Source organism: Rhipicephalus microplus, chromosome 10, assembly GCF_043290135.1.
Source record: "Rhipicephalus microplus isolate Deutch F79 chromosome 10, USDA_Rmic, whole genome shotgun sequence".
NCBI lineage: Eukaryota > Metazoa > Arthropoda > Arachnida > Ixodida > Ixodidae > Rhipicephalus > Rhipicephalus microplus.
The window spans coordinates 63,166,721-63,238,809 of record NC_134709.1 but is presented as its reverse complement, the minus strand read 5'-3'; the positions used below and the strand labels follow the sequence as shown (position 1 = coordinate 63,238,809).

Sequence of the window (72,089 nt, the reverse complement as noted above, 5' to 3'; positions counted from 1 at the left end):
ACGACGCGACAAGTTTTAGGAACGTCACTGCGAGACATCTATATGTCAAGCGTACGTCGCTTGAGCTCCGGTAAACAGGGAGCGTCATCTGCATGTTTTACAATGTGTAGACCGGCGCTTCGCCATCGTGTTGATCGTAGCATTTCTTTTCACGGAGACCATAAGCCACCCAAGAGCTACGTTGTGTGTTGCCAACCTAGTGACCATTAACTCGCAAAAGCTTGAAATCGTGGGAGCCATTTCAGGTAAATGGCGAGCGGAATCCTCTATTTCGGTGGTGCTGTGAGTGTCGGACTCACGCTATAGATCCAATTAGCGCGAGGATTTACTCCTCTGATGAGGTAACTCTGCACCTGAAGACAATACCAAATTGGCCAAGTTTACGCTTATCACTGATAGTACTTTAAATACTTCACGATTTTTTTCATCGGCGGCCTTTTGGAGCCTAGGCGTACATGAAAATAAAATGAGAATGGCTAGTTGCGTTGTGGCAACAGGTTAGGCGTATCTCAACTAATTAGAGCTGCTTGGTCTCCACAGCACGACAGCGTGCCGCCGGGGTTGATTGCTAAAGCCACGGAGAAGCTTGCGCAGCTCAACTAGTCCACTGTGCAGCCGTCGGCAGCAGCGGCTGTGCAATAAAGCTCGCATTCACCTTTAGATAGCGTGGCGACCTTCGAGAGGAATTCAAATGACGAAGTCTCCACGTCGTTGGCACAGCACAGATTTGCATGCCTCGGATTTGCATGCCTCGTCAAGCAAGGTCACGAAGTAGAGATCGAACATTTTCGAACGTGCGGAGCGCTCAGGCTGCTTCCTCTTGTGTTATTTTTGGGATTAGAATGCATTAGGTATAACGTTTTTATTGCCTTCACTTTCTTTTCACGCAATTTCTCCTTTAATTTCGTTATATTACACTGCTCCACGGGAACCGAAGCTGCCGTAGCCTTGCCTCCGGCTCCTTGCCTATGTCCCCCCAGACACAGTATTTTAGTTAATGTGATTTGTGGCCTCTACGTGATACAAATCTTATTACGAGCGTTGATGCCTCGTCCCCACCGGAGGAATCATCAATCACTGTTTTTGCTAATTGTTCATAAGACATGTCAGAAGTTTTTTTTTAAATATTCGTTTCAAAAACTAATGAGCAAGGCTTCAGTTACAACTAGATATTTCCTGCAAGAGTATGTCTTAGTTTTTTCATTTGTTTAGGCTGAAGAGTGATAGTACTGTAGCTGCGTATTGCCTTTGAAGACAACAAGGAAAGCGCAGGTGGTCGTTCACGCTGCTGCATCTCAAAGGCTTTAAGTTATTATTCATAGCCATCGTTGTAGGTTCCGCCCCAACGCGAATCGTGGATAGGAAACGTGGCGACGGATGTGCAATGCTTTTGTCGCAGAATCTGTTTCAAACTCGGGGGGGAAGGAAGGGAGAAGGAAGGAAGGAAAGGAAGAAAAGTCAACCAGACACGTTCATGGTTTTCTATCCTTCGCTGGGGTAGTGAGAATAATTGGTTAAAAAGATAGAGCAATAGAAAAAGGTAACATAAAACATTCATAGTTTCGAATTTCGAGAAACATGTATTTTATTAGCCATATTTGTGATGGTCAGAAAACGCCGGATGATTTGGCATGAAATGAAGGAAATGTTAGTTTGGAATCAGCGCCTGTATGTTTTATTTTACTTCGCCGTCAGCTCGTGTGTGCTGTTCAACCAAGATATTCGAAGAAGACTCTCGCCAGTACAACCTTCCTTGTTTCTTTCAGAACTGCTGCGCTACTTTTTAGCTTTGGGCAAAATTTCACCGCTTAATAAATAGTGTATATATAGAAAACATTTGCCGTGAACGTTGTTGCAATGTGACTAGCTGCAAAGCAGATCAGTTGTAGATATTGCTAGCCTCAGTCTTTGTAATAGGTTTGTGTGAACTGCAGCAACGTCCCATCCGTGACGGGATATAACGTCAGTGAAGTCTTTTTTCACCCCAACACTTTCGTGTCAGAACTAAAGTGATTCAATCATTCATTCATTCATTCACAAAACTTTATTTGTGTCCTGAAGCCTAGTCTTTTCAGACTAAGGCATGCCGCGTCCACGTCGGTACCGTCAGGCCGAGCCTTGTGGCGTCATCGTGGACCTTCTGGACTGCCCGTAGTTGGTCTTGATAAGACGCGCTTCACACCATCGCCTGCCAGTAAAGCCATTGTTCTTCGGGGTTGGTGAGAGTCGCGGGACAGCCCGCCAGCATGTGTGATCCCAACGATGCCATCGCACGCGTCACACTTGTCTTGAATTTTACTGTCAGGAAGGATTTTATGTATGGCCTGTTTCTCACAAAGCCCTGAACTTGGTCACTGGATTTGCAGAAGTTACAATGAGAATATAAGCAGTGTCCTCTGCATGAACGTCAGAAACTTGTGTGGTCAAAGCACTGCTATTTAGATAACGGAACTAGTCTGAGTAACGCTATGGGACCAATTGAAACGCGCTAATTTCACATTTCATATTTTTAATTAAAATGATTCTCGGTAGAATAAAAGGTAGAGATCAAATTATTTCTTTCCGTATAATAAGGAATCAACACTACAGAATATTTGATGAGGTCTACTTAAGTTGGGAAAAAATATTCGGTTGTAGCAGTCCACTGTAAATGTCATTCACTGTGCTACAAAAACTGCCGAGTTACCGTACCGTACCCCAGCTAAGAATCATAGGACCAAAGGATGAGAAGTTTGAAGGAGCTTTACATATTCGAGTTATGTGGAAAGGTGCTCCTGTGGAGTGCTTTTTTTATGTTGAAAATGTTCGACAGGGGACAAGAAATGGTTCTTTGTTCCGTCTTCTGCTCGACAAGAACAAAGCAGGGAGCGTGGAAAGCCACGTTTGGGGGAGAAAATATTTCATGATGCTTTTTGACAGCGTAACTTGGCGATCACAACTGCACGGTGTACTATGGCACGATGTTGTTTTCGAGGCTATCAAGATTGGTCCAATGTCCAGGCCCTCTCCTACAGACTGTACAGAGAAAATAATGAACAGCTGTACATATATCATTGTTTAATGGAAAGGGGGAAATGAGCAGGAGGATTCTGGGGATGAGAGAGCATAAGAGACTGTACACAGAATGCTTGCGTCCTCATTCAGTTCAGAAATATAGCCACCTCGTAAAAGCTGATAATTGGCGCATCGTAATAACCAGTCCATCTTACGATGCTTCCTCTAATGCATCATCTGTTCGCTTTATAAATATGCATCTGTGCGCTTTCAGTTATCCCCAAATTGACGTTTACCTTTTTGACGCGGTAGTGTTAAAGAGATCGTTTTGCTAAAATCCTGGTGTCGGCGTCGGTGTCGGCGTCATTGTTTCTGAGTGAGAAATTATCGCGTTGTTAATGACCGGAAAAATGCAAAAAAAAGATGAATATATTATGAATAATAGAAAATACTTTGGTCCGAGGAAGCATTGAACTGGGGCCGCCTGCTGGTAAACAAGTATGCCACAAAGCCACAATATAGCTCGAAACTTATTCAGAGCAAAACACAATATGAATGTCATGTATAGCAAAAAAAGTCACCGCAACGCACGCAATATTGTGTAGCGGAAGCGCAGAATCGCGTCTGGCGTCAAAAGATGGTAACTGTTGAAAAAGTAGTTTTAAAAGCCCATTCATTACAAATCACTGGTGCATGCGTGTTGTCTTAGAGACACGTATTGGCCCTTCGATGGTTCCCATGAGACACAATTATGGCGTAGTGGCACTTAACACACGCACTTGCAGTAAACCTTCTAAGACCGTTTGAAGCGGCCAATCTTACGTGAACATTTGTTCTTCTGATTGAGGCCTGCATCGAGAATGGGAGCCGTGCTAGCAATTTAGAATGTGATAAGCATGGAGCCCGATACACTGCCGCCTACTACTCTTGAAGATGAAGCTCAAGTGTCCTCCGAAGTTTTGTCTTCTGTAGAGATACTATAGGAAAATAATTGGCTTGGAGGTTTTGCTCGGCTTGGCAGGCCTTATGTGGGACTAGACGGGTGATGCGCGGTCTAGCCTGCGTCGTCTCTGGACCCAGATAAGATTTTCATCATCAACGTCATCATCATACACTTAATAATAGTGGGGATAAGTCAAACCAGCCGCGTAGGCATTATCGATATCTTATTCGGAGCATTAATTCGGCACTCGGCATGCAAAATTGAACTACGCATACGTACGTCGGCCTCCGATCTTCAACCCACGGCACAGTATACCGTGCCATTCACGTCCGAGCTAAGAAATACCGCCAGCGTCGACCAGTGGCCAGCGATGTCTTCGTACGGCTCCTACAGACCTCAGACGCCAAGAGCCGACGTCAACTACCTGCGCGACATCTTCAACAAGGTCGACAAGGATCGCAGTGGGCGCGTAGACGCGGTCGAGTTGCAGCAATGTCTCTCCAACGGCACCTGGAAGCCCTTCAATCCTGAAGCGGTGCGCATGATGATCAACATCTTCGACCGCAGCCGCACGGGCACGCTGAGCTTCGACGACTTCGTGTCCCTTTGGAACTACATCAACGACTGGCTTCGGTGCTTCCAGGACTACGACAAGGACCGCTCGGGTTCCATCGACAAAAACGAGCTTCGCGACGCGCTCAGAAGCTTCGGATACCGTCTGAGCGACGGAACGATCGATCTCCTGCTCATGAAATACGACCGTGAGAGGAAAGGATCAATCACCTTCGACGACTACATCCTGTGCTGCGTCACTCTTCAGACGTTCACCAGCGCCTTCAAGAGTTACGACACCGACATGGATGGTTACATCACGATAAGCTACGAAAACTTTCTAAAACTCGGACTCGGCGTTTTTATGCCATAAACTTAGATCCCTCCGACTCGTAACGTGCTCGAAATTTTCATGGGATTTTTTATAAACAGATGGTTTTTACGAAAACTCTGAGACCAAGCAATATATTGTAGCGTTGTGGTGTTCGGAGAATTCTTGCGGCCTGCCACGGATATGTTGCCCACCATGAGAACTTTCTATTGGCTTGAAGTTTTGCCTTAACGTTAATTGAAGTGCAGTAAATGTGAAGACTACAATAAATTTCATCACCTGGGGATAGCGCACCCATTGTACCAGTTTTAAATTTAAAAAATCTCGATATAACGGACTATACAAATGTGCTAGCTGCGCCAGCCTCTGCACTTTTTGGGATCTTAAAGTGGACTTTAGTGCAATAAACAGGGACAAGACAAGGACCACACGAACATAGTGGTAATGCTTTTTGTGGTCAATTTGTTCCCACTGTTTTTGTTTGCGCTAAAGTCTACTATGATACTGAACTATTTCGCCTAGCAAGGCAGCCTTCCGATTTTTTTTTTCTAGGGGAGCGTTAGGAGGCATTTCCGCATTTGAGAGTTAACCGCATAAGTTCCATCTTGTACACACAAGTTAAGCTTCATTCACCTCAATCTGCTTCGCGTGTTTTTGTTCCGCAGCATGTTTCGGCTGCATGCACCACCATGTTATTCATAACCATCAGAATTCTAATTTTTCTCCTTGCGTCCATATCAGGGCCAAAACCAATTCCGTAATTCGTCAATCTACCCGGTGCTCTTTTGCTGCGGTCAATTTATCCCCATCAACTTGCCAATCTTGACCACCAGGTCAGCGGCCGAACATCAAAACGACAGCTCCACTGCGGCGAACATCGGTGGCCAATAGTCGACCGAATGTTGGCAACTTGTTAAAAGGGGATGGATAGCAAAGGCAGGTGTGCAACTACTACTGGGCATCGCTCTGTTATTTTTCAAGCAAGCTCCACAGCATTTTTCAAACTGCTTGAATTAAGATTTTACTAGATGTTTTGTGAATAGGGCATGGAAATAAAAAGTCATTTTAAAAATATTGAAAAAGCTAACATTCTACTGTATTAATTGTTTAACAAATATTTGTGAAAAATATTTTGCTTGCCAGTAGAATGGTGAAATCTCTTCTTGTTATTTCACGTGCCCAGGGAACAGTGTAATATACTAATAACACCGTGGCCAAGGGTATCCGTCGGAACAAATATAATTACAGGCATGACCATCCTTCAATTAAAAATTCAAACGTGTGATGATTAGAGTTTTAGGGCTTCTTTCTTCAGAATAACTTGCGCAAAAATGCAATCTTGCTCAGAAGGCCATTATCTTTCTTGAGTAAGGGCGCATGCTACGTAAAAGAAGTAACAAAACTTTGAACTTGAAAGCTGCAGTGCTTACATATAAATTTTTCCTCTCCTGGCGAAAAGTAGTGTTTGAAGAAAATGCCATGTAAAGTTCGAGCTGTCGCAGTGCGGTCACGGAATCAGGCGCGATTGGGGCCATTTTTAAACGCTTTCCACTGCTCGTGTTAATGCGCCGCTACGTGGAAGCGCTTGTCAGTAATGCTGAAACATCATGCTATCAAAATTGAAAAATCGCATTTTTAGTCGATTTCGCACTCCATCTCTTAAAGCGTGCTGTCAGGATAGCTGATAGGGTTCATGATTAGCGACCAAAGTTTGAGAAAACGCTCATTTTGTTCCTTGTGTTTTCATCACCCCTCTTCAATCACAAATTAAAGGTTAAAATGGGCACAAATTAGAGGTTACTACTTATAAACACGTATAGAGGTTCAAATTGCCTTTTATAGAGCTTTGATTACGCCTAAATTTTTTATATTTTCACCCTTGTGCCTAAATGCTTGTAAGTGCATATAAATTCCTAATTTGTAAATAAACGCCTACATATACTATATTGAACCCCAAATTTTGCTTTCGAGGACAGTTTAATTGAGACCACTATTTACACTACTGGGCAAATAATACTGTTTGAAACTGTGGGGTTTCAACTTAGACTTACACTCCGGTAACTTAGGTTAGGTTCGAAAAATAATAACTGAGGCTCATGTGAATTCAAAACACACACACACACACACTGTATATATATATATATATATATATATATATATATATATATATATATATATATATATATATATATATATATATATATATATATGCCACAAGTCAACATCGCTTACTTGTAGCAAGGTTTGGTTATCCCCCAAAACCGAAGTTGTAGGCTAGACATTTCAGGAGCCAATGCACACGGGGCCCGGTTCCACTATCATGTTCTGCGCTTAAAGGTGAAGTTGAAGCGTCCTTCAAATTTTGTTTGTAATCTACTTCTTGTTAAAGAACCCCAGGTGGTCAAAATTTCCGGAGCCCTCCACTACGGCGTCTCTCATAATCATATAGTGGTTTTGGGACGTACGTTAAAGCCCACTAATCTATCAATCTACTTCTTAAGGTGCTCATCGATAGGGTAGAAACTGACCCTACGTGATTAGACTCGGCTGACACAAGGTTTCTTTCCCTTCAAGTCTTGTAGCAGTGTGGCTATCTGCTCATGTGCTACCTTCCTCAATATTGCGAACGAGAAACCCAGGATAGTATTAATTTGACAGCGGACGCTTCGAACACCGCGCTACAAATAAAGGGGAAAAAGTCAAGTTGATACCTCTTCTTGGAATTGGTATAACACGAAAGCGAAGCGGGCCTTCACAAAGGTAGCTGAGCGTTCATTGTGCATTGTTTCGCCACAAGAACAAAGGAATGAATGGTACAGCAACAAATTGCAAAATCACGCGAAGAACGACAAGCCTGCAGCTCGAAACTTCAAGCGCACACCTCAAGCAGAAAGCCCACACGAAGTAAGCATACACACGGCATGTGCGGACTATATAGCAACTGTCTCAGCTCAACACTGAAAGCGCGCTATTCAAACAGGATTACTCACGGAACGAACACCCAAGTATGCACAGGGCAACGCGAGCAACTGCCACGATTATTAATTCTTCCTGTATGAGAAGCGCGCTCGTTTCGTCGACGCGGCCGCAGCAGCGAGTGAAGTGACCTTCGCGCTCCCCCGAATGACGAGTCTCATAAGTGCGTGTTCAGGAGAGACCGCGCTCCGTGGAAGCAGCAGGTATAGAAACGCTAAACTTGATGACCCTGAGAGCACATCCAACGCGAGGCCTTCGCGGCATCTGGCTACTGATGGCAAAAACGCGTGAAGTTGCGAAAACTCTGAGGGCCATTAAACAGCATATGGTGTATTAAGTGGATTGCCTTTAGCATTCATGACCAAATTTGTTTCGTGGTGTAGTGGTCAGCGCCACGCGGTTAGGATAAGGTCGTCGCTGGTTTGACGCCACGCGTCATATCCTATACTGCTCGTTTTTAGGGGTGAAGCTCCTTATAGCGGCACCCGTTCGTCCCTCGTAGTCGTAGTAGTAGTGTCTAACCAGTCTTACATTTTGACCTCCAAGGTGGTGCCGGTGGGAGATTGCTCCTGTGCGTAGTTGAACAATAAAAAATTCGCAGAGTGCGCGTTAACTAAAAGCCAAATTATCCTGTCTCTCATGCCCCCTTGGCAGCCATTGGCATGTACATTGAGCACTATCAGACAAGAAAGGCTTGCTACGTTATACTCGCTGAGTGTAACCTCCTTGGTTTTAGAAAGGTTTAGCGAGCGTTGGGCTGCAGTGCCATGAATACAGTGAACTAGTATATACCATGAACTCGAGGTAGTTAACCTTTTGTTGGACACAACGAGGGAACAAAAGTTATCATGTTTAAAACATTTTTAGTGAGCTATTTATCACTTCTTGATCCCAAGAAAACAAATCTGAAAGTCGAGAAGTGTTTTATTGCAAAGAAAAAAGTGGGACCTATATGTCCCACTGTCCACTTAGGTCACTTCGATAAAGTGGGACTCATATGTCCCGCTGTCCACTTGAGGCAGTTCACACTTTCTTGTGAAATGGTGCGAAGCAAGTTGCACACAGCGGAACATTGCACACTTTGCACATATACCTCGTGCGGACTTCTCTTTTGCTGGTTGAGCACCAGCGGCACCGCCGTCGCGTGCCTGTGAAGCTTGGGTGGTGAGTGTTTCCGGAGAACCGACTCTCATCCGGAACACCAGTCATCGCGCGACCGTTGCTCTTGCCTCGCTTATTCTTGAAGGCAGTGATGGTCCTCCGAGGCTTGCGGAAGCTCCTTTGTGCGATGAGTTGTCTGCCAAGCTTGAGGCGGAAGTGAAGGTATCCAACATTCTCGATGGAGTTGGCTTGTATAAATGCGTTGACAATCGCCGCATCAAGAATGAAGTCGAAAATTCTACTCCACCATCGCTTAGACCGCCGGTCTGCAGGGTAGGTATTCCTCTTTTGATCGAACTTGTCGACGCCACCCATCCATGCATTATAATCTTTGACCACCTGAGGGCACTCCACTAATATTTTTTTGCCATTCGGCAGCGTCCTTTGAACATCGACGCGACATTCTGGTTCGTGGTAATTGGACATCAGGTGGACATTCTTTGTGTCCCTCCACTGGTAGGCAATGACGTCCCGCTTTCTTCGCCACAAGTATGAACCCCTGTCCATCTTGTTGTCAGTTTTCACCTCAGGAGGAAGGTCTTTCTTGTTTGTACGGAAAGTTCCGCAGGCAAAAATGCCTATGTCCCGCGATTCTTGCAAAAGTTTTGTTGATGAAAAAAAATTATCGAAAAACAACTGAGAACCAGTGGGCACGACACCATCTGCTAGTGAGAGAACAATATGCTCACCTAATGTGCGGTCAAGTGGTTTTTGAGCGTTTTTCCCCTCGTAGAGTTGAAACTGGAGCAGGTAGCCCGTTTCGGAGTCTGCGAGGGACCATACCTTGTAGCCCCTCTTTATCTTAGGCTTCATAGGCATGTATTGCTTCAAGCTTGAGCGTCCTTTGAACATGCTTTCATCAACTGCAACATGTGTCGATGGGTTGTACTCCGTCTGAAACTTTTTGTTCATCATGTTGATCAAAGGACGCACTTTATATGCGCGATCAAAATCTTTGTCACCATAGCCTGGCATTTTGTCGTTGTCGTTCAGATGAAGACAATTGCATATCATCTGAAACCGCTTGTATGTCATCACTTTGGCAATTTCATTCACGTAGGAAAAGCTATCGGAAGACCAGTACATTTGAAGTTGATGCATGCGGTTGACGCTCATAAGGATCAGCATCCCAATGTAAGCTTCAAGCTCATCGCGTGTCAGCGGCACCCATCCCTTTCGCTGTGTCTGTTCAGCATAGAGATTTGTCTGTTCTAGAATATGGTCCAACACCTCATTATCGAAATACAAGGAGAACGCGTCAAGGGCAGTGATTGTCGGACTGAGTCTTTGGGTGATCGTGAAGCTGTGACTCGTAGGCGTAGGCATACAAACAGTCGACGTATCCCACTGAGGTCCTTCTGAATCATTTTCAGTGTCGGCTTTCGAAACAGCACTTTTCCTTTTTTTCTTTCTTTTGCCTGCATATGGTGGACGCCGTCTTTTCTTCAGCATGCTCGACGAAGCGGGGGGAGCGTTTTCAACATCACTCTCGTTCTCGCTGGACTCATCGGGTGGTAGATCCCAAACTTCATCTTCACTGCTTTCGAACTCTTCATCATCACTGTTGTTAGAGTTCTCTGGCAAGCTCCAGAATAATTCAAGTGCTTCTTCAGCAGTGAGACGTTTCTTGTTATCTTAATAAAAAAAGAAAAGAAGCAATCAGTATGGACCGACCTGCCCCCACGCTATTGCTGCGCAACGCTAAGCCTAACGTGGAACAGGTGATTCCCACTACTATTCGTAAAACAGGTTCCGTTTATCTATGCACTGCTAAACATCACAAAATATACCTGCTAGTTGTTTGTAAGTGGTTACTGAAGTGCAAGAAAGACAAGATTTACTCACCAGACATTTTTTTCTTGCTTGAAAGAACCTCACAAAAACACCGAAAAACTGCAACGCACAAGTGAAAAAACAAAAACTGCTTCTTGCCTTGGTGCGTGCTTCCACCTAGTGGAAACGCCACGAAATTGCATACAGAATGTTCTAGCATACTCAATAGATGGCGCTAGTGGCTTGTATGTGATTGCATGAGCTCTCTCAAAGAGCTAGGGCGCCGAGAGCGTGGAATAATAAGTGGGACGTATATGTCCCGCTGTCCAACAAAGGGTTAAAGGTGGGAAGTAGACACGAAACGCAAGCCGTAATAAAGTGTGCGTGGCCTCCTCTAGTTCAGTCCTTGGAATGTCCGCTGGATGGCAGTGCATATGCGGAATATATAAAGGAAAGACTGCAGGCATGGATAGAGGATGAGGGCGTGCTGGAGGAACTGCATAATGGGTTTCGGAAACACAGGAGGCTGGAAGACAATCTGTTCTCACTGACGCAGTGCATCGAAATATCAGAAAAGGAACACAGGCCCCTGTGGCTAGCGTTTTGGATATCAAGGGAGCGTACGATAGCCTGCTTCAAGAGGAATTGTGGGGAATACTGGACACACTAGGCGTGGAAGTTGTAGTCAGTAATCTTTTAAAGGATATCTATAAAGGTAACAAGGTAGTTATAAAGTGGGAAAAACAGGTATCCAAGCCTGCAGAGGTAAAACGGGGGCTTAGGCAGGGGTTTCCCCTGTCACCATTATTGTTCATGATGTACCTACAAGGATTAGAGGCCAAACTAGAGGGATGTGGACTGGGCTTCAACCTCTCTTTCGACAAACAAGGAAAACTCATTGAACAGGCACTACCAGCATTGATGTACGCAGATGATATAGTGGTAATGGCCAACAACAAGGAAGATTTGCAGAGATTGGTAGACATCTGTGGTAATGATGGAGATAGGTTAGATTTCAGATTCAGTAACGAAAAATCGGCAGTCATGATTTTTAGTGACAATGAAGGTAGTGAGCTTAGAATACAGGAGGTCACGCTAGAGATAACAGATAAATACAAATATCTGGGCGTATGGATAAGCAATGGGGCCGAGTACCTAAGGGAACACGAAATATACGTGACGACTAAATGTAACAGGAATGCAGCGGTAATGAAAAACAGGGCACTGTGGAATTACAATAGGTATGATGTTGTCAGAGGAATATGTAAAGGGGTCATGGTTCCTGGTCTGACGTTCGGCAAAGCGGTCTTGTGCATGAGATCAGAAGTTCACGCAAGATTAGAAATGAAGCAACGTGGAATAGGTAGGCTTGCCTTAGGAGCTCACGGGAATACACCGAAATCAGGGAGTACAAGGTGATATGAGATGGACATCATTTGAGGGCAGGGAAGCTAGCAGCAAGATAAAACTTGAGAAGCGATTGAGGGAAATGGGGGAGGAGCGCTGGGCTAGGAAGTTGTTCAGCTACTTGTGCATGGAGAATGTCGATACAAAATGGAGGCAGCGAACCAGAAAATTGACTGGTAAATACTTAGAAAACAGCAGGGGGCCAAACCAAAAAGAATTATCTGTTAAGAATATTGTGAAGGAAGCTGAGACCGATATGTGGAGAATCAGCATGATTAAGAAGTCCGCACTAGAGGTCTATCAAACTTTTAGGCAGGAAATTGCCAAGGAAAGGATCTGTGATAATACTTGGGGTAGTTCCCTACTGTTTGAGGCCAGGACTGGAGTATTGCGAACGAAGACATATCGGGCCAAATACGAAGGGGTAGACACGGTAAGCAGTTCGTGTGGAGAGGAAGATGAAACTGCCGAACACTTGATAATGTGTGTGAAGGGCTTCGCCCTATAGTTCAGGATGATGGCGCGGAGTTTTTCCAAAGCAGTTTGGTTTAGGGACAGGGAGGGCAAAATAGACTTTAAACGGGTAGAATTAACTAGAAAGAGGTTATATGATTGGTGGCTAAAGTCAAGGCACGAGTGAAAATTAAACGCTTCACTGCAAAGTACGAATCCTCAACCTCACTTTTTAAAAGGGGAAAAATAAATCTAGTTTTTGGTTCATTAAGTATTACCGCTGGTGGCACTAGCCACCGCCCGATCAAAAGGGTACAGCCATATCCATCCATCCATTCATCCATTCATATGAAGAAAAGATGCGAGATGGTGGTACTTGGAGTGTTGAATAGATGGACGAACGGGCACACAGACAGATGCATGGACGGACTCACGGATGGCTACACCGACGGATGGACGCATGGATGGACGCAGGGCTGGATGCTTGGACGAACGCAGGGATGAAGGCACGGATGGACGTGCGGACGCATGAACAGACGCACGCACGTATGGGCGGATAGACGCATGGACGGTCACACAGACGGAGTTGTGAGCGGACGGAAGCAAGAACGAATGGACGGACGGATGCTTCGCCCCACTCTCCATCATTCACTCCGTGGATATGCTGCCATTTTTTATTTTGGTCAGCGCTCATTCAGTTCGTTGGATCTTCAGGCTTCTCCCCGATCAGATAATCATTTGTCAAACCATCGATGATGATATTTGATGTTTTGTGGCGCAAGGGCCATTTCAATGCCTAAGAGCGCCAGTTCATCTTACTAAAAATATGGATTGTCAAACCATCGACCATATTCTTGAAAATCTATTGTAAGTACAGTAGGAAAGTTCCCATTACTACATAACGCGTCCTTTTGCGAGTTGACCAAGTGCCCACCACGTGTACGTAGGACAACAAGCGTAACTATGCAACAATGGCACACGTTGTTGATACAGTTATCGATAGTTGAAAATAGTTACGCCTGTGTGCTTTGTAATTAGTAGGCCTTTAATAAAACCACCCGTTGCGAAACTGACATGTTCTGACGGTTGGTATGATTCTGCGCTTCTGCCACTTAAGATAACATGTGTTAATGACCCCTCCTTGCACTACATAACATTCGTATTGTTTTTTTTCGTTCGGAAATATTGAGCTCAGACTTGGCTATGTGATAGAAAACTTGCTTTTCACGCAGACGTCCTGCGTTAAATGCCCTTTTGAACAAAATATTTTTCTCTTCTTTATTTCAATCTATTCAGAATTATCGCTCACGGACAACGCTGACACGAACCCCGGCGAAACGAGCTCTTTTACGGTATTGCTATAGTGGAGAGATCACATTCTGCGAATTTTGCCTGAAGAAGGACAATTGCATGGCATGTGAACCGTTAGCTCCTTTGTGCTACCATAAAAAAATTTCAGAAATTTTGCTTTAACCTGGGAGGCGAAGCTCACCCTCGAGGACCTGCAGACCAACAACTCGTCGCCAGGGCCAAGAGGGCAGTAGAAGCCAGAGGGTTCCTGGACTAAGGAGCCCTCCCACCTCAGCGTGACACCAGCCATTGCCCGGCGCACTGTTCCGAAAATAAACGTTTATTTCTCTCTCTCTCTCGCTGTCCTGTCATAGATAAATAAGGCGCACAGTTTCGCTTTGCAAACGGCATAGATGTCTACACTTACTTTGCCTAAGATTACGGACATTTGAATCTTGAAGTGTCTTTTGCCTTCCTATTCCCGCGCTGAAAAGGTGCTTTCAAAATGCCCAAAAATTTGGCCTTTGTGAATCATTACAGTAAGCTTCAACAACGCAACTTAAAACGCTGTTTAGTCTTCTTGTGATAATGAACCTGATACCTGATATTTATGACGTTAAAAACGGTTTAAAAACATTAAATGTTACTTTAGCATCTAATAAGAACTGCCCGACAATGGTGCCGAAGAAATTAAGAAATTATAGAATATGTTATTAGCAGTAATTTTAACATAACTCTGAATGAAGAGAGGTTGAAGAAAAACTGCCCTGCTGCAAGTTATCTTTTCGTTCACTTTTCTTGCTTCACGTATATATTACAATTACCTCTAATAACATCCCCTATATTTTTCTTCCTGTTTGTTCTCAATATTATGTCTAACAAAGGAAGCGAGCCCTTAAATTTACGCTTCTCTTCAGTTGGTGTCCTTGAATGATATAGAAGAAATTTCAATTAGTTATGGGTGGCCAAGAGTCGACAAAATGTTGGTAACATATTAAGGTACGCTGGCTGGCTAGCCATAGTTGTTTTATGATCATAATAAACTTGAACAGTGCAACTAAACCATGTGCTCAGACTTATATTAATCAGCTTAATAACCAGAATTCAGGACGTTTAAAAATGCTGTAACCACTTTTAATTGACCGTCGGTGTGGGTTCTATCAACTTTTGCTAATATCATAATATCTGAAATTTTACATCCCAAACATTTGACATGAAAATGAGAGACAACTTTGTAGAAGGCTCCGGAAATGTTGGCCATCTGGTGTTCTCTAAGGCGTCATAAAATAACAAAGGACACAGATATCTCCATCATTCAATTCGTTTCCGCAGAAATGCGACTGCCGTAGCTGGGACTGAACCCGCAAATTTCGGGCCAGCAACCGGGCATCTAAGCCTCTACACTTGTGCGGTGGACACACCGTAAGCTTCGCGTTGTGGTGTGTAAACATCTGGGCATTCCCAAACCATGTCTTACCGAGCAACACTGGAGTAGTCAAACAGCGCTGCAGTTTCTTCCTTTCAACGTCTAGGCGCACATTTTTTGTAGAAAGTATACGCTTCTGCATTCTTTTCATATTCTTCGCCTGGCACACCATCATCATCGTTAGTGGCCGCGCCAAACAGCGATTTCTTCGCCAAAAAACCGACGCTGTTGTGGCCTAAGCCACACTGGAACGTGCAGATCGTGGCTTGTTGGAACGTGATTTGAGCTGTTATACCGTGGAATCATGGTAGCGTATCTAGATACAATTAGGTGTCACTTGTAGTTGTCAACAGGTGTCAATCCCTCACACACTGTCGTGTTAAAACCATGGCAAAAATCTCACCCATTCCGAATACCTTGCGGCTTAAAGGTTACTCACCGAAAGAAAATGTTGAAGCATTGTCAGCTCATACCACGCACTGAGGCAAGAAAACAAACTAAAGAACGTCACAGTGACGTCACTTGGCTTGCACCTGCTACAATCAAAAGTTCAAAAAGCTATCGCTTAGTAGGATTTGCTAGCAAGAGAGCAATAGAAGAGTAACACGCATTGTTTTCAAAGTTTTTCGCATCCTCCATCGGCAGTACGTCGATCTTGCCATGAAAGCACCATTTCTTCGAACACGACGGCACTTTATACCACTGCAGGCGCTACCGTTTCTTATCATTGTGTGCATCCTCTATTTCCTATATCAGTTTGTGCTACCCTCTTCATCAACGAGATGTGGCGATCATAATAGAGAAGTATCGTTTCAATACCTGACGAAAGTAAACTATTGTGAACGAACTGCCAACCGAACCACCATGCTTATAGGCGTTGTTTCGAGCGCTGACAACTTCGAGAGTCGAGCGGCGATCCGGGATACCTGGGGAAGAACGGCCCTCAAGATGGGCTTCGTCGTAGTTTTTCTGTTGGGAGCGACACCGTTCCAGGAAGTACAGAGGAAGGTGTCGGCAGAACACGACATTCACAGTGACGTCGTCCAAGGTGACTTCGTCGACAGCTACGAGAACCTTACTTACAAGAGTGTGATGCTGCTCCGCTTGGCCCGAGAAAAGTGCTCAAATACTGACTTCGTGCTCAAGATAGACGATGAGGTGCTGCTCAGTGTGTGGGACCTTGCTGTCGTAGCGAACAGTTTGGGAGGAATCAAGCACTCAATGTGGGGTTATCTGTATCGCGGCTTCCGACCCCATCGGAACGTAGCTTCCAAGGGGTACGTGTCTAGGGATAAATACGGGCCAGATACGTATCCGGACTTCCTCTCGGGCACGGGATATCTGATTTCGAGTGACGCCATCTTTGAACTAGAGGACGTTACTCACGACGAGTGCTTCTTTACTCTCGAAGACATATACATGACCCGTATCGTCGCGGAAAGAGCGCAAGTAAGTCGTTTAGCGTTGGCTGGCTTCTCCTACAAACACGAACAATACGATCAACCATGTTCCGAACCCAGAGTCGTGACGTCTCATGGTTAGAGTCCAGCGATGTTAAGGAGCCGATGGAGACGCGCTGTCCACGTCTTGAACTTCACACTGTGCCTTGGAATAAAACCCAACCAGATGGTATTCTAAGCCTACATAAACAAAATGACCATTTGACATTTTTGCTTAGCTCTTGTTATTGGTGTTCCCCAAGGCTGACCTGCCACTCGTCCCCACGGCTACACCAGCGGCCGCTGCAAGCTCTTGCAGCAGCCAGGGTAACCCAGCAGCTAAGGACTAAGGAGGTGCCCTCGACCTCTGGACCAATATACGAAAGGCCAATTGGACCCATTGGAGTGAATCGTGCTTTATTTGTGCTGTTGTAAAACGTTTACTGGAGAGAACATTTTTAAAGTAACTGACCGCCTCTCTACTGGGTATATTATAATAAGAGCGCTGATCTATGGACAGATATACCAAATGTTTACGGAGCAAACCGAGAATAATTATGCGTTACGGGAATCGAAGCAAATAGCAAGCGTCCTCAAAATTTTTTTTTACAAGTGTTATTGATAACATTCCCTGTTTTTATCAGGGTCAACCACCGGCACATAAACTATAGATTTTCATTTTTTGTTTGATCTACAATAACTAATTGCCACCCACGTTAACTTTATCGCCCTTGCAGTTGACCACACCTCTCGCAACCTGCGTGTCTACAGAAGTTTGCCATACAAGTCTCCAGTATACACAGACGGCACTGAAAAAAGGGCACATCTCATTAAACGCTGATCGTTTATTTTGACATTAGGGTCAATTTTCTCATGGTGCACTTGCTGACATTGACGCTATCGTGACGTCAGGCTACAGTATCAATTCTGGTGACTGCGCCGGCAGAATGCCCCGGCATAGCTCTTCTAGATAACGCCAGACACCAAGACATTCAAAATGGCCCCTCGCACGAGCATCACCAACGGAGTCAAGGAGCGGAAATGTCATAGAAACATACATCCCGATAATTGCAGAGAAGTGTTAAAATATATTAGTACCGTGTCATGATGTTTGAGTTTGGTATTAACAGAATATAGCCTTTAATATGATGATGTAATTAACTTTTCTGGGTGCACTTCCATTTGTCTGCACAATTTCTAGGGATTAGAATTTCGTATGACGCGCCCGCCATCCAATGTCATCAATATATATATATATATATATACGCGAGTACAAAACACGTGCGATCAGCATGTGAGTGTCACAAAACTTTCGAAACAGTCGTGACTAGAATAAAAAATGATTGGAAAAAAATATAATACAATAGACAAGATTATGGGCATGTAAAGAGGCATTTGTAACATTCACCATTGAGAACGATGATCACGCATGAAAAAAAATATGATAACCTTTAGAAAGCAGAGAATACGTTAGGGGTGCTTCTTTAAATATTTCGCAAAAATGCGGGCGTCAGGGCGTCGTAGAAAGGCATGACACTTTGCCTACGCATTCGTTAATGACGGATAACAAACTATTGAATTTGTGAATCAAGAACGATACTCGAATTTCGCGATCATGTTGTGATTTAAAGCCTGATTCAAATAGCGTCACCATAATCTTGTCAAACGAATGACCTGGTAGATGAAAATGCTTGGACAATGGGAGATGTGGCAAACTGTTTACGTGTGATTTTTGATTGTTGAAACGGATACGAAAAGATGTCTCGGCTTTACCGATGTATTGCATGTGGCAGATTGAGCATTCAAGTAAGTAAATGATGTTGCTGCTATCGCAGTTTAAGTCCCCTTTAATCCTAAGTGAAAAGTTAGATGCCGTGCTTTTAGCAACAGTCGCAGTGGTCATGTGCGGACAAACTTTACATTGCGGTTTTTTACTGGGGTGACAACCAACAACATGTTAGAACGGAAGGTGGCGCTGATCGTTTGTCCTTATCGATGAGCTCTTTCCGATTGAGACATTTGGCCCGCTGGAGAGCGTTGTCGATTATTTGTGAAGGATATTGTTGTTCAGATAATGCTTTGCGGAACTGGTCACAGTTGCGAATGAATCCCCTGTTGTCCGAACAAATTCCTTTAAAACGGATAGCTTGGCTTTAGGGGATACTTGTTTTGCAGTGTTTGACATGTCTGCTTTTAAAATGAAGATATCTTTGTCGGTCAATGGACTTCCTGTAAAGGTTCGTCATTAGTTTACCATTGCTTAAAGCTACACTGACGTCAAGGAAGTTTATGGTGACTGGTGAATAAGAGTGGGAAAAGGAGATGTATGGTTCTACGTTGTTGAAATCTGCAATTGGCCAGGAAAGAGCGGCAGCTATGGGACCGGTTGTGAATTTTTTTTTGCTTCATCGTGCAGATTTCGTCTCTTGTCTACACGTGGCCATGCGCTGCTTCTGCGGCGTCAACGAACGGGTCTACGTCAACGATCATCCTAATCGCTGTCCCCGCTGCTCAACCCGATGCCTGTGCTACAACCGCTTGGATGGCACCGTTCCACCTTTTGGACCAGCCGATTCCTTCGTCGACGTCAGCACATCCTGCTGATTTAAACGTCAGCCCGTCGTCGGCGCCTTTCAGTGGCCAGGAAAGAGCGGCAGCTATGGGACCGGTTGTGAATTTTTTCTGCTTCATCGTGCAGGTTGGTAACCGCCCGTCTTTGTACTCAAAGCGCTCCAGTGATACATGTCTGCTGCTCTTCCCTGGCCCAAGTGTTATATATGACAATGTCTCTGAGTGCTTTCATGTCCTCAAGTTACTTTTGTGCGGGGATATTGAATCAAACCCAGGACCGGACGATAAGGTGCTGACAGCTATTGCTAGCCTTTCAGCTAAAGTAGACTCGCGTCATGCGGAACTTCTTGCCGTACTTAACCAAGTTCAAACCAATCAATCTTTATTAGAACAGAAAGTAACCGACCTTTCTAGCAGGCTAGCGACAGTTGAGACGATGGTAGAATCATATGACTCGGGTCACCATATTCCTGATCTTCCGCAAGCAGTAAATACAGTCATAAGAAACGAAACGACTGCTCTTCATTCCCGACTTGACGAGTTGGATGATCGCTCTCGTAGAGATAATTTGATATTTTTTGGCATTGCTGACAATGTTTCTGAAGGTTGGGCGCAGAGTGAAAAAATAATCACTGACCTTATATCTCAAAAACTTGACCTCAACCTATCAAATGAAGCAATACAGCGTGCGCATAGGCTTGGTGCCTATGTTCCCAATAAGTGCCGGCCTATTATTGTTAAATTTCAGTCGTCAAAAATGAAGGATAACGTTTTTTATCAGAGGAAGAAGTTTCAACCCTCTAAGGTGTCAGTTAGTGAAGATTTCTCGAGGGCAACACGACAATGCCGAAAAAAGTTACATGAATTTGGTAAAAACTCTGGACAGCCGTACTCGCTACGAGTAAACAAATTGTATATTAACAAGACTGTCTATGTGTATTGCCATGTTACCGACCGTGTGTGCGAACTTGAGACACGCGAGGAGCGCAACAACAGTAACATTGGTAATGCTTCCCCCGTCACTCTTCCAGCTGCTGCCAGTTTACCCGCCCCAGCAACATAGCTAGCACGAACGCAATCAGCCAGTCAGGTGTCCCTGCTGTATTCCAATGTGCGTAGTGTGTGTAACAAGCGCGACGACTTATCTTCCGTTATCGACACGTGTTCTGCGGATGTGGTACTGCTCACAGAAACTTGGCTCTCTTCCGCTATTCATGACTTTGAAATATTGCACTGCGAAGCGGGCTACAAAATTTATCGTTCGGATCGTACTGGTAGTCGAGGCGGTGGTGTGTTGATAGCTGTCCGGGATACTTTCATCTCTAGTGCGATTATGGTCGACACCAACTTAGAATTTGTTAGCGCATGTGTATTTACAGGGCATAGAAAGTTCATTTTCAGTGTGTGCTATAAACCGCCACAGTCTTCAACAGCATTTTGTCAAGAATTACATGATGTCCTAAATAAGTTGACTGTGCGGTTTCCCAAATGTCCTTTATTTCTTTTTGGAGATTTTAACTTGCCTTCTATAATCCGGTCTACTGACCCGCCAAGTCTTGTGGAAAATTCAATAGAATGTTCGTCATTTTTGAATGTTTGTTTAGATTTTAACCTTAAGCAACTGGTACTTCAGCCTACTCGTTGCTCACCTCATTCTGCCAATGTACTAGATTTGCTACTTACGACCACTCCAGAACTCGTCTCACCCCTAGTATTTATGCCCGGTCTAAGTGATCACTGTTTTATTCACTGTAGTATTCATGCCCATTTACCTTGCACGAAGCAAGTTAAATTTATTAAAGATTATAAAAACGCCAATTTTGCTGCAATACATAATGAACTTGCTAATTTCATCACAGACTATATGCCTGGTATTTATACACGCACCATTCAAGAAAATTGGTTTATGTTTAAAGAAAAGGTCGCTTTTTTGATTGACCGCTACATTCCTAAAAAACAGATCCTTTCTTCTTCTAAAGCCCCTTGGTTTAACGCCCATTTGAAGCGCTTACTAAACAAGAAGAAAAGGATTTTCCGCCGAGCAAAAGTGGTGATGACGCCTGAGCGTTGGCACGCGTACTTCGTCGCTGAACAAGAGTACAAAAACGCCATTGCGCAGGCTAAAAATGTATTCCACAACATTACCCTACCCACCCTACTGAAAGATAATCCCCGGCAATTTTGGAATGTAGTTCGTGGCAGCAGATCTACAACGTTTCACCTACTAGATAACAATGGTGATGCTGTTTCCAATCGTGACTGCTGCAGTGTGATGAATGATGTATTTGTTTCTTGTTTTTCTGGGGCAACACCCTTTTCTATGCCTTCTGTCGAAGACCTTTCTTTTTTTCCTATGGATTTCATATCTGTTGATTCATCTGGAGTGTGCCGTATAATAGAAAAAATGAAATTGTCTAGCTCTGCAGGCAACGACGGCATCAATTCAAAGTTCTTAAAAAACACAAAACTTTATTCTTCCATTATACTCGCTGAACTTTTTTCGCAGTCTTTGCAGTCTTCCACTTTGCCAGATGATTGGAAGGTGGGTAAGGTGGTTCCACTTCACAAATCAGGTAACACCCACTCTCCCCTCAATTACAGGCCAATATCTTTAACCAGTGTACCCTGCAAACTTCTCGAGCACATCATCTATTCAAACTTAGTATCTTTTCTCGAATCCAACTCATTTTTTTCCCCTTGGCAACACGGTTTCAGGAAGCACTTCTCTTGTGAAACGCAGTTACTTTCTTTTACTAACGATCTTTTTCGTGCTTTCGACAATAATTTCATTATCGACTGCATCTTTTTAGATTACGCTAAAGCCTTCGACACTGTTTCGCATACTCTCCTTCTTCTCAAAATGAGCAAGCTAAGTATAGATCCTAACATCCTTGACTGGATTCACTGTTTTCTAACAAACCGTCTGCAGTATGTTCACGCTAATAATTATAACTCTCCTACCGTTGCTGTAACATCAGGCGTACCACAGGGTTCGGTTTTAGGTCCATTGCTTTTTCTTATTTATATTAATGATTTGCCTGTCAGAATTAATTCTACCATTAGGCTTTTTGCTGATGATTGCGTACTGTATCGTGTCATTCATAATCAACATGACGTTTCTACATTGCAGTCCGACATTGACGCTGTTTCTAACTGGTGCGACAAGTGGCTCATGAAATTAAACATCAGTAAGTGTAAAGTTATGAGAGTAATGCACCACAATAAAGTCAATGATTATTTTTCCTATACCCTCAAAAACTCCTCTTTAAACCCCGTTACTAGTTACCGTTACCTTGGCGTGCATATAACCCACAACCTCTCTTGGAATATGCATGTTGAACATGTAATTAATAACGCTGATCGCATGCTTGGATTCCTCCGCCGTCATTTTTCATCCGTTCCTTCAGATTTAAAACTTAAATTGTACACAACACTCGTTAGATCGAAATTGGAATACGCTTGTTCTATTTGGGATCCATTTAGCTCCGTATTAACTACAGCCCTTGAATCCGTTCAGAACCGTGCAGCTCGTTTTGTGCTCTCTAACTACAACCGCTACGCCAGTGTTTCTTCAATGAAAGCTACCCTAGGATTACCAACACTTAAGTCACGCCGTAAGTACTTCCGTCTCAACCTATTTCACAAAATCTTTTACACGAATCCAACACTTAAAAATGATCTTTTCCTTCCCCCAGATTATGTATCACCACGGTTAGACCATCATCTTAAAGTTAAAGTTCCCATATGCCGCACTAACACTTGCCATGCTTCTTTTTTGCCTCAAACAAGCAGTGACTGGAACCACCTTCCTGCCTCCATGCTGTAATCGAAGAATCTGCCGCCTTCAAAATTGCAGTTATTGATATATTGTTGTCAGACCACTCCTCTCTAATGCCCTCGGGCCCTGAGAGTATGAAAATAAATAAATAAATAAATAAATAAATGAAAGATTGTAATGCCGCTCCACCATTGGGCCAAATTAAGAAAATTTCGTCAATGAAGCGTTTGTAATAAAGTGGTTCAAGGTCACGAGGAGCAAGAAAGTTATTTTTTAGAATTCCCATGAAGATGTTCGCATAACTGAGACCTATTTTTGTGCCCATCTAGGTGCCGCTGGTTTGAACATAATGTTCACTGTTAAATTCAAAGTTGTTAAGCTCGAGTATCAGTGCTAAAATAGTGCCCGTGGTGGAACCGTCGATGGGTTTGTCATTTACAAAGTCATTGTATGCTTGAAGTACAGAATGAATCCCGTCCGCACGGGGTATATTTGTGTAGTGACACCACATCTAGTGTGACCATAAGAGCCTCACTCGAAACACGCATATTTACAATGTCACGCAGAAAGCGATTAGTGTCCTTGACATATGAAGAAAAGTTAGGAGGAATAGAACTAATTAAGCTGTCTGCATATCGAGACAGGCTTTCCGTGATGGTTCCTATTCCGGAAGTTATTGGCCGGCCTGGATTGTTTTGTTTATGAATCTTAGGAAACGGATAAAATCTACCAGCTACCGGACTCAGGGGAACTAAGGATTTGAGCGCAGTTTCTGGAATATTATTTTTTCGTACAAGCTCTTTTAAAGTTTATTTTACTTTAGTATTGAATTCCTCGGTTGGGTCGTAGCTCAAATGTCTGTAAAATGCGTGGTCATTCAATTGTCTGTGGGCTTCACGAAGGTAATCAGCCTTATTTATTATTACGATTGTTCCACCTTTATCAGCCGGTTTGATGACGATGTCGTCTCGGCAAACCATGGTTTGGATCGCTTGTTTTTGTCGCTTAGGTTGCGGTGAAACGGCGATTGCTTTTTGTATGCTTCGAGTACATCTCGCTGCACTGCTCGGATGTAAATATCGGGACATTTATCCCTTTGGGAAGGGGGAGTCCAGTGCTTAGTAGAAAAAAAACACTGTTTTGATAGACAGAGGCCGATTATGAAAGTATTCGCGTAAACGCATGCTTCTTTCAAAATTGTGTAAGTCACTGTGATTAGTTGAAATTCATGGTATCCTCCAGTGGCAGGACAAAAGTTTAAACCACGGGAAAGAACGCTCAATTCCTCAGCCAATAACGTGGCACTAGAAATATTCACTATATTTCCAGCTTCTGCGGAGCACGAATGCACTGAAGACGTTGCGTCATCAGGAGTGCTGACGCTTGTGCAAATGTTATCGCGCATCAATTTGTCGTTGAGCTCGCGAATCTTATATATATTATAATGAGGCGTTTTAGAGTGGCACTCTTTTATAAAACAGGAGAGCGGTCACGACACGTCAAGCGGTAATGGCGGAACTAGCCTGAGTCCCCAGTTAACCAAACGTCGTCTTCTTCACCGACTGAGTCATACCCCCTGCCTTTCTGAGTAGCCTCATCTTCTTCACTACATTTTCCTCCCCTCCGGAAAAGAGCCATCCTGGCGACTCATGGGCAGGAGACAATAGAGGGATCGTAATACGGTTTTAGGCGGTCTATGTGGACGGTCTCACGTCCACGGCGTCGTTGATCATGGGGCTGCTCCAGCGGCTCCACGATGTAATTGACGGGTGAAGTTTGTTTAACCACACGGTAAGGTCCGTCATACTTGTACATCAGTTTCGTTGAGAGACCAGGGCTTGTTGAAGGGATGCGAAGCCAGACAAGGTCATCTGATGCATAAGAAGCCGGAGGCGTCGGGCTATCGCGGTGATGTTTCTGGCGTTGCTGTTCAGTACTTGTGAAGGAACGGGCAAGCTGACGACACTCTTCCGCGTATTTAGCAGCCTGTGACATCGTCGTCGACTCAGCAACATCTGGGTGGTAAGGAAGGATGGTGTCTAGCGTGCAAGAGGGCTCGCGACCATAAAGGAGGAAATATGGAGAGAAACCAGTGGTTGTCTGGACAGCAGTATTATGCGCGTAGGTTACAAAAGGGAGAATACTGTCCCAATTGGTGTGATCGGTTGCGACGTACATTGACAGCATATCTCCTAATGTACGGTTGAATCGTTCTGTAATGCCATTAGTTTGAGGATGATACGCGGTGGTGGTGCGATGAATGACTTGGCATTCTTTGAGAAGCGATTCAACAGCGTCCGACAAAAACACACGCCCTCGGTCACTCAAGAGTTCACGTGGTGCACCGTGACGTAAAATGATCTGATGCAGTATGAAACGACCGACGTCACTGGCTGACGCAGAAGAGAGTGGTGAAGTTTCTGCGTAGCGCGTAAGGTGATCGATAGCGACGATTACCCAGCGATTTCCAGCCGGTGTAATCGAAAGAGGTCCATACAGATCAATACCAACACGGTCAAACGGTCGAGCAGGACAAGGTAAGGGTTGTAGTGGAGCTGGAGAACTTGGAGTGGGATTCTTCCGGCGTTGACAAGCGAGACAGGAACGTACGTAGCGACGAACGAAGCGATACATTCCACGCCAGTAGTAGCGGTGGGACAGGCGGGTGTAGGTCTTTAACACTCCCGCATGGGCGCATTGTGGGTCGGCGTGAAAGGAGGCGCATATGTCTGAGCGGAGACGTCTGGGAATGACTAGGAGCCATTGGCGTCCTTCGGAGAGATAATTCCGTCTGTATAGCAAACCATTTCTGATAACGAAGTGTTGTATTTGACGGCGCATACCTCTAGGGATATTTTGCGAGGGAGTTTGGCTCAACAAGTTAATAAGTGAAGCGATCCAAGGATCTTTTCGTTGCTCCTGTAGCATGTCGCTGACACTAAGTGCAGACACGTCGGGGGCAGGCGAAGACGGCGACTTGTCACTACATCGTAGAGGTGATCGGGACAAAGCGTCTGCGTCTGAATGTTTTCGGCCAGATCGGTAAACGACGTGGATGTCGTACTCTTGTAGCCGAAGCGCCCAACGGGCGAGCCGGCTGGTGGGATCTTTTAACGATGAGAGCCAACATAATGCATGATGATCAGTAACGACGCTGAATGGGCGCCCGTAAAGATAAGGTCGAAACTTGCCTATGGCCCATATGATGGCTAGACACTCTTTTTCGGTGACTGAATAGTTGGCTTCTGCTTTTGTGAGTGCACGGCTGGCGTAAGAGACGACGTACTCATCAAATCCAGGTTTACGCTGGGCGAGCACAGCACCGAGGCCAACTCCGCTAGCATCCGTGTGTATTTCCGTCGGGGCAAGAGGATCAAAATGTCGCAGTATAGGAGGTGACGTAAGAAGGTGGCGGAGTGTGGCAAACGCATCATCACAAGCTGACGACCAACTAGGAAGGTCGTTGTTGCCGGCAAGAAGGTCAGTCAACGGCGATATGATGGAGGCGAAGTTGCGAATAAAACGTCGAAAATAAGAACATAAACCGAGGAAGCTGCGAAGTTCTTTTAAGGTCTTCGGCTTAGGAAATTCGGAAACGGCACGGAGTTTCGTCGCATCCGGAAGAATGCCATCTCTAGATACAACATGGCCCAAAATTAGGAGTTTTCGAGCGCCGAAGCAGCACTTCTTCAAGTTGAGCTGTAGACCGGCGGCGGCGAGGCAAGTAAGCACTGTCTCGAGCCGCTGAAGATGCGTTGAAAAGTCGCTTGAAAATATCACGACATCGTCTAAATAACACAGACATGTCTGCCATTTCAGGCCACGGAGGATGTTATCGATCATGCGCTCGAAAGTGGCAGGCGCATTGCAGAGCCCGAATGGCATGACGTTAAATTCGTATAAGCCATCAGGTGTAACAAAAGCTGTCTTGGGGCGATCAGCCTCAGCCATGGGAACCTGCCAATAACCTGAACGCAGATCTAGTGACGAGAAGAACTCCGCGCCTTGTAAGCAGTCAAGGGCATCGTCTATGCGAGGCAGCGGGTAAACATCTTTGCGCGTGATCTTATTCAACCGGCGGTAGTCGACGCAGAATCTTATTGAGCCATCCTTTTTCTTGACTAGAACAACTGGGGAGGCCCACGGGCTCTTAGAGGGCTCAATAACACCTCGCTTCAGCATGTCGTCAACTTGTTCCGCGATTATGCGACGCTCAGATGCGGATACCCGATACGGACGCTGGCGTAAAGGAGCGTGAAGGCCAGTGTCGATCTTGTGAGATACTGTGGAAGCACGGCCCAAAGTCAGTTGCTGGTGGTCGAAGCTGGCGCGGAAGCGCTCGAGGAGGGCGATGATGTCGGTGCGCTGCTGAACCGTAAGGTTGGTGTCGATGCAGCGCGAAATTGCGTCGGTGAATGATGGGGAAGAGGATGACTTGCAACAATCAACAGCGTCAATAGGTAGCGTAGTCGGGTGGTCAGGAACTACACGTGCAGTCGAGGGATCAATGTCATCAGCAAAGCCCAGGCACTCTCCGCACAGTAACTTGGAAGGCGAGGGAAACGGATTTGAAACATAAATTGCACTTGATCCATCGTGAACATTCAGAACGGCGAAAGGAATCGGGAAGCACTTGCGGCGAAGAGCGGTTTCAGAAGGCGTAAAAAGAACAGTTGAGCTACTAGATACGTCACAAGAAAGCGGAACTAGGGCGGACGAGAACGGGGGTATTGAAGTGTCGGTGGCAACGAAAACTTTTGCAGGTGAAAGGGACGAGTCGAGTGAAGCAGCGTCGCATAACGGCGCGAATTCCACTTCGGCGCGAGCACAGTCGATGACGGCATGATGAGTGCAGAGAAAGTCCCAGCCCAATATAATGTCATGGGAACACTGCGGGAGCACTACAAACTCGACGACATAAATATCGTCAGCAATAACGACACGTGCTGTGCATGCAGCAAAAGGGCGAATTCGTTGCTCGCTCGCAGTGCTCAAAACAAAGTTGCGAAGAGGCATTGTGACTTTTTTTAGTCGACGGCAAAGTTTTTCAGTCATTACACACACTGCGGCGCCAGTATCAACCAATGCAAAAACAGGTATACCTTCAACGGAGACAGCAACGACGTTGGACGGCGAAAAACAAGGTCTTGTGGAGTTCGAAAGATCCGCAGTTCTTGCCCCCGGAACTGCGGCTCCTAGTTTTCCTCAGGGACAGGGCGAGGTCGACGTAGCACAGGGGAAAGGGAACGGCGTCGGGGTGAAGGCGACCGGTGTCTATTGAAGTTCCGGCGAGGTGAAAATGTGTCCATGGTGGCAGTGTCGTCATATACAGCAGGGCCTGATCGTGCTGGGAAATCGTAATTGTTGGGCCGGACGTCACCACGCAGGAAAAACTCGCGCCGTCGACAAAATCGTGCCACGTGACCCGCAATTCCACAGGCGAAGCATATGGGGCGGTTGTCTTGAGTGCGCCAAGGGTTCTGAGAGCGTAGAGGTGGTTGTCGGGAGAAAGGACGGGCAGACTGGTACATAGGCTCCGTCGGTACGACAAAGGGGTGCGTGGACGTAGGCGTTCGCGACAAAGAAACGTGGCCGTTCGTGACAGGCGGACGTCGGGTTCCGTTCAGTGCTTCGGCATAGGTCAATGGAGCAGCCACCGGTGGTGCGTGAGCTGTTGGTAGCGCCTCGGACACTTGCTCCTGGACTACTCGCTGTATTGATGGCGCTAAAGTAGATGGGGCACCTTCGGAGGTATAAGGCACGAGGGACAACTGGCGTGCGACCTCCTCTCGTACAAATTGCTTGATCTCGAGAAGCAAAGTGGTGTGGTCTATAGCAGTGCCAGCCGACGTTAAAGCGGAGATTGTTGCACATGGCGTGCTGGCACGACGAGTGGTGTCACGCTGTTTCCAGAGCTCATCATAGCTCTGACAAAGTTGGACCACTTCCGCTACCGTTTGCGGGCTTTTGGCGACAAGCATCTGAAATGCGTCGTCGGTCACGCCTTTCAAGATGTGTTTGATTTTTTCGGCTTCTGTCATGGCCGAGTTGACACGCCGGCAAAGGTCGACCACATCTTCGATATAACTGGTGTAATTCTCACCATTCTGCTGAGCCCTAGTACGCAAGCGCTGTTCGGCCCGTAGTTTGCGAAGCGCTGGACGGCCAAACAAGTCCGCAAACGCCGTTCGGAAAGCCGACCAGGTGGGGAGGTCTCTCTCGTGATTACGGTACCACAGACTGGCGACGTCGGTCAAATAAAATTGGACGACAGTAAGCTTGTGCGCATCGTCCCACTTGTTGTGCTTGCTCACCCGGTCGTATTCGTCGAGCCAGTCTTCCACGTCTTTGTCATCGGTTCCACTGAAGGTAGGCGGATCGCGTTGCCGAAAGGAGCCGAGACAGACAGGAGCTGCAGTAGTTGGAGCCGAGGCGGCCGCCTGCTGATCGTCGTTCGTGGACATCGTAGCAAATGGAGGCAACGTACGGTTTCGCAGTTCCAGGATTAGGCGTTACCCGCACCTCCACCAATTATAATGAGGCGTTTTAGAGTGGCACTCTTTTATAAAACAGGAGAGTGGTCACGACACGTCAAGCGGTAATGGCGGAACAAGCCTGAGTCCCCATATAACCAAACGTCGTCTTCTTCACCGACTGAGTCATACCCCCTGCCTTTCTGAGTAGCCTCATCTTCTTCACTACATTTTATATATATATATATATATATATATATATATTTGTGTGTGTGCGTGCGTTTGTGCGTGTGTGTGTGCGCGTGCGCGGGTGCGTGTGTGTGTGTGTGTGTTGTGAGCGCTGACTGAGCGGTTCATCACCTTCACCTGAGCATACAAATAGTGCTCGGTTGATGGCTCGCACGTCTGCGTTGAAGATACAATGATCACTCCTTCGTACCTGACGTCGTCTCAAGTGGTTGAGGTGCTGGGTAGCGGCTAAAACAGTGAGTGGCGCGTCTCTCGAGACTTCTCGCACTCTCATGCCAGCTGGCCTACCTCGCCGCAGTGTTAGCAGCGGTTTCTGGGGCGTGTGAACCGGAAGTTGCGTGCTATGTGCCCACGTTCATTGCAGCGGTAGCAGACGTCCGCCACTGCGTCGTTTCCTCCGGCCTCTGGGCAGTCCCGCCTGATTTGACCCAGGTGTCCGCAGTTGTTGCACTGGCGGTCATCCCGCTCGCTGTTTGAGCATCCCGCAAGATGTGGCCCAGCGTGCCGCACAGGTAGCACTAGAGAGACAGGCCAGCACCACTCCTTCTCTCGTCCGGCTTGCAGTCCCTGGAGATGTGTCCCTGCATGTGGCAGATGTAGCAGGTATTTTCCTGCTCCTTGCACTCGCGTGCAATGTGGCCCATCTCCCGTTCCACTTAAGACGCGAGTGAATCGCACGGCAAACTGACCGAAGATTCGTCGTCGTGTGGACTAGCATCCATTGATACGGTATACCCAATGTCAGAAGACATCGTCACGTACGCCGTGCAAGCACTGAATTGAAAAACCGCCCTTGGTATATGCTCTGCGGCTCACACCAACAGGCGTTCACGTCACGCATTAGGAACGACGAGTTTACAGGGCGCGTGTGCGCACAATGTAACAGAAATGGTCGAGCGGTAACGCGGAAACCAGTTCCGTGACAACGTACAGAGGAATAAGAAATTATGCACAACAATGGGGAGACGTCAGCACTCGCTTTGCGATAGATCGATGGCCTCTTATCTCGCTAAAGAGGTGGCCACATGCAGTGCTTATGTTTAGCACGAGAAAAAAATAAAGATGTGATGTTGGAAACAAAGCGCTGTTTTCTTCATTTAAAACGAAACTAAAGTGCAGCATCGGTCCACTATAGACTGGTAAATTATTCTTTACGATCTTTGCTCGCGTTTAATTCGGCACCAAAAGCCCATCCCTGCGCCAAACCAAAGTTCCGAAATCATTACCCTGTCCTTCATCATTTATTCCTCCTCCTCCTCCAAAATCATTTCCTTTAATTCACGTGCCAGGTAGAGTCGTGAGCATAAGTGTGCAGAACACGGGATCACTTGGCCACGGGATCCACGTGATCACAGGTACACGTGGATAAAATTTATTTTGCGTGCTTGGCTTCATCAAGTTTTGCAAGGGTAGCTACGCTTATTCGTGAATCAACCGGCATGAATAACTGCGCGATCCCGGCGCTGGAACCGGCACCATCGCCACCTCTACGTTAAAAAAAAGTGGCCCCGTATCTGCATGTTACACCGCAAATGTCGTCGAAAGACAATAGTCTTGCGTCTGGAGAGAGTGAATGAAACATTTATTTGATCTTCTGCGCAAGAAAATTGGTGTGTGGTATTCTGGAGGCGCAGCGAGTGTCTCGAACGTGCAGAGGAGGCGAACGAGCGCATCAAGTCACGTCACACGTGAGACATGAGCGCTATCTGGCAGTTATCCTGGAAAACGGGGCGCGCGTCATGCGTGCCCGTCTCTGAGGTGATAAGGTGTAGAACGCAAGGCGACGGGTAGGTGCCACCACCATGTCATCTTTGCAAAGCGTTGGAAACACTTGCCGTTTCGTGCAAGCGTTGCATGACCAGCGCAGCATTATAAAGGCTACGATCCCTAAAATCACTTATGTATGCCTTTTCTAGTAAAAATACACATACATAATATTGACGTGTTATGGTACCTCAGATATGCGCAATATTTGCTTTTCAATTGACAATCGCACAAGTATGAACGCTGAAGCTTGATTTGAATTGGTGGGCACTGCGCATGGAGTCGGCCGTTTGGAGTATCATTTGATCACTTTAGTGCTGTTTATGGTACCGTTAAGGGTGGACAGACAGACAGACAGACGAAAATTTTTACGTCGGAAGACCCAAGATAGACTATCGCTTTAAATATGGAACAAATTTGATGGACTAAAGACAGCGACACCCAGTTGCCTTTTTGGCTGTGAGTATGTCGGAGAGAGCGTCATGAGAGGCCCACTGATGCGACGAGATGTGCATGCGCACCACCAAAATTTGCCGAAATCATGGGACAGTAGGCGTCTCGTCACTAGATGGCGCGTCGATGCCTTTGGCCACGCGATCGCGTAGTCTGCACACTTACGCTCACGCCTGTACGTCAGTATGTGGCTCTAAATTAAAGACTGATGTTCTAGTAGACCGGGCACAATTCTCGCTGTAGCACGAGGAGCCACATGAATGGAGAAGGAACTAGACGGGACATAGGGCCAAATAACAAACTTAAGTGTTCATTACACGTGATCACGCATATATGCAATATATGCACAAATGAAACAAACAGGAAAGGGAAAAATGTAAATCTAATCTACCCTGGAAGTAAAGCTGGTGACTGGCGTGAGAAGATGAGCATTTCATTTTGAGAAGATTGAAGGCCACATTTTTCTGGTGAGGTCGTCAGACCATTTCACGAGACAAACTATGATTGTTGCGGTTAGCTGTTTTAATGCGATAGTATGGCAGCAATAGTGAGTCCAAAAGAAAGCACGTTTGTGTCAACAATGGTTAAAAAATCACCTTTTTTTACTCACTTATTCCTTCAAGAAACTTGTCCAATTGTTTTAGGAGTCAACTTATTTCGTTAAAAAAGATTCGAACCAATGACAACACTAAACCCTCTGACATCTGTTATATTGAGTTGTAACTATTCCTATCACAAGGCTGATCTCATTCATTCTGAGAAAATGTTATGCCAAGCAGCAGAAAATTAGTGGCCTACACTGAATGTTTTGTTTTGTTATTGCTTTGAGTCAAGCAGTTCGACTTGGACCAACTTTGTGTGTTTCGAGAAGTTATGAATATATTATCTACTGGCCAGTCCCGAAAAATTTTTTTCGGGGAAAGGGGGGCAGAGGTAACTTGCTGAAAGCCTTCAGTACTTTTGGAAAGTGGGCGCCCATACGGTGTTAGCGTTTTCTTCTAGTGCCCGTGTTTGTGTGCGCACCTAAAAGTCCTGAAAAAGATTTTTTATGACGTACGCGTTAGTATCTCACGCTTATCTTGTACTGAAAAGTTCATCGTGTTCGCCATTTGTCGCGTTTGGTTTTGCCGAAAATTTTTCTGCATTTTTAAGAAACTCATACATCACAAGAAACTTGAAGTGGTCAAATCTCACCGTAGCAGTTGCCAAACTTACAGTTCTAGACCCTCCACCACTAGCTACCCATTATTTCTTCGAAGGAAAAAGTTGAAACTTAGCCGAAATCATGGGATTGTAGGGAGAGTAAGTCGACCATGGTGGGGTCTGCGGAATTTAACTCTCGAAACCCCCCCCCCCCCCCCGACGTGCACCTCTACCCACGCGCTATCGTGACAGTCATAGAAGCTGAAGCAAGGCTGGGAAATACCGTATGCGGAACTGTTTGTTTACGTGAATTTGTGCCCGGAAAATGAAAGCTCGAAACGAAACAGCGATACGCGCTGCGTACTGTTAGGGGAGAGGAGTCGTCGGTCATCTGTCAAGCGGTAAAACGCGTCGGTTTTTAAACATGTGCTATCGAAGATCCCAGCGCTCTCGCTGAACTTGACCATTCGCGTCCTGCGCACAAACTCAGCAAAATTATCTCAAACAGCCACGAAGTTTCTCAAACAGTATGAAGTGGTCTGCTCCCAGTGTTGCTAACAGCCTTTGCTTGTTCGAATAGATCGAAATAAAACACGCATCGCAATATAAAAAATCTGCACCCTCCTGGGAGTCTTTTCGTCACGTAACGGTGACAGTTGAGTACTCTTCCTCGAAAACGCGCTGCTCGCAATGGTTCTGTTTATGCTAACGTGTCGAGCGGATCTTGATACGAGAGCAGAGGTTCACGGTGTTAAATGAAAGTGAACACAAATGATTAGTAAATGAGTCTTCTTTCACGATAGTGAGATCACCCTTCTTGACGTGGAAAGAAGGCTCTTCGCACGCGACAGAACACGTGAAAAAAAAAAAAGGCGGGTGGTGATCGAATTCAACTTTGAACTCACTGTGACGTCACATATTGTGCCGTTTATTAGAACCAACATCGTCTCAGTCGGATTGGTGAAAATAAAATACGTTAAACAAGGAGGAAGCCGGAGACTTAACGCACCAAGTTTTAGAAATATTTAGAAAACAGAATGTGGCCAGAACACGAGAAAAAATCGTTAAAATCTTCCATGACACGCTGACGTGCATGTTGCCCGACTTAGGCGCTACAGTTAAAGATGAAACTTTAGACTTCATTTTCTCCTCTATTATTGAACCTATGGCAGTTAACTTGAATGTTGTGTTTCCGAACACAACTGCTGAAGTCGACAGATAACAAGTGAAAAAAATATATAGGGCAGCCACTTTTGTGGAGTCCTAACTTTATAGTGTAATTATTCTCAGTTAAGTTCAAAATAAATTTACGTGTCTAAAAAATCCCACTTTCCGTCCGTGAGCACCCAACGCATGCATACCTCGCATACCTCGTGGAAAGATCATGCGCCCCGTCATGCGCTCTATCACGAAAATTAACACGTTATGTCTCTTTTTAATCACAAAGTGGAGCATTTGATGGGCTCGGTGGCACTACAGTGAAAAGCATGAACGCTTACCTTCAATGCAAAATCGTTTTGCAGGTGCTCTTGTTCCCATAGCTACTGCCAGATGACGACAGATGTGCTGGCAAGGAATGAATGGCTTTCGGTCTTCTTGCAAAGCCAAGAACTCGCAATTCGCTTTCGACACCTCAGCCACAGCAAACAACTATCGGCTTCGACGGTATTAAGCAGCTGCTCTTTAGCGCTGGCATTCCTTCCGGCAACCCACAACGGTGAAGCCCTGCCTGCAAACTGGACATTCCTGTTCACCTGACCTCGGCGCATGCGCAGCCGGAGTGGGCCTCACACGACCGACTTCCTTTGTATTCCACAGCGGCATTAATGCGTGGTTAACTCTGCAACTGCGCAACCGCAGTTGTTATGGCCACCGTTCGTAAAAGTGGCGATAACTAATCGGCAATCAACCACCGCAGCTGTGGTCTAACGGTTAGGGCGTCCGACTCGGTTGCGGTAGGTGGCACGTTCGAAACCCACCGCCCGATACCCACCGGTAAAATTGAGTACAAGCGTACGCCCGACCAGGCGCCCGGCTTTTTCAGGGTGTTGCGCTTGGGGGAAGCCTCGCAAACCCCGCTAAGCCCCTCGGGGCGAAAACCCGGTTTCGAACGCAAACCTAGCCTGCAAAGGTGGTTCTTGACGTGGTCATCCACGTGGATGACCTTCGGGTCGGTTAAAACCAACAGTTCACGAGTTCGCATTCGTGCGACATGTCAGACACAGAGAAGAGTTGTTTCTCACACTCGCGAAAGCTACAAAGCCTTCCTACCATCAACCATCCTCTCACTGCATCACTGCCTTTTCAGCACTGACGTATGTCACACAGCCTCCCATGGGCTCGGTGGCACATGCATCGACAAGCATGAACACTCACCTTCAATGCCAGTCGTTTAGCAACTAAACTAACATTAATCGTTAGTTACTAGACGCATTCGTTTGCTGTTTTTTTTTTACAAGCCTGCAGTGTTGTATTGCGATTGCTAGAGATCATACACCCGCTCACAAATCAAGTCGGGACGTGTGAGCGACGTCCGCAATCTGATAAAACTAAGGTCACTTGTTTCATCTAGAGACCTCAGCTAAAACTGCATCGCCGTGCCATCTGACTTGGGATTGAGCGTGCACATCCTTTTAATTTCGCAGCCATATGTTTTCACTTTCTTGCAGCGTACCAATGATTACATGTAGCGGTTCATGCTAGGCATCGCTTTTTTCATTCCGTGACGTGCTCAGTTCAACGGGGGCACGGTGGCGGAGAAGTGTACGCGGCTCGCTTCACAGACAACGCAGAGCAGCCGAACTTTTTTCGTTTAACGCGCTGGTGTTAAAAGCTCCTTTATTCCTTATTCTTTATTCGAAGTATACCTGCAGCGCCCGAAGGCGTTATAGCAGGGGGGTTACAGATTCGAAAGAAACAAATTTTCATTTACAGCTGACACTTGTACACTTGTGAGCCCATTCCACTCATGTATTGTTCTGACAAAAAAAGAAATTCGGTTTCGCAGAAATTCCGGTTTCGATGTTCACGTAAGCCTCGTTGGAAGTGGGCGAAAAATTAGCGCGTTCTGCGTGGCAAAAATGTCTTCAATGTTACGCGCACAGGCTTTTTTTTTCCTCAGGGCACGTTGAGGCTAGTTATGGAGAAGGCGATGCCAAGTCATCTCGATCAGGTTCTCGTTTTCTACTCTTGGGCGCGGATCTCAAGCGCCCTTCTCGTTTTATCGTGGTTCGAAGAGCTTACACTTGGAGTACAGAGAAGCAGGGAACGTCTACTCATTCTTCAACACGTTTTGTTCTTTTCAGCTGTCCAGCTCATCACTGCTGATTTACATGTTCTCTCTATAAAGGATATCACAAGCTCCGAAAAAGCGTGATTCTAATAGTTCCGAAGACTTGCATTGTTTGGTATTCTGTCGAGAAACTTGCCGATCAGTGTCTGAGCGTGACCACGCACGTGATGCAAAGGTTTCATTGTATTAAATAACAACTGAATACGGCATCAAGTGCTTAGGCTGGCATATGTACTGCTCACGAAGAGATGTTTTTCTATAAAAAGTTGCATAGCACACTTATCTTCACTGATTGATTGATGGATTTATTGATATGTGGGGTTTAACGTCCCAAAACCACCATATGATTATGAGAGACGCCGTAGTGGAGGGCTCCGGAAATTTCGACCACCTGGGGTTCTTTAACGTGCACCCAAATTTGAGCACGCGGGCCTACAACATTTCCGCCAACATCGGAAATTCAGCCGCCACCGCCGGGATTCGATACCGCGACCTGCGGGTCAGCAGCCGAGTACCTTAGCCACTAGACCACCACGGCGGGGCCCACTGATTGATTGATTGATTGATTGATTGATTGATTGATTGATTGATTGATTGATTGATTGATTGATTGATTGATTGATTGATTGATTGATTGATTGATATGCGGTGTTTAACGCCCCAAAACCACCATGTGATTATGGGAGACGCCGTAGTGGAGGGCTCCAGAGATTTCGACCACCTGGGGTTTTTTAGCATGCACCCAAATTTGAGCACACGGGTCCACATTTCCGCCTCCATCGGAAATGCAGCCGCCGTAGCCGGGATTCGATACCGCGACCTGCGGGTCAGCACATGAGTACCTTAGCCACTTGACCACCACGGCGGGGCACCTATCTCTACCGAAACACCGATTTTAAAAACTGTAGTTATCTAAAGCCAGCCAGAGGTGCGCCGTGTGACCATAAATTTATCTGCACAGTCGATGGCATAAGCACCTTGCCGTGGTCTCCCTTCGGTGCGGATGCAGCCCGGTAGAGAATGTGTGGGCTCGAATAAAGTGGGGTCTGTCCAGGTACAACTTGTCCAGGCCAACGTCGGACGCGCTGTGAAATGCGATTCAAGAAGAGTTGGAGGCTCATCGGTCGGAGGGTGATTATGTCGCCTTGTTATACGAATCTATTCCAAGAATGATGTCAGGAATGATTTCCGTGAACGGCCACTTCACGCTCTATTGAATTTTTTCACAAAGAATGTGAAGGGAGCAGAGGTGATAAGCTTCGCCGCTGCTATTTTTCGCTCGCCTTCAGTGTCTTTCCTTTTTTTTTTTCTTTGAAGCCCAACACATGACCTCGCCTATTGCAACAATCTCTTTTTTTTTTCGAGTTCATTCTCCTCTTTCGTTGCATGTGAAAGGATATCTGCCTGCATCTTGTTATATTATGTTAATAAACTGAAGCATTCTTTAGGCTGAACGCCTATACGCTTTCGATGCCCTCGTTCGTGTTTCACTATCACATGGTACGCTTCAACTAAAACGAACGTGCAGAGAAGAAAAATAATGACGTGTGTGGCACCGGTTTGCCACTGAGAGAAGATGTGCTATCTTTTTAATTATGGGGCAACGAGTCGTATACACTTCACCGCCACCGCGCTCCCGTTAAACTGAGCATGTCACGGAATGAACAAAGTGACACTTAGCACGAAACGCTACATGTAATCACTGGTACGCTGCAGTAAAAAGATATGGCTGCGAAGTTGAAAAGACGCGCATGCGCCCTCTCCACGTCTGATGGCGCGGCGATGCAGTTTTATCGGATGGCGGTCATCTCTCGCACGTCCCGGCTTATTTTGTCAACGGGTGTACGCATTCTATTGTAGAGTTGTTGGTATTATCAAATGATGTCAAACAAAACCGCGGTCCCAAGACATCCGGAAACGAAACCTCATTATCGTGGAGGTCCTAGATGAAATACGCTTCGGGCAGGCGTCGCTGTATACGGAATGAAATTGAGCCAATTTGCCAAAAGTAAACCCAGAGTGACAAATGTTTTGATGGTGTCAGAAAGCGCTTTACTAAAATACTGCTCGTTCATCGCTGCTGTCTAGAAAGAACTCCACGATGTTCGCACACTTGCCAAACAAAGTGCAGATAAAATCGCATTCATGGAACTTTGCACGATTTGGAAGACCGAGCGCGAAGATCAAACTTGGTGTTCTTTCACATTAAACATGCTGATACTTAAGCGTGGGCTTATTGCGAAGCTTTGATAATAAAGCATTGTAACACAATAGTACTCATAATATTCAAGGTATTACGTTCTGAAACCACGATATATAAGTCTTGAGGCCATGACGTTGAAGAAGGCAACAAAAAAGAAACTATATTTGGCTGAATGGCCGGTAAACGGAAAGCCAGATTACAACAATGCACACTGGCACTGACAGCAGCGAGCCCCGCCACGGTGGTCTAGTGGCTAAGGTACTCGGCTGCTGACCCATAGGTCGCGGGATCGAATGCCGGCTGCGGCGGCTGCATTCCCGATGGAGGTGGAAATGCCGGCCCGTGTGCTCAGATTTGGGTGCACGTTAAAGAACCCCAGGTGGTCGAAATTTCCGGAACCCTCCACTACGGCGTCTCTCATAATCATATAGTGGTTTCAGGGCGCTAAACCCTACGTATCAATCTGATAGCAGCGACCAGAGCGTCAGCCTCCAATCTACGGGTCATCGTTGCGACGCGGCGTTTCTTATACATCACACGTCAAACTTTCCAGCCTTATCATCGGTGCTCTCGTGAGCTCTGGAATACTGTTGAGTGTTCGCGTCCCGTGCGCAATCTTAACAAAATGATCTACTGGAAACGTGTTCTCGAACACTGAGACGCAATCTGCGCCGAGTGTTCTCACAATCTTTGTAGCTTTAAAGGGAGCACATCAAAATGATAACACGCCTGGCATTGACCCCTCTGTAAAAACATCGTCCCGATACTTAAAACATCGATTGGTTTATATGTGGCCATTAGCATCCCAAAACCACCATATGATTATAAGAGACGCCGTAGTGGAGCGCTCCGGAACTTTTGACCGCCTGGGGTCTTTTAACGTGCACCCAAATCAGAACTCGCGAGCCTACAGCATTTTCGTCTCCATCGAAAATGCAGCCGCCGTAGCCGGGATTCGATCCCACGACCTGCGGGCCAGCAGCCGAGTACCTTAGCCACTAGACCACCGCGGCGGGGCATACTTAAAACAGAACACCAGAAAAGAATGCATGCAACAAGTGACAACAATAAAAAAGTACACCGAAACAGCGAATTATTAGACTGGTTGGTTTGACATCTGGCATAGAAGAGCAAAGCTTGAAAGGAAATAAAGACTACTTAGAAGAAAGACACTCAACTTGGAATTCAGTTTATTATGAAAATTGACTCGCGACGAAAGCGAATGCGCATGCGCAGTCACACCAGATTGTCACTCAATAAAAATGAAATGTCTGGGTAAAAACAGGTTAACAATCCACGGTAACATCAAGGGGGTAACTTTAAGGAATTTATATACTTAACTGCGTTGAAGAAACTTATTTCTTTCACTTACTGTCAGATGCACCGACGGTGCACTGTTGAGCGCTTCTGCAGCATTCCTAGTCTGTTCTGTCTCTGCGATCTTTCTCTCATGCCTGCCCTTTGCTCTACCTGTTACGTCAGCTCCCTCTAAAATTGCATCGCAGCCCCATGCACTGCGATGCGCAGGGAAGTGCGCCGCATCATTTGGAGCATTCTCTGTAGCTGTGTGCTCTCTAAGCCTATCATTAAGGCATCGGTCCATTTGGACAATGTAAGATATACAGCTGAGTGGTATTTTATTTTACAACTTCTGTAGCACAAGGGACAAATAACTTCTTGTGCTTCTTCACGGCATCCTTTAATTTTTCCCGTTTGTGCACTCTTGCCGGTGAAACCTCATGACTGATACTGGGTGAGTGGAAAGTGGGCAAGATTGTCCCAGTCCTAAAAAAAGGTGTGCCGTCTTCACGCTGTATAGGTGCCGCCCTATCTCACTCAACAGTGTTTGTTCGCAACTAATGGCACACAGTACACTCACACACAGTTCATTTTTGATCATCTGTTAATTTTTTCACCCTGAATCAACATGGATTTCACAAAGCTTTTTCTGGAGACAAACAACTCGCGTTGTTCATTAATGACAATATTTGTTACCTCAATTTAAACGCTCCAGATGACGCTCTGTTTTTAGATTTCTAAAAGGCGTTCAACAAGGGGCCACATCAGTGATTATTTTTGAGGCTTCCTCGGTTAAAACTTAACTATTTTTTTGGACTCGATTCTTAGTTTGTTTTTTTACTAATCGGGAGCAGTTTGTTCATGCTAACAAGCATTCTTCAAGCAGAAGCCCTGTTCAGTGTGGAGTACCCCAAGAAATCGTCTTAGACCCACAAATTTTTCTAATATATATTGGGGATCTCTCCGCCAAGATTGCACCTAACAGACGTCGGTTCACATATGACTGCGTCGTTTATCGCCCTATTCATAGCGATCGTGACTTACGATCCCTACAAGAGGGCCTGGATAAGATCACTGCTTGGTGCAGTGAATGGGTTATCTTGATAAGCATTATCTAAACACTGCTAGTTTCTTTTTACCCCACATTTCGAAGTTTCTCCAACGCAATTCGTCCTGCGCAACACTGTGATTTCTCTTGTGAACTCATGCAAGTACGTAGGGGTTACTATATAAAACGATTATTTCTACTCATCTCACATGACGCGCATCATCAACCATCAACCAAGACTAACCGCACTTTTGGATACTTTCCAACACGCGTGCACCTCGCTAACCCATGAGTCAAACTGTTAGCTTATCTAACATGCATCACGCCTAAGTTATAGTAGGCATGCTCTTCTTAAAAATTGCATCAATCGAAGCTGATTAAAGCAAATCAAGCTGTTAAATTCATACAGATCGTTACATCTGTTCAGAGCATACATCTGTTCAGAGTATTCAGTCCTCGGTAAACTGTCACAAAAAACTAAAATACGAAGCACATCTATATAGCTTGAAAATAGGACGCCTTAAATCTACGCTGTGTCTTTTTCACTAATTTTACTACTCCTGTTCTAGCACTTCAATAAGTTTTTCTGCTCATCGTCCGCCTTGCCACACCAAAGCAGTGCACCCACCAAAGTGCACGGACCACTGCGCATCTACTCTTCTCCTTCTTCGTGAAAACAGCCAGGGACTAAAACGCACTACCCATAGACGCTGAAATCTAATCCGACCCGCAAGGAACTCAGTAATTGTCACCTCATACCAGCCCATCCATCGTGTAAAACACCAAGGCCGAATATTTCGTGTATGAATAAATAAAAATTATAAAAAGTTTCTCGTTTCTCTGACACAAGTTCCTCACAGAATGTCCGAGAACTTTCTGACGCAAGACATTCTAGAGCCACCTACTAGTCGCAGAATACTGCCCATTGAATGGTCGGCTGCTGCTGGTTTCTATAGTCGATGACATTGGACAGTGCAACAAACTCCGAACAAGTCAAGGTGCTCACGTGTGCAATGTTGCAAAAAGAATCGATGTCTCTGATGAGATGATGACGGGGAACTCTTTTTTTTTTTTGCTAACGTTCCGTAGAAATACCATAAGCACTTATTTTCTCGCTCACCTAAAAATTGTCTTTTTCAGGATTTCCTATTCTTTCTTTAATCCCACTGCCGTGTGCATGATGGCGAATTTCACGTAGTGGGTTCAGCCACTCAGCTGGGACCCAACCAACCAACCAACGATGGGGTTAGATCTAGGTGGTAGATCCATACGTGCATACATGAATCCTGTTAGCGTAGGAGGTGTGGAAATGGTCCAGTAGTACTTACTTCGAGTGTGAGGTAGAAAGTCTTTTCTTCCTCCTTATTCCTGGAACGAAAAGGCGTACTTGGGGATGATGTAAGCACTACAAGGTTAATTAGGAACGCATCGAGGCCGTGAAACCCGTTGGTAGCAAGCTAAATAACATGGATAGCAGTCTAAGAGTCTCGTAATGTCCTTTTGCTTTCGAACTTTCATTGTTCTTTTTCAATTAGCCTCACCTGACACCTCGATCACAGTTATTTTTGTAGCACTTGTATTTTTGACCATCCTAGCCAGGTGAGAGTCACTTATGAATGCTTGTGTCCTTAACATTTTCGCACATGGCCTCTCAGTGGGCATGCGCCACAGTATATGATGCAATCATTATCAACAAGGAAGTTCCCATACCGACCACCGAACAGCTACACCGCTTATATACGTCCGCAGCAATCGCTTTTCTCCCACAGAGCAGCACGGACGACGTCCTGCCCAAGCGAACAACATGGTACAGCAACAGAAACGAATCAGGGGTGATTTCATCGGTAACAAATTTCCAACGGGCAAGTTGCATGGGTCCGACATGTATCGGAACAGCAAGGTTAGATGGTTTCTTCGTAAGCCCAACTGGAAGAACATACAGCTGCAACAGTTCGAGAAGAACCTGTACCAGGAACACCCGAACACGGCAGGCCGTTCGATGGTCGAAGTGGAAGACTACAGAAATGCCAACGCTGTATCGGTGAAAGAGAACGACGTGCCGAAACCCATACTCGCCTTGGAAGAGTCCAACTTTCTGGACTACCTCATCAAGGCAATAGAGGCACAACGCGACTACACGTCACCAACGTGCATCGAGGCCCACTGCTGGCCCATCGCACTCTCTTGCAGGAACTTTCTTAGCATAGCGGAGATGAGATCACACAAGGCGCTCGCCTACGTCCTTCCGGCCGTCATACACGTCAGCCGCCAGCCTCCCCGGCAACGGCACGAAGGCCCCATCGCCTTAGTCGTAGCTCCGACGCGCGAACTGGCAAAGCAGATTCACATCGTGGCCTCAGAGCTCGGCGAGCACACCAGGTTGGGCAGCGTGTGCGCCGTGAGTGGCGACTGCAGAAGAGGCCAGTACGCAGAGCTTCAGAAGGGCTGCCATATCCTTGTGGCCACGCCTGGACGCCTCATTGAGTTCCTCGATTAGAGCAAGGTGAATCTGCACCACTGCACTTACCTCGTCCTCGTCGATGTGGACCGCATGCTATGGGATACAAGCAGCACGTCCTCAAAATTGCCAAGCTTTGTCGGCCAGACCACCAAACGAAAATTTGGATCAGTTCCTGGCAAAAGCACCTAGAGCCACTCGTGGAGGATTTGCTCGACGACTATACGTGGAAGTAAAGTTTAGTGCAACGCCGCTGCCTGTTCAGAACAGCGTGGAAATAACAGTTGACGTGGGCCAAGAACAAGAGAAAGAGGCGAAAGTGGCCGAACTATTGGAGGACGTCCTCAAGAAGAAGACAGATAGAGCCGTGGTGTTCACTGAGAGGAGGTGGAAGGTTGAGGAGATTGCCTTCCACCTGCGACAACGTGGCTGGCCCGCCATAGGCCTTCACGGCAAGAGGGACAAAGAGGAACGTGAATGGGTCTTGTCATTGTTTAGCAGCGTTGCAGAGACGGTGCTTGTGACGACCGACGTGGTTGTGCAGGACGCGGAGTTGGGGAAAGTGGTGGTGAACTATGACTGTCCGGGCTGCTCGAAAGTATACGCGCACAGGTCAAGGCATGTGGAGCTAGATGATAAACCGGGCATGGTGCACACGTTCGTTGTTCCGACCCAACATTGGCAGGCCGAAACCCTGGTGGAAATTTCGGACGACGCAAAACAACCCATCAGTCCTGAATTCTACGGAATTGTGAAAAATGTTTCTCTCAAGCAGTAACGGGACCCATATTGGTGGTCTTTGGGGTGCTCTCCGGGTAAAGTTGTCCCCAAAAGCAGCTCGACATACGATCGCACGCTCTAAAAATTTTATGTACTTTTTCAATACAGCCTGCTTATTAGTACACCGCATATTACAATGTCTATGGCAGATGAACATATACTATAAATATGGCCCGCTGGTTTTTGTTCTGTAGTTTATTATTCAAAATTATTCGAATTGTTAATACAATATCAGACTAGATAAGCATTTTTTGGAGCTGTCAAAATTTGCGAAACATCAAAATTCTTTTCGGGGCTAAGTTAAAAATGATGTGATCCCCGAATAAGCCTAAATATTTATTGCAGCTGTCCTCGTGCAAGGAAGTGCAGTTTCATCTGTTTTAAAAAGTTTATCGGGATTTTTCGCTAGCTGCAGTTGCTTGTTTACTTTAAGATACAACGTACCCATATTACACGTTTGTTGATCACATGCATTCACGTGCACAAAACGCAATAAAGTTTGGTCAATTCTAGTTTTTATTCATTGTAATGGCCAATAACATAGAGGGCATGTTTCTTCTTTCTCTTTTTTTTCGATTAGCCTTCAAGGGTACTTTAGCCCTCGACACAGTCAGTCAGTCAAGAACTTTAATATATGGTCCTGAGGAGTTTAAGCCACCAGGGTGCCCACGTGGGACATCCTAGCAGCCGCTACCGTAGGCGACGCCCGAGTCGGGGCGGGAACGTGGTGGCGTTCCGCCAGTTCTTGGGCCCTCTGGACTGCCACGCCTGAATATTTTTCTTCGCTGTTGGTCCTTGCAATCATCACAACTATGGATCATGAGCTCAAATATTTTTCTTGAGTGGGCAAGAGTACATTGCCGTTATGTCCAAAGCGCTCCTAAACGACTCCGAGCTAAAAGGCAAGAGAGCACGTTAATTCTCGCCTTCACTACCCTTCCTTCACACTGCATCTTCATTACGCCACTCGTTTGCCCTTAAAGCATTTGTTCTTGTTCTTGTTGACCTTCTCTTGTGGCTCATGCCCACTGTGGGTGAATTTGTAGAGCGTCCGTGTTCTTCCTCGTCTTCTCCTCATATCATATATTGCAGGAGAAAGCCCAGTAACAGGTGAAACTTCCACTATTTTTTTTTGTGGATTAGTTGTAGAAGCTATTGTTAACTAATACATTGAGGTACCAAATATTTATAATGAAATATTTAGAGCAGATAATTTTGCTATACATTCTTTTGGACTGACTGATTCATTCGTCAATGGTGAAGAAAACAACACATGTGACTGCAGAACAAAGCAGAGGCGCCTGAAAAAAGAATAACAGATTCTGGTACTTCTAGACCCAGATTTCGAAGAGGTGGTACTATTTCCTCAATGAGGTGAACCAGCGACAGTATAGAAAGAAATGACTATTGATTTTCTCCTAATTGCAGAACAGGCACAGGGAAGAAAGCGCCAAACTTGCTCTATGCAAATAAAAAATGAGGAAGGCAACGCAGCAACGAAATGTGGTCACGGCCACCTCCATTATTCTCGACTTAGATAGTTTGCTACGTCAGGGAAATAAGAGGGGCTTATTTCCCGGACGGGAGAAGCTCTCAATACAGGGTCTGATAACCTTTTGTGAATATTAGTGAGAGAAATCTTGAAATCTTGCCGATTTGGTGTGTGCCATTAGCGAAAAATTCCGAATTATTGGCACCCCCAAAACAGAACAAAATTAGTTAGTCACAATCGATAACTATGCGAGAACAAGGCAGCACGCGTGTGCAACTGCATGACAGAGCAGGACAGCAGACAATCTACTACTGCGTATGCGGACAAGTCGAGAGCTCATTTCTACGCAACAAAACAGACTGCTGGCGTTACGAATTGTGTCCGAAAGACAGGAGACGTCAGAAGAGAATCACGCACTTTTCCTTTAAATTTTCAGAAGTTGTTTACAGACATCGTACGGGACCAACATCGAAACGCTAGAAGCATTGCAGTCTGCCAGTTTGTACCAATATTTGACTACGTCGGCATCACGATAATATCCCAGGCCTAGCGAGTAAAGGATAGTTCGTCATGTTTGTAAGCACGGGACACCACTCGTTAAATTCAAGGGCGCAAGATACAGTCAGACAACCCATAGATAGGCGGCGGAGTCGGTCATACTGGTGCATCCTTGATATCTCGTGCTCGATAGTACATGGTGCTCCGTTTTAACTGGTTCTGCGTTTCCGCGCTTATCAAACACCGAGGAAGAAATCACCGGTTGCCAGTTTGTCTTGGTAGAGCGGCATCAGCAGCGGCATGCACGCATAGCTGCATAGCTCGAATATACGGGACCCGCAAAAGCCTCGAAGACCTTCTTTCACCATGGCTGACAAGACGAGGTAATATATTGCTCTTTCTTTAATTACATACGTTACGGTTTGTCAGCGTGTAGACCAGTGAACGACGAGAGACGTCGTTTGTAGTACAGTGTCGAAGAGTGGCGGGCGTCAAGCGGCCGGACTAGCGCGAGCTCGTGTCTTTTACTGCGATTGACAATGAGGCTTGCTTGCATCCTCGTGCGTTTCATCGTCACCCTCTCTTCACTACACATTGATCGAAATTGCTAATAGAGACGACCTTATGTCCTGTGCGTCATCCATAGTGGACAGTTTCCCCTAAAAGGAAGCGTTATTTGTAAACGTTTGGTGCACTTGGCACTAAATATATTCTTACAAGAAAACGTATATTTACATATATTTACAACGATTACACGCGATGACAATGCCTGGCGCACTGGCGGGCTGGAACCAGTCTCTATCCACTTCGTAGTCTTTTCCTTCAGCCAGGAACCCTCTATCGCTTTATGCCCAAATCTCACTACTGTCTTGTGGCAATATTTTCCGAGTTGACGCGTCTGTCCCGAGAACCCCAAGGACGGTATAAAAATACTTGCTTGTCTCGCTCGCACGTCGTAGTTAACGTGCCCATTCCTAGACCCTTTCGACGTTCCCCAAAATATTTGCCAACAAATCGAGGAACTACCATTCCACAAGATAAAAAATATGTTGCGTGGATATCACTGTAACTGCGCAGTCCCCGATGAAGATTCACAGCAAACGAATTTTGCTGCTAGGCGAGAGTATTTGTTGGCCGACCTCAACAGGCCGCATTTCTATGCGGGGCGAATAAAAATTCCCGCCTGCAGAAATTCTAGTCACAGAACTCAAGATCGTGTACTTGTTTTGGAATTTCGTGTTACGGCTTGTATCAAGATCTCACTGACTCTGATAAGTAACATGCGCCAAATTTTATTTGAAATTCTGACTGCCAACCCAAGAGCGCAAAACGAGCTCAACGGGCGTCGAAGCCTGGTGCATTCGCAGACCAATCGACACTTATGATAAACTTACAGGCGCCAATTGTTTTTTTTTTCTACTAAATAAAATTTCCCGGTATTTTAACTATTAGGAATGCGTTCTACTCCATATTTTGAACGGTAAGAATTTAAATCACCGTCCGCCATGTAATGATCAAGTTCAGCTTTGAAAGTTCCCCACATTGAAAAAAGTGTAATTTGAACCAGAAAAAAAATTTCGAAGAGGGCTTTTTTTTTTCTTTGCACTGAAAATTTGGTTTAGGGTTGACTCTATCGCTAGAAACTTTTCTTAGTCATTGTCGCCTGATGTTTGTACGCCTATATTTCTCTAGCTAGGCGTATTATCTACGCCATGAGAGCTTGAGAGAGACAAGTATCAGTACATGTGTTAAGATTGCAAATATTGATAAACAGCCCAAATAGCGTACGCTTCAGGAAAACGCAAACACACAAGACGAATGATGAGTCAACCACTGAGGTTTATCCAGCAATCTATCTTTTTGTACCGTCACAACACACCATCGATAAGAAAACACTATCGGTATGAACAACATGGAAACATCCATATCTCTACACACAAACCCACGTGGCAAGTCGGGGACACACGCTATCATAACCACATTACTGTCTTATCAAAGGCAGAAACGAGTACGATAAACAAAGCAGTTTTTTTAAACAGGCCGTAGTATATAAATTCACCGCATGCTTTAACAGCTAGAGTTTGAGACTACATTTACGTTTTAAGAGCGTTTAGGGTTAATTGCTTTTCGGGCTCAGGTCATTGCGCAATAGACACTTTGCAAAATTGTAAAGCTAGCTTTCCTGCGATGCGGTTAGCCCAACTGATGGTGTGTTGAAGCGTAGGTTGATTACGCTACGATGCCGAAAATGTATACTCAGCTCTCTTAACATAAACACGCATTAGATAAACACACGTGCAATTAGGACCTCCTCTCCGCCTGAATCATGACAGGGACCACCATTAGTTGGTTGAGTTTGCAGAGCTAGGAATCATACTCTCGAGTAATGAAATGGGCCTATTACACACTAAAACAACAAACAATAACTAATTCAATACGACTATGGAGGTTTTCTCAGTTACCGTTTCACGAATACAGATTCTCACAGGGACGCTTTTAATTGAACCAAATAAAACGAAATTGGTTGGCAATCCCGTTAACAGCTCAGTTTTACTAAAGGACCATAACTTTCAACTGGAACTTTCTTTAAGGGATCTTTTCTGTGCCTTCATCAGTTCACGCAAATATTCTATGACATTATCCTTAGAACGAAGCAAGGGAAAGCGAAATTCACCTGATCCTCTTCTCTGTCGATGTATTGACCACTGGTCTATCTCCGACAGCTTTCTGGACTTTACGTTGTTAAGCACGACCTCCGAAATCGCAGGCATTCAAGGCCTTTTTTTTCACCTCACGTGATTTTGCCAGTGCCTCCAGGATCAACCGAACTTACACTAAACGATGATGTCATGAGATGACGTCATCGTCTGACGTGACGTCACGTTATGCGGTGTCACGGTGCCGTGCAGTGATATCCTTTCGTTCTGACGGTTTTTACATCGCTCGTGTAGACGCCGAAACCGACGCTTCGCGCGTTCGATCAGCCAGCTGAGAAATGTGCCCTGCTGTGCTTCTGCCGAGAGAGGCCAATGTTTTGAGACCTCTTGTTATTTTCTCTCTTTCACTCTCAGGAGGACAGACAGAACTGCGGATCTCCGAGAACAATCTCAACACGCCTGCCGCGTGTGCGCCGCGCATTTCTCGAGCGCGTGGGACTTGCAAGTCCACTACGCCACTCACAGGCACGAGGAACCTCACCACTGCAGAGAAGGCGGGACGCTCCAACAACTCGAGGCACCCAGCGTCTGTCGTGGCTGTCACCTCACTTTCCCGAGAAGGTCGCTTCTCCTACAGCACCGCTGCACGGCAATGGTGTTCCCGCGGCCAGTCTACGTGTGTCCCGTGTGCGGCCTGCGTTGCGAGCACCGTGACACCTTGAACACGCACATCGATTGCGAGCACTACCAGTGCTTAATGTGTTCGCACGCGTTCGAGCACAGTTTTGGACTAGTGGCGCATCTCGTCAGACACGCGCTGGAATTGACGTGACGCACTGGAGATCACCGCTCCTTCGTGGCTTAACATCATTCGTGGCTTAACATCAATCGTGGCTTAACATCATTCGTGGCTTAACATCATTCGTGGCTTAACATCAATCGTGGCTTAACATCATTCGTGGCTTAACATCATTCGTGGCTTAACATCATTCGTGGCTTAACATCATTCGTGGCTTAACATCATTCGTGGCTTAACATCATTTGTGGCTTAACATCATTCGTGGCTTAACATCATTCGTGGCTTAACATCATTCGTGGCTTAACATCATTTGTGGCTTAACATCATTCGTGGCTTAACATCATTCGTGGCTTAACATATTTCGTGGCTTAACATAGCTTCCACATAACAATTTCGTGGCTTAACATAGCTTCCACGCTCATAAAGATGCGCATGTTCGTATTGTCATGTGGTCGTGACGATGACGAAAGTAGAGACGGCATGCCCGAACGGAAACTCTTTATTTGGCTGAACTTGTGACCAGAAAAAAACAATGGTAACTGGCAAGCGATGCCAAGCAAGCAAGAAAATGGCAAGCAGTGGGCGCTGTACAATGATATCGCTGAACAGAGTGTAGGCTGCCGAAAAACTGACCAGCGGTCTGGTGCATCAGCTTTTTTTACATGTGTTATGGAAAAGTCCAGCGTTATCACTAGTGGACACCTAAGTTTTATAACTAACTGTAGAGTTCTGGTCGTGCATGTAATCGCATCGGAAGGTTTCAAGATTAGCCAGATAGTTCCCAGTTGACCGGGTGTTCTTTTCGCAAGGTAGCACTTACATTGTGATGGGCCGGTAACATGAAGATAGAAAGAAAGAAGCACGTACCGCAATATGTACTCCCGAATTTCATTATAATGGCGGCACTGTTCAACCTTGCTCACCGTGATTTGCCTGTTGTAAACAAAAATTATCGTGAGCCCGAACACAATATTCGTCATCTTAATTTTCGTATGCCCTTCAGCTTCATTCTCAGGACACGTGCGCCGATTTCTCCGGCGTGGTCTGCAGTAACCCTGACGGGGGAGAGAAAGACCACGCGGAGAGAGAAGGAGAGCGAGAAAGAACAGAGGGGGGCAGGAAGGAGGACATGTACCGAAAAAAGCAATTGTTGGCGGAAAAACAAAATCCTTCACGAGGTGAGATTCGAGTTCGGCGTGCCCTTGACCACAAAGCGAACGTCCTAAACGGTTGGTCATATAGCCATGCTAGCACAGTGTAGTATAGCCTTGTATAGTGTTGTATAGCCTTGTATTGCCGGAACCCTGGTGATAGTACAGCAAGGAGGTCAGAAAAAGAAGTGAGCGTGAAGTGCAGAGATGTTATGGTGAGAAGAAGAGAAAGGAGGAGGGAAGAAGGCATGCCACATAAAGAAGGAGAAAAAGAAATAGAAAGAAATCCAGGAAGAGCGAAAATTGTAAAGGGAGGAGAAATAAACAAGTATAATAAATAGAGCGAAAAAAAGACATGCACACATGCGTTCTTTCATGCGTTCGTCCATGCATCCGTTCATGCATCCGTTCATGCATCCGTTCATGCGTCCATCCAAGCATCTGTCTGTGTGTCCGTTTGTCCATCTATTCAACACTCCAAGTCCCACCATCTCGCATCTTTTTATCATATATTTTCCATATAGAAGCACCGCCATTCAGTGGACATTCCAAGGACTAAGGAGAGGTGGCACACGCACACTTTCTTATGGCTTGCGCTTCGGGTCTACTTCCCACCTTCAACCACATTGAGTTCATGGTATATACTAGTTCACTGTATTCATGGCACTGCGGCCCAACGCTCGCTAAACCTTTCTGAAACCAAGGAGGTTACGCCCAGCGAGTATAACGTAGCAACCTTTTCCATTCAGATAGTGCTAAATGTACATGCCAATGGCTGCTACTGGGAAATGAGAGACAGGAGAATTTGGCTTTCACTTTCTTACAGCTTGCGCTTCGTATCTACTTCCCACCTTTAACCACCTCGAGTTCATTCATGGTATATACTAGTTCATTGTATTCATGGCACTGCGGCTCAACGCTCGCTAAACCTTTTTAAAACTAAGGAGGTTACACCCAGCGAGTATAACATAGCAATCCTTTCTTGTCATATAGTGCTCATTGTACATGCCAATGGCTGCTAATGGAATCACAGCGGGCGCGTTAATTAAAAGCCGAATGCTCCTGTCTCTCATTTCCCATTAGAAGCCATTGGCATGTACATTGGGCACTATTTTTTATTGTTCAACAACGCACAGTAGAATCTCTCACCGGCACCATTTTGGAGGTCAAAATGCTATCCTCGTTACATACTACAACAGCTACGAAGGACGAACGGGTGCTGCTATAAGGAACTTCGCTCCTAAAATAACATAAACAACAAAAACACACATAACCAAAAAGTCAAAATAGACTGCAAGAAACCACGTGCTCACCCCGGGCCCTCACGTGCCGAATTTAAAAACGCCAATTCTTTTTCAGATAACGCTTTTCCATCAATTGCGTTATCTGAAAAAGAATTGGAGTTTTCAAGTTCGGCACGGGGGGGGTCCGGAGTGAGCACGTGGTTCATTGCAGTCTATTTTGACTTTTTGTTTTGCGTATTTTTTTTTGTTTCTGCTTAAGCAAGTAATCTTATCGTCTTTTTTGTAACGTATATATGTGCGTTGTAGTAGTGATAAATTAGTTCAAAGTCTGCACTCGTCCTCGTCTCTTGTGTTAGTTGTCGGAAGTTTTCACGCTGAGAAGCTTAATAATGGATTATTAACTAGCCCAATCCCACACTTCGCGGCTATCTGCCATCTCTGACGTCAGCCTGGTCAAATGTTCTGCCGATTCTCCATTCCCACTGCTAATGCGATGACTGCCGTGAAACGGAAGAACCAAGTGTTATCTTAAAAGCATACGATATTCAATACCGTTAAATGTAGCGAAGAAGAAAGCCGGACCTGGCCACCGAGTGTGCGTCTCAAAAAGCCACCCCAAACATAATATCGAAGAACAAGGCCGATGGTAGGACCGAGGTGAACTAGAGGTTTCCTGCGGTCGACGAGTCCGCCCAGATGTATAGTGATGTCAAGGATCTGATTACACTCATACCATATTTTCTCGAGTGTAACGCATCCTTAATCATAATCTAACCCCGCCCCCCACCTACAAACCGCCGTAATGCAATAATTTCGGTAGTTACACTCAACGTGAAAGCTGTATGATGTTAGCAGCAGCTATTTGCTCGCGCTTCAGCGACTCTTGCATTCACGAGGAAGCAGTCACTGGCGTTCCAAACGTGGAGCCGCCTCGGCATCGTTGGCAGCAAAAGTCACTCTTTTGTGGTGGCGCCCTCTCTCCTCCTCACTATAGGTTCAGTTTTCCACATCCTCGCTATACTGTATTATGCCCAGCAATGCTATGCTCTATCCTCCCCTCTTCTTTTCCCTTCTCCTCGCCCTCACATCCCGTTTATACCCTCTTACCACAAATTCTTATGTTGTGCATTACAGTACCCCTTTTTTCCATCCTTCTCAACCTCACACCTCTCCTACTCACCCTCCACTCCCCTTTTCCAACTTCCTTATGAAGCTGCACCACAGGACTTTCTATGCTGTTCTCCACTCTTTATCTTTTCTTCCTCCTCAACACCACTTCCATTTTATCCTTGCTATTTCATACTAAACACGGCTGTTTTATGCACTGTTGGGAAAGTTACGCTTTAACTCCTCCCTTCCTGTTTACCTCCTCCTTACCCCCCTTACCTTTCTCTCCTCTTCGCATAGCTACTGTTATACAAAACTGTGCTGTGCACGGTATTGCTGCAGGTGTGACGCCATGCGTGGGTAAGCTATGTGTATTCCCTCTACTCCTCATTTCCCTCCTCAACATCTCTATTTCCCTTTCCCGCAACCTCACTATCACAATAGGTGTCTTGGTTTAACGCCTCAAGACTATGTTGTGATTGTGAGAGACGCTGTATTGGAGGGTTCCAGAAATTTCGTCCATCTGGAGTTCTTTAACGTGCCCTCAAATTTGAGTACATGGGTCTTTACCACAAAATTTCCCCTCACCCCCACCCTCTCCGAAGGCAATCGTGAGGAAATGCGAATGCATTTCTTGCGCCGAAAGTGCACGACGTAGTAATTTTATTGGCGTAAATTAATGACGAGACGAAGATTTGTACCGTAGTCACTTATTTACACATTCATCAGCCAGCGAACGATCGAGAGTGAGGCGCGGGCTTCACTCTATACGTACGAGTGATGAGCGCACGGGATAGCGACGCGCAGGAAGGAGTGAGAGCGAACGGCGAAAAGAGGAGCGGTAAAGCACTGCAGATAAGATGAAGGAAGGAAAAACAGAGGAGAGTCCCTATCGTATCCGAATGCATTGCGAGAAGTGTGGCGGAAGTGACGTCAAATTTATAGGGAAAACAAAACAGCAGACGCTTCACGGCGTGCTCTCAGTGCTGGTTCGCTTCTGCGTGGACTTATAATCCCGGCGTAAACCTAACGCGTATTGTATAATCTGCATGCAGTAAAACGTTGCGAGCACACCTTCCCCAGACAGTTCATGCGTGGCAGGCCCGAGCACGGCGCGCTGAAATACTTCGTGGAGTGTTCTTGTGCAACAGCACAGAAAGCACCGGTACGTGTCGTAATCAAAATAGTTCCGCCCCTGAATCATCGTATTCGAACTCACCCGGCAGTGACTTCAGCGTTCTGCTCGCTGTTAGGTTTTTTTTTTCTTAGCCAGATTTCCCGATCTACGGGACGATTAGCAGTCCTTTGCTGCTATATATAGTGTCAGTGTAGCAATGCAAGATTTTGAGAGCTTGCTTCGTAGCTATTCTGTATACAACACCATCCTAGTACTTGACGTACTTCACGTGGATAGAAAGGCAACACTGTATTGTATACGCGATCGTGCCCGTAAACTGTGTAATTCCAGTGCGCACACAACTAACACGCAGCGAGCGCACGCCGTACAATACATACACACATTAGACCAATAACAAGAAAAGTTTATTGTCCTTCCGTATGCACGACACAACTTCTACAAACGCGACACGATGCCTCCAACATTAAAAACGAAAGTTCGCGTGTGTTCTCAGTTGACACAATAAGTAAAGAACCAACGGGGGCGTACAGCTGAGAGATCCACATGCAGTATTGATCAACAGTACCTGGTACCAGGCCGGATGTACCTGGTGGCACTTTTGACGTCTCCACCAGGTACATCCGGCGGTGCACGCGATTCACACCGAGTATAACTACAGCTGGGCATCGCACGGTTTTCCTAAAACACGCAAAAGAAGCAGCATTCGCGAATTGACTAGCTGTCGGCAGAGAACACCTACCACACCACCGGCGCCGCTTTCAAGGCCGCTGCGGCGGTTGCTCGCCGGAAATCGCGAAGTGTTTATCTGCTTCTCCGCTAGGAGGTAGTTCGGGTGTTTGCGATGTGGCGGCTTAACGAATATCACGTCATGGCCTCTCCTTAGTTTTTCCTTCCTTCATAGCACCTACCCTCTCCTAAACTGCCTCTACACACGCGGGAGCTACGCCTAGTTCCCACGATGTGAGCGCCCTCACAAGCCAGAGCGCAAAACTCCTCTCCACTCGCTCTCCGCTACTCCACTCGCACGGCCTGCACCAGTTGCTAGGGGTGAAGATAAGTGCGCGCGCCTGCAACTGTTGCTACAGAAGAGGGAGCGAAAGCGGGGAGATAACACCTGCCGGCACACGGACGCCGCCAGACGCCTGACACAGCCCGACTAAAAAATGCATTCGCATTTCAAATGCGGTCACCGTGGCTGCGATTCGATTCCGCGAACAGAGCGCCAACAGCCGAGCACCATAATCACAAGACTGCCGCAGTGTGTCACAACCGTACTATACTATACCATACTATACTAGGCTACGCTATAAATGATATTGACTGCCCCGCCGCGGTGGTCTAGTGGCTAAGGTACTCGGCTGCAGAGCCGCAGGTCGCGGGATTGAATCCCGGCTGTGGCGGCTGCATTTCTTATGGAAGCGGAAATGTTGTAGGCCCGTGTTCTGAGATTTGGGCGCACGTTAAAGAACCCCAGGTAGTCGAATTTTCCGGAGCCCTCCACTACGGCGTCTCTCATACTCATATGGTGGTTTTGGGACGTTAAACCCCACATATCAATCAATCATGATATTGCCTGCACGTTGCCATACATAGCTTTGCTATGTTTTCCCTTCTCCTTTCCTTCTTTTCTTTCTGCTTGCCTTCACACCCCCCGTGCTCACTCTAATTTTTCTTTCTGCCCCTTTGCTATACTATACTGTACATGGGCAAGAGCAAACCGTGTACGACTACGTAAATGACACCAAGCAACATTACATACCATAAGACAGTATACGACATCATGATCCATGAAAGTTCTCCGCACTTAAAGCCAATATTGAAATGGATAAGGCGTATTGCTGCGGAATCCCCTTTCTTACAATATCGCAGCGCAGTGACGTGAAGCAAACTTGCGCACCAAAATAAGAAGACACAGCAAACGCTTTAAATATTTATATCGAACTATACAATGCCATCAAACCCTCATTTATCGAGCTCAAAAATGCGGAGCATTCAGCTTTATCTTATTCCTCAATAAAAAAATATTTAAATAGTTTACCGTATCTACCGTACGAATTTCGGCGCGCGTTTTAGCTTTACCGCAATTATCTACAATAATACAACGAAGCCGGTTTGCGGCAATACACGGGAACGTTTTAGATGCGGAGCATCTTATACTCGCGCCTTGTAGTGCGCCGTCCGCGCCGTCCGCACCGCTTCTCGAACATTCGACAGCTGACGCGCGCGCATGCGCCGTCGCGCCGTCGCCCACTCTTCCACCATCTGTGCATCCCTTCCTCCTCTACACACCGCGCGCGCTTCACTCCTCCACCATCTGTGCACCCTTCCTCCTCTACACACCGCGTTCGACATCTACAATTCTCCTGATTCTCCAGTGGACGCGCATGTGGCGTCGCGCTTCGAGAACATTCAACAGCTGACAGTGCATGCGCCGTCGTGCTGTATATATACTCAAGGTCGGCGCTCGCTCGCTCAGTTGCCGCTCGTCGGTTGGTTTGTACGGCGCGTCGACGTCCAAGGTCGCGGTGAAATGAATTCCAACGAATCCACAAACACAATGATCGACGTCCCTTCGACCAGCGCCGCCCTTTCGCATACGTGTGTACGTGTTCACTCATTTAACACCCCCTCCTACAACCACGTTAACCAATTTAGCCATCGACCCAAGTAAGTCGCAATTTAACACCCCATTTCACAACCACGTTAACCAATTTAGCCATCGACCCAAGTAAGTCGCACTTTAACACCCCGTTAACCAATTATATGGTCCGCATCCTCCTCAGTGTTCCCCCGAGGGAAGCTGCGGGCAATTTTTTTGAGTTTTCGTTTTTTTTTTGTGTGTGGTTTTAGCCAGACGTGCTGGTTTTATAATAGGGGGTTGGAGGTGGGGGTGGGGGAATTGGAGGTCAGAGAATACGGTATCGGTCTAATCAGTGACTTCACATATTTAACCCCAGCTGTGAGTACTAGTTGGGCGCCGAAATAACCGACAGCCTCGGCTCCATTTTTGGCGTTGTTTTTCAATATCGTATGCAACAAGTGTATTTTTTTCCCGAGTTAGCTTCACAGCAGTTTTTTTTTTACTAATACAAAGAAGCTGCTTTGCAGAAATACACGGGAAAGTCTTTACGTTTTTATTTTTCCGTGGTTTTAGCGAGAGGGACAGATTTGATGCCGAGAGAGGGAGGCAGACACGGCCAGAAATTACGGTATCGATATAATCAACGACTCAAAATCTTTAAACGCAGGTGTTCCTACTCGTTTAGCGGTGGAGCCCCCGATGACCTCGGCTCAAACGTTGGCGTTGTTTTAGGGGCTGAGCTCCTTAAAGCGGCCCCATTCGACCCTCGTAGTAGTCGTAGTCGTAGCATGTAACCAGTCTTACGTTTTGACCTGCAAGGTGGTGCCGGTGGGAGATTTCTCCTGTGCGTTGTTGAACAATAAAAAAATTCGCAGCGTGCGCGTTAACTAAAAGCCGAATTCCGTCTCTCATTCCCTATTTGCAGCCATTGGCATGTACATTGAGCACTATCTGACAAGAAAGGGTTGCTACGCTATACTCGCTGGGCGTAACCTCCTTGGTTTTAAAAAGGTTTAGCGAGCGTTGGGCCACAATGGCATGAATACAGTGAACTAGTATATACCATGAACTCGAGGTGGTTAAATGTGAGAAGTAGACACGAAGCGCAAGGCGCAAGAAAGTGTGCGTGCGCCTTATCTCGTTCAGTCCTTGGAATGTCCGCTGGATGGCGGTGCTTCTATATGAGGAATATATGCTGAAAAGATGCGAGATGGTGGTACTTGGAGTATTGAATATGTGGACGAACGGACACACAGACAGATGCATGGACGGACGCACGGATGGCTGCACGAACGGATGGATGCATGGACGGACGCAGGAACGGATGCATGGACGAACGCAGGGACAGACGCACAGATGGACTTGCGGACGCACGAACAGACGCACGCACGGGCGGGCGAATGGACGCATGGGCGGCCACACAGACGCACACATGGATAGACTGAAGCGAGAACGAATGGATGGACGGATGCTTCGCCCCACTCTCCATCATTCACTCCGTGGATATGCTGCCATTTTTCAATATCACATGCCGCAAGGTTCTCAGACAATTACGCGGCCCACATGTACACGACTTCCTTCGACCAAATTTCTGTACTTGCTTATTAAGTACGTTTATGATCTACATAGGCGTGAAAGTTGTCAAGCATTTTATAATATTTTTACTGTATTTTTTATTTTTTGCCAGGCACCTCATGTGGTCACTGTGTGTTGGGACATAACTATGAGACGAAAAATCGGCATATCTACGAAGGATATGAAGATGAGTGGGCGAAGCAGTGGGGTAGTTTGGTGTTACCGTAAGTCCCCATAGCATGGGCCACTCAGGCGTGTAAACGAATGAGAAAGTGGTGTGCAGTTGTAGACAAGGTTTATTGGTCATAACGGGCATGTTGTGTTCAGTTGTGAATTTTGTTTCGCCTTCATTATTACTGGTTTGTAGTATCGGATTTAGCCTGAAGTTGGCAAAGACAACGTCCGCGCACGTTACCCTGTTGGTTGTTTCTAGTCACAACAAAATACATCATAGAGCATATCGAGACGTAGTATACAGCACAGGCCAGTCGCTGTCCGAGATCATCATCGTGTTCACCTTGTTCATCATCACGGCTATAGCGCATGCCAACGCCACCATCGTACAAGCCTCGACATCAAGAAGCTTCATCCCTGAATCTCTACACCTCAAAATAGGCGATCATATTTTCGTCATTCAGGAGATCGGTATCGATAAGTCTCTCGAATCCTCATGACCGATCCCATTCATAAATGACTCATATAAAATGTAAGTCCATATTTTGAATGACCGCCGTTATCTGACATGTTGTTCAAAATCCTGCCCCTCCTGCCCCGCTTAAACATTCACTGTTTGGCACTGCGGGGACCATGTTTAGTGAATGCGGCCCGCTAGCCAAGATGAGTGTGGGAGTCCTAAAAAAATTGGGGAATCCTTAACTTTCGCCTTTAGGAGTTGAACACAGTAGAGATATTCTGTTCCTAGTACGTGAAAGTCTAAATTGTGGACCGCTACAATGTAGCCGATAAATTCCAAAGTGGTATCAATGAACCATCCGCATTAGGCTGCATTCTTCGTGATGGGCAGCATCCATTAAACCACGACATTATGCGCAGAAAATTGTTTTGTGCTTCCTATGCACCCACTACGTGGTGCGCTCCAAAATACTTGTTCATGTAAAATGCTGTATCTGTACTACGAGGAAGCGGAAAGATGCCGCTAATGAGTACGACCGTTGGGGTTAATTTTGCCACGCGGCGCCTTGCTAGTGTTGGAGGAGCCACACGACCAATTGACGTCGTCAGTATAATTCTGAAATACTCGTCATTTCAAAGCACTATACAGTTTTCTACCTATATTAGGGAGTGGTATAGCCTTCGCGTAATGGGGATGAACTCCGTCGTGTGATTAGAACAAATAGTGAATAATTTAGACTACTTTATATGTGTGGGCTTTAAGCCGTGTGCATATAAAGAGCGTTTAACAATTGCAGCAGTTTGTTTACAAAAAGGTGGTTAGCGATTTTGAGTACCTAACATTCTACTGGGAGAGCATAAAGCCACACCATGAACTTCATACTTGATGAGGCCCTGTTGACAAAATTTACCGCGTGAACAGCGCTACGGCAGCGACGGAAGGTGAGTTGAGTTCCTTAGAAAAAGTGGTTAACGATTTAGAGTACTCGGTACTCTGTAAGTATACACTATGGGAGAGCTGAAAGCCATCCCTTGGGTCTCACATTTGATGAGGTCGCACGGACAAAAATTACGCCAGCACTGGGCTACGGTTAGAAAAAGTCTTTAACGATTCAGAGTACTTTGTACTCTATTATGAAAGAGCCGAAAACCGTTCCTATTTACGAAGATAATGCACCAGCTAAGCGCCCTTCACAAATTGTCCTGAGCAGACGGGCTATAGTGCTCTCAGTGGCACCTTGGAACTTGAAATGCTTCGTATACCTCTTACCCGCAAGTCGTAACAATGGCACAAGTATGATGTCGAACTTCGATACTGTTAGATTAGAGAATTAAGATCGAGACCGTTCGCTCTGAAGATTTTGGCTGAAACGCAATCTCGACGACCTTATTTATGTCGAACTGTATCCAATTAACTAAGAAAATAGTTTAACATAACTTCTAAATGTTTCTGCCGTCTAGGAACTGCCAGGTCCTGAACTCTGTATTGACGACTTGTAAGTCAAAACTATGTTCGAGCTCACCATAGCGAAAATCATACGACTGCAGAAGCAGTTTTCAGAAAAATGCCTGAATGTCTGTGTCACTCGTGTCATGTTCAAGTAATGTTGTTAAAAAATAACGTCGGCGTTAGCGCACGAGCTGCCCATCTACTTCGTCGGCATCTACTTTGTGGCGTCTCATATGAAGTCTCATAGGGTGCCGCTATTCTTGCACAAAAGACAACTCGCAAGCATGAGCCATCTTCCCATTTTTTTCCGAGTCAATCTACTGCCCTGCCCACGCAGAAAGCTTTGTGTAGCTCACGAACTTATAACGCGAGAGCGTTAAAGAGCTCATTTTACCGAAATTCCAGCATCGGCGTCGTTGTGAGCGAAAAACCATCATGTCCACGGCTGCAATTTCGAGAAAGATGCTGTGATGTAGTAGCTTAAAAAAATGCGAGCATAGCAGACGACAGCGCCACATCACCAGAAAGATGAGAAGAATGAAGGGGCCATGCAGCGCGCCCATTGAACAAAAGAAAAAAGAAGCGAAGCAGCTGCGTTCGAACAGCTCCTTTCATCTAAAATTTGCCATAAAGCACACTTTGTTTACCAACAAATATCACACGATTATAAAGTATTGGTTCTGGAAATTCACTTTCCCGCATGCGCGCCACTATCTATAGTCAACAACTACTTTCCGGCTGGAATACAAGATGAAAGAGCCCTTGACCTAACTGCGAGTTTTTGCAGAAACAGTATGCTATTTGCGGGAGACTTCAATTCCCATCACGTTTCATGGGGATTCCGCAAAGATTCATCAGGAAAACGGTTGTGGGACTGGACTAATCGGAATAACCTTATTTGTTGGAACTCCAGAGATCCGACATTCGTTCGATGTAATTCGAGGTCCGTCTTAGATTTGACATTTGCTAGCTCAAGTGTGACAATATCGTCTTGGACTGTTCTTGATACTGCTACAAGTAGTGATCACTGCCCCCTGGTATTTAAAGTCAGCATTCCTTTAGTGACCGTAGATCGCCAGGTGCAAAGGTTTGTAAACTACTCTAAATTTAAAAAGAATTTAGAGTCAACGCTGTCTTCCTTGCCCAATATGGAAGCAAATATGAAAGCTATGAGCCTTTGTTCCACCCTAAAGTGTACAATTAAAAAATCACAGTTCACTATATCTTCAACAAAGGGAAAATTCATATCTGCCTGGTGGAATGCGGATTGCGCCAGAGATTATAGACGCCGCAACGCTGCATAGACAAAACTCCTCAGCAACCAATATCCGACTAATTGGAGAAAGTATTTATTTGCTAAAGCTACCTTTAGGAGAACAGTTTCATTAGCGAAAGACGATTATGAAGAAAAACGGTACAGCTACTTATCCAAGAGTGGCAACAAGAAAGCTCTATTCAGATTTCTCCGTAATCGTAAAGCTATTACAGCACACGTAAATATTGACTCAGTTATTTTTTCTCCAACTGATTCGGAAGATACATTAACGGAAATTGCAATAGAATTGGAGAAGACATTTACATCACAAATCAAATTAAAGTGTGCAGAACCGTAATTCGGAAATGATTTTATTGAAGTAAGTAGGGATGAACTTGCGCACGTCGTTCGTATTCTGCCAAACACAGGTCCTGGACCAGATGGCGTCACTTCAGAAATGTTAAAAATATTATTCGACATTTCTCCTGAAGACCTCCTTAACGTTGTCAACTATTCACTTGAAAATAGTTGGATACCTCCTGACTGGTGACTTGCAAAAATAATACCGCTTCTTAAAAAACAGGGACTAGGAATGCAGATAGATAACATTAGGCCAATCGCTTTAACATCACACGTAGTTAAGTTAATAAAAAGAATACTTTACATTAGAGTTACGAAGTTCATAACAGATAATGCGATACTCAGTGCGTGCCAGATTGGATTTAGACCAGGTTACTCTATATGGTGGGCGCATGTTGATTTAGAGGCTCGTATAAAGCTTGCTCGGCACAGACGACAATATGCGGCCCTAGTAACCCTTCATTTAGCCAAGGCATATGACAGTGTTGAACATGCTATTCTTATCAATGTCCTAAAAGAGCTTATGTTCCCGCAGTACATAACAAATTGGATATACGAATTTTTAAAAGACAGAAAATTTTATTGCTTCCAACAAGGTGTTTCCACGCCGAAGTATAGCCAAACGAGAGGTGTTCCTCAAGGCTCTGTTCTATCGCCTGTGCTATTTAACATTTTGTTAAGTTCAATACCACAGAGTGATAAGGTACACGTATATGTATATGTAGATGATATCGCGTTCTTTGCATCAGACAACGATATTTATTCACTACATTCGACTTTACAGTGTTATTTGGCAACATTGGAAACCTGAATTCAGAAAATTCATATGAACCTGAACGTAACTAAAAGTGCTATAATAGTTTTTCCGTTGGACGCACCAGTTACTATTTCTCTTCAGTACCATCAAGAGATAATACCCCAGGTTAATTGTATTAAATATCTGGGTGTACTAGACGATCAAAAACTGAGCTGGCGTGACCACATTGAATATATTAAAATTAAGGCTACACGCGCTGTTGGAATGATAGGTAGGCTTGGCCGCCTCCGTTCCGGTCTTCGCAGAGATACGCTGATCATGATTTATCGCATGTACGTTCGTCCGATTCTTGAATTCGGATGTGTACTATTCTCTGGTGGACCAGCATACAAAATAAACCCCCTCATTCTCTTAGAGCGGGAAGCCCCACGTAGTTGTTTAGGTGTGCCAAAATTCACAGCTAACAATGTTTTGTATCAAGAAGCTCGGATACCCACCCTTGCTTGCAGATTTTGTATTTTAACAGTAAACACCTATTTAAAATTTTCTGAATCCACTTTAAGAAGGCGACAATTTGTATTCTTTGCCGAGCCTGGTGTCTTTTTCAATGAGCATTGGTCCCGTGTATATAAACCCCAAGTGCTATTTGTTCAAACACTTCTAGATGCTTTAAATGTTATTATACCCGAGATCACACCATCTGTCAAACCAATCGGCCAAGTGCAAATAGAATTTGACGATATCTTCCCCATGAACGCTAAACACTTGCCCTCTAAATATTTGATTGGTTTATGAGAACAACACCTGTCTCAATTAGGTACTAATACAGTAATTGCAACGGATGCATCTATGAGTGGCGAGAAGGCAGGTGTGGGTATTTTCTCTCTCTCATTATTCTGGTCATTTTCATTACGCCTCCCAGACTATACACCAATATTTGAAGTGGAATTAATGGCCGTTATACTAGCTATTCGTAAACTTCCTGCGACTCATTAGACAGCTGTGATAGTGACTGACTCATATTCCGTGTGTTCATTCTTATCATCGTCGTCGACATCAGCAGTACTAGAGACTTTTAAATCATTAATCCCAGCAAACATTCGTCTAGTGCGAATGATATGGGTGCCAGGCCATCGTAGCATATTTATCAACGAGATGGCTGACAAACACTCGCGAACATCTCTTGATCTTCCGATTGTGCCAATCATGCCTCCTACAGCTTATGTAACAGCAGCGAGGTTTAGAAAACTTTCCCTTCTTGAAGACTCATCAAAAACCATGATACCGAATCCAGATTTCTCGCACCTGCACTTCACATGGAATAAAAAATGGTGTCCCACGCGTAAATTGGAAGTCTTGGTAACAATGTTACGTTGCCGTGTACCACCTCTTAATTTCTACTTAAACAGGTCTGGTCTGGTGCCATCCCCTCTGTGCTCAAGCTGTAACGAACCTGAACATATCGACCATTTTCTTATCACATGTCACCGATTCAAAAATCAAAGAAAAAACTGCTTCAAAATTTTATTCAGAAAATTAGGAATATCACTTAATACTCCCAATATTTTGTCTTTTGGGGCCACTTCATTGGGACACAGTGACAGGAACATCTGCGGGGCTCTCTGCGAATTCATATATAACACAAGAAGATTACCTTGCTGAGTCAGCGATCAGCTCTCGAATTTTACTAGTCACACTACCACTTATTATTTAGCTGATACACTGCAATGATTCAACTTTCAGGAGAATTTCATATAACGATTCCACCACAGATATTCAACAAATTCTATTAATTCTCCCCCCCCCCCTTTTTTTCTTTTTTTTTCTGACATTGCGCCAAATTGATTTCACAGTCAAAGCATAGTAATCATATTCCCCTAGTCTAGAAAACCTAAAGGTATTGACTTGCACTAACCACCGGCTTCTTGGCCAATCCCCCTTAGTGGGTGAGAGCCACAAAAGTAAGGAACAAGCAAGCAAGCAAGCAAACAGCTCCTGTTCCTCTGATCCTGTTCTGTTCCTCTGATCCTGTTCTGTTCCTCTTATCCTGTTCTGCGCTGCTGCTCACGGGTTGGAACGGCTTGAACGACGGGCGGCGGGATTTCACTTGAGTTTAACGTTTGCTTCTTTGTGGTTTTAGTGCTTTTTTGGCAGTTGTTTGTGGTTTGTGCCATATGATTTTCGAAGTTCAAGCGACTCAGGCTATTTAGATGTCGGTTTCTTCGCCTGGCCAAGGGCCTTCTCCTTGGCTAGCATCTATACCGGCCAAGGATTGGCCGATTGACTCTTTTCTTTGCAGTAGGGTTATCAACGTCCCCGTGGCTCTGGTACCGACCAATGAAGGTACGATACCTATGAAGAATTCAAAGATGATTCAAATGGAGCTTCGGAAAGCCACATCACACTTTCAAAAGATCACTGAGGTCCAGCATTTCGGTCGTGGTGGTATTTGTTGCTGCTCTTCCGATCAGGAGTGCGTCCGAGAGCTTCTCAATTGTTCCGAATTTGCAACGCAGCCGGTGAGCCCGTTTATTCCAGCGCATCTTGCATGTTCGAAAGGCATAGTCCGCGGTGTAGATACAAGCCTGACTCCTGCAAAAATTCTTGAGTTATTTTCGGTAGCAGGTGCAGTATCAGTATACAGGTGCACGCGTCTGGTTGACAATAAAAATCACCTACCGAATCGGTGATAGTAACATTTGCGGGAACGATAAGACCATCTGAAATTAAAGCTTGGCCTCTTAGCTATAAGGTAGAGCCTCTATCCCCTAAGCCACTGCAGTGCTTGAATTGTTGGAGATATGGCCACAGCGCGAAAGGGTGCAGATTAAATGCCAGATGTCGACTATGCGGAGAAACTCACGACAGCCGTAAGTGCAACTCGACGGAAGAGAAGTGCTGTTTATGTCATGAAGCGCATCCTGCAGACTCTTTAGATTGTGAGGCGAAAGAACGAGAAGTTAAGCTGCTGGAAATTGTGGAATGCAGGCGTTGCTCCCGGAGGGAAGCTGTGACTGAATTACAAAAACGCTCGAAAGGTTACGCAAGCGTAACAGCACGACATACCACTGCTACGGATGCATCGTTAGCAAAATGTATAGCTGAGACTATAGAGAAGGCAACGGAAAAGGCGATGGAGCGTCTTGCCAGCAGTATTATTGGAGTCGTCGCTGAATCGTTAACATCTCAGTTGACCCAAATCATTGCTTCAGTGTCTATAAAAAAACAGACTTCACAGGATTTGGAGGTTTCAAAGTGTGCAGGGACAGAAAGTCCGATAGTTCCTACACGATGCGCATCTCCTCAAGCAGGACCCTCCAATAAGATACTGCGGGCAGATCCAGAACCTGTATCAGATGACTCTGATGAATTCACAGATATGGATGCGGAATCTCATAATTTCTTGAAGCGTGCCAGATCTCCCCTATCAAAAAAGTCTTCGCAGAAATAAAAATCTAAAAAGTGCCTGTCAAAGAAAGACTTTTTGGAGAACCTCTCCAAAAAAGACTTTTTGAAGAAAGATCTTTTGGATCAAGCAGTCTCTGCGGCGGGTTTATAGTGTCAAATTAGGCTCCTTAAAGGTATTACAGTGGAATTGTCGATCAATAGGGTCACCTACCAAAGATTTATCGTGTATTTCTTCGCAAATTTTCCCAGATATTATTACTTTACAAGAAACTTGACTTACATATGGACAAAACTTTTACCTAAAAAATTATCGCTTATTTCGTTTAGACAGACCTAGCAGAGGTGGTGGACTTGCCACTTTTATATCAACTAAATTTAGTCATAGAGCGAAGATTAACTACCTGTGCATGGATTCTAACTATGAAATTATGGTATTAGACATTACTCTGCCAGGCTGTTCCCCTTTTTTTTTTTGTTAACGCATACTTTCCGGTAGGAGTACAGGACACAAGATGCTTAGATGCAATGTTAGCTTCCTGCAGGAAAGATGTAATATTAACTGGTGACTTCAATTCACACTACGTGTCTTGGGGTTTCAAGACTGATGTAAATGGAAGGCGCTTGTGGGAATAGACTGTTGATAATAACTTATCTTGTGTAAATTTTCCCACTGTTACGTTTATCAGGAGACAACCAAAGTCGGCGATAGATCTGACCTTTTCCAGCTCCTCACTAAACATTTCGTCGTGGAAAACATTACATTGCGCAACAGTGACCACCTTCCTATTAGCTTCGATATTAACTTTCCCAAGATATTTTTAACTGATAAAATTGCCTCGTTTGTAAAATATGAGCGTTTTCAAAAAGACTTAAAGTCTACTTTGGTTCTTCGCAAGGACATGAAGGAAGACATTCGGGCTATGAGTCTGTGTGCGGTATTGAGAAGAGCAATAAAAAAGTCAACTTTTTCAATAACTTCAGGCACAGGCGGGTCGTTTAGCCTATGGTGGAACGCTGGTTGTATGAGGGGGTATAGAAAACGAAAAGCGGCGTGGAAGCAACTTATCCACAACCAATGCCCAAAAAACTAGTGTGACTATAAATACGTGGCAGCAGATTTTAAACGTACAGTACGCAAAGCAAAAGATGACTATGACACTAACAAATTCAGCTATCTTTCAAAACCATACAACAGAAAAGCGCTTTTTAGATTTTTGCGTTCCAGAAAAATGATACCACCATCAGACAATATTGATTCTTCAATTCTATCGCCTAGCGAACTCACTGAAATATTAGAAAACAATGCTTAAGGATTAGAAGAAAGATTCAGATCAACAACGCCAAGACACATAGTAAATCCAATTGCAGGGGAGGAGTTGAACGAGGTTACATTAGCGGAACTAGCGGGTGTAGTGAGGCACTTACCTTCTACAGCACCTGTACCAGATGGAGTAACCTCAGCAATGATAAAAGTACTCTAGGACATTTCCCCACATGAACTCTGTAATATGGTTAATTACTCTTTGAAAAGTTCTTGGATACCGGCGGATCGGAAACTTTCCAAAATAATTCCGATACTTGAAAAACAGGAACTTCGGTATACACTTGACAATGAGAGGGCAATTTCTCTTACATCTAATTTGGTTAAACTAACTGAAAGAGTTTTGAATGCACGTGTAATAAAATACATTGAGGAGAAATCAATACTGAACCCCAGTCAAATTGGCTTTAAATCGGGATGCTCAATATGGTGTGCGCACGCGGATTTGGAGAGTCGTATACAGTTGGCTAGGCGTAGAAGAGAGTATTGTGCATTAGTTACTCTGGGTTTGGCCAAGGCGCATGACAAAGTGGAGCATAGAATACTAATAGAGCAGATGGAAATGTCACACTTACCAAACTACATGAGAGCATGGGTAGTAGAGTTTTTAAGGGAGAGAGAGTTCTATTGCTTTCAAAGGGGTTGTTTTTCTAAGAGTGATCGACAATACCGTGGCGTACCACAGGGGGCAGTGCTCTCACCGGTGTTGTTTAACATCTTCCTCAGTTCGATTCCAACACATAGCGATATTCATTTATATGTGTATGCAGATGACATTGCTTTCTTTGCGACAAACAGTGATATGCAATTACTTTATCAGACATTACAGAGTTACCTAAACATGATAGAGGAATGGCTTGAAAAAATTGGAATGTCTCTAAACGTAAACAAAAGCGCGCTTCTAGCGTTCTCGTTCAGGGATCCTGTCAACATCTCCTTGATGTATGGCACAGAGCAGATTCCCCAGGTGGATTCAGTCAAATACTTAGGCATCATATATAACAGCTCGTTAAATTGGTAAAGCCACATCGATCACATTGCGTCCAAAGCAACACGAGCCATGGGGTGGTTACGCAAGCTCAGCAACATAAAAAGGGGGTTGCGAAGAAATACATTGGTAATGGTCTCTAAAATGCACATTCGTCCTATCATAGAATTCGGCTGTGTCTTATTTTCGGGCAGTGCGACATATAAAATGAGACCGATAATACTATTAGAAAGGAAGGCTTTACGACTGTGTCTTGGACTGCCCAAGATTGTTGCTAACAATGTGCTATACATGGAAGCGCGTCTACCGTCATTGTTGAATAGATTCAAAATGCTTACAATCCAAACATTTTTAAAACTATACACTGTGCCCCAGAGAGCATCGTTTTATGTTTTTATTAAAGAACCAAGCTTATTTTTTGAAACTTGGTGGTCGCGATTCCACTGCCCACAGATCTTGTTCGTTCAAGCGCTGTTAGAACCACTGAACGTCAAAATCAAACATATTTTCTCAACAAGAAACGTTAATTTAGATCTTAAGATAGAATTTGCGAATATTTATTCCTCTAACGCAAAGCAAATGCCATTTCAATATTTAAATGATCGGCTGCAGGATTACTTGGCACACGTGAACATGAACAACATAATTGCGACTGATGCATCCGTATTAAATGAAAAGGCTGGGGCAGGTATCTTCTCACGTTCCCTTGACTGGTCCTTTTCGGTTAGACTCCCATATTACACAACAATATTCATAGCAGAATTATTTGCTATTGTACTGGCACTACGGAAACTTCCTTTGGTCGAATCGCAAGCAGTCGTAATTACAGATTTTTTTTCAGTATGTGCTGCTCTGTCTTCAGGAGCCAACTTAACACTTATGCACATGTTTCGACAACTCATACCGACAAACTAGAAAAAACTGCAGCTCTTATGGGTACCAGGCCATCGTGGCATATATCTCAATGAGATGGCGGATGCACTAGCCACAGTATCTTCAAGCGGTCCCCTTATCCCGATTTTACTTGATACGGCTTACGCGACAGCAATAAGGTTTAGAAACCTCTGTTTGCATGAATACGACTGCTACTCATTGGATAAATATCGAAATTTTGCACATCTAAGATGGCGCTGGAATAGACAGTGGTGTGCATGATCAGGATTAGCAGGATGAGCATGATCTATAAAGGAAATGGGGAAAAAGCTGACATAAACAACTACCGTCCTATAACAGTGACATCAGTGGTCTACAGGCTGGCGATGCAAATTATAAAGGAAAGACTGCAGGCGTGGATAGAGGATGAGGGGGTGCTGGGGGAACTGCAGAATGGGTTTCGGAAACACAGGAGGTTGGAAGACAATCTGTTCTCACTGACGCAGTGCATCGAAATAGCAGAAAAGGAACACAGGCCCTTGTGGCTAGCATTTTTGGATATCAAGGGAGCGTACGATAGCGTGGTTCAAGAGGAATTGTGGGGAATACTGGACACACTAGGCGTGGAACATGTAGTCACTAATCTTCTAAAGGGTATCTATAAAGGTAACAAGGTAGTTATAAAGTGGGAAAAACAGGTATCCAAGCCTGCAGAGGTAAAACGGGGGCTTAGGCAGGGGTGCCCCCTGTCACCCTTATTATTCATGATGTACCTACAAGGATTAGAGGCAAAATTAGAGGGAAGTGGACTGGGCTTCAACCTCTCTTTAGTCAAACAAGGAAAACTTATTGATCAGGCACTACCCGCATTAATGTACGCAGATGATATAGTGCTAATGGCCAACAACAAGGAAGATTTGCAGAGATTGATGGACATCTGCGGTAATGAGGGAGATAGGTTAGATTTTAGATTCAGTAAGGAAAAATCAGCAGTCATGATTTTCAATGACAACGAAGCTAATGAGCTTAGAATACAGGAGGTCACGCTAGAGATAACAGATAAATACAAATATCTGGGCGTATGGATAAGCAATGGGACCGAGTATCTGAGGGAACACGAAATATACGTGACGACTAAAGGTAACAGGAATGCAGCAGTCATGAAAAATAGGGCACTGTGGAATTACAATAGGTATGATGTTGTGAGAGGAATATGGAAAGGGGTCATGGTTCCTGGGCTGACGTTCGGCAATGCGGTCTTGTGCATGAGATCAGAAGTTCAAGCAAGATTAGAAATTAAGCAACGTGGAATAGGTAGGCTTGCTTTAGGAGCTCACGGGAATACACCAAATCAGGGAGTACAAGGTGATATGGGATGGACATCATTTGAGGGCAGGGAAGCTAGCAGCAAGATAAAGTTTGAGAAACGATTGAGAGAAATGGGGGAAGAGCGTTGGGCTAGGAAGGTTTTCAGCTACTTGTACATGAAGAATGTCGATACAAAATGGAGGAAGCGAACCAGGAAGTTGACTGGTAAATACTTAGAAAACAGCAGGTGGCCAAACCAAAAAGAACTATCGGTTAAGAAGAAAGTGAAGGAAACGGAGACTGACATGTGGAGAATGGGCATGATTAAGAAGTCCGCACTAGAGATCTATCGAACTTTTAAGCAGAAAATTGCCAAGGAAAGGATCTATGATAATACTCGGGGCAGTTCTCTACTGTTTGAGGCCAGGACGGGAGTACTGCGAACCAAGACATATCGGGCCAAATACGAAGGGGTAGACACAGTATGCAGTGCGTGTGGAGAGGAAGAAGAAACTGCCGAACACTTGATAATGTTCTGTAAAGGGCTTCACCCTATAGTTCAGGATGATGGCGCAGAGTTTTTCAAAGCACTGGGGTTTAGGGACCGGGAGGGCAAAATAAACTTTAAGCGGGTAGACTTAACCAGAAGGAGGTTATCTGATTGGTGGCTAAAGTCAAGACACGAGTGAAATTTAAACTCTTCACTGCAAAGTACGAATCCTCAAACTCACTTTTTAAGGAAAAAAAATAAATATAGTTTTTGGTTCATTAGGTGTTACGGCTTGGTGGCGCTAGCCACTGCCCGATCTAAAGGGTACAGCCATATCCATCCATCCATCCATCCGTGTGCAACACGGCACTTGAAAGTTACTTTTACAAGATTGCGTTGCAGAATTCCGCAACTGAATTCTTATTTGCATAAAGTTGGTCTAAAGGCGTCACCTTTACGTCAGACTTGCGAAGAAATGGAAACGATCGAGCACTTATTTTTGTTCTGTCGCCGATATTCTCAACAGCGGAAAAGATACCTGGTAGCTCCACTTGAAAAATTGGGATTAGAATTAGATGTGGCAGTAATTTTGTCGTTTGGCAGCATTAAATTCGGTCATAGCCACAGGGACGTCTGCTCTCCGGTATTTGAATACATAATTGAAACAAAGCGATTGCCATGTTAATCTGCCTATATATATATATAGATATATATATCATTTTAGACCCACCATTACCTCTGTCTCAAA

The 72,089-nt window shown here is 45.2% G+C and overlaps 3 protein-coding genes and 1 pseudogene across 3 annotated transcripts; all 4 read left to right on the top strand.

Moving 5' to 3' along the window:
• Nucleotides 1-4,134: 4,134 nt before the first annotated feature.
• On the top strand, nt 4,135-5,120 carry LOC142774426 (programmed cell death protein 6 pseudogene; annotated as a pseudogene).
• Nucleotides 5,121-15,905: 10,785 nt separating this feature from the next.
• On the top strand, nt 15,906-20,643 carry LOC142774753 (uncharacterized). Its single transcript, XM_075875758.1, has 2 exons — nt 15,906-16,755; nt 19,162-20,643. Exons 1-2 carry the CDS (start codon nt 15,967-15,969, stop codon nt 20,377-20,379), a joined length of 2,007 nt encoding a protein of 668 aa, XP_075731873.1. The 5' UTR covers nt 15,906-15,966; the 3' UTR covers nt 20,380-20,643.
• A 22,074-nt stretch (nt 20,644-42,717) lies between these two features.
• LOC142774425 (ATP-dependent RNA helicase p62-like) lies at nt 42,718-44,715 on the top strand. The gene has a single exon (XM_075874784.1). The coding sequence runs from the start codon at nt 42,823-42,825 to the stop codon at nt 43,513-43,515; it is 693 nt and encodes a 230-aa protein (XP_075730899.1). The 5' UTR covers nt 42,718-42,822; the 3' UTR covers nt 43,516-44,715.
• Nucleotides 43,559-44,254, top strand: LOC119181645 (putative ATP-dependent RNA helicase DDX5). Its single transcript, XM_037432892.2, has one exon. It carries the CDS (start codon nt 43,559-43,561, stop codon nt 44,252-44,254), a length of 696 nt encoding a protein of 231 aa, XP_037288789.2.
• Nucleotides 44,716-72,089: the final 27,374 nt, after the last annotated feature.

What these genes read in the sequence shown, in the direction of transcription:
- LOC142774425 (XM_075874784.1), top strand. Translation starts at nt 42,823, where the DNA reads ATGGTACAGCAACAGAAACGAATCAGGGGTGATTTCATCGGTAACAAA.
- LOC119181645 (XM_037432892.2), top strand. Translation starts at nt 43,559, where the DNA reads ATGTGGACCGCATGCTATGGGATACAAGCAGCACGTCCTCAAAATTGC.
- LOC142774753 (XM_075875758.1), top strand. Translation starts at nt 15,967, where the DNA reads ATGAAAGCACCATTTCTTCGAACACGACGGCACTTTATACCACTGCAG. An exon ending in TCGTCGCGGAAAGAGCGCAA is followed by an intron (nt 16,756 to 19,161) that starts GTAAGTCGTTTA and finishes TTCATCGTGCAG; the next exon opens with ATTTCGTCTCTTGTCTACAC.